Genomic DNA, 71,178 nt, shown 5'->3' on the forward strand with positions numbered 1-71,178 from the left:
AGGCCTTTCACCTAAGGTAATTTTACGTCGATCAATTGTGAGAAAACGTTTACTTTTTCAAAGAATACAGAGGGGAAGACAAAACTCCTAATAAATTGACGAGGATAAATTCGAAATGAAAGCCAACAGAGGAATACAATCAGTACCTATTTGAATCTTAATTTGTTTAGTCAAAATGTTGTAAATCCTGCACCAGTTTGTCTTATAGGTTCACCAATATCATGCAATATCATAGCTCGAACTTATATTTTTTTAAACCTTATTTGAATGACAACTGCCCTTTCCAGTTCACCTAAAACCTTTAGGATTTAAAGCTTTCATTCCATGCAAATCAAGGGCGAACCATAAACGTGAATAAGACCAATTTACAAAGAAAGGACTTATGATATTTGCACACAGGACAGAAAAACATCGGAACTAGTTAATTCTATCCTCTGACCGAGAATATTTCGTTGCAATTTTCTAACGGCACAAATCTCTAACAATACTATAGTCGTTCATATTTTCTTGCTAGTAGAAAATCAGTTTGCACATACTGTTAGTCCTGCGAGCGTCGAGTCAAGACGTTTCTCAAAACGAAGTTCGACAAAAGGAAAGTCTTGTCGCGCTACACACGAGGAGCATTAAGTGGGTAAATTTCGCGCAACGATGGCGACGTTTGGGCAATTTTTAGCCTACAAGATATGTAGTTAAACGGAGGCGTATTAATGGTTGCCCCCTTCTTCTGCCTTGGCAAATATACGAAAAACTCTTCAAAAGCGAAATGTCTAGCTACAGAAACTTGGATTGGGTCACAAAAATGAGGAAGGTACTCACTTCAGGTAATTCGAATGACTGTGTCAGATGGTGAGGTTCTGAACACGAACAAAAGCGCAGTTTGCAATCGAGGAGAGGCAAGTATTACTGTTCTGAGCCCACGCTCACTTTTCCACAGTCGCCCTGAGGGTCCCTCCCTTCGTAAATCTTACAACTAGAAGATTAATCCTGTGTAAATGCGGCATCCTCCAATGATAAATGGATTGGACCGTCGCGCAAAACCGAGGCGCAGTGGAGGATTGGTGTATCTTCCCATCTTTTGAGGGTGGCACGACACTATATAAATGACAGTCGCCATTTTAAATTCAGCAGAATGCAATCAAAGTGCTTTGTGTTCTAAGAAAACGGCCACGAAGGTATGAAGTTAATGATTTCTATCAAACTTTTGAAAAGCAGGCTTTTATTATTTATATATTATATATTTTATTATTATTTTGGACTAATTTGTCCACCACATTTTCTCTTACCTTGCTTCCTATTACTACATAGTTAGATAATATTCTACTCTTTATATATTCTATGCGCCATATTTCACATTGTTGTTTAGTTCCCACCATTAGCTCGCATGGCGTGACGCATTGTGCACGCTGTCGTTTAGTCTGCTTCATTGTTCCGCCTCGTTTGCACGCTGTTGTTTAGTTAGCCTCGTTGTCACACGGTTGGCGCGTAATTAGCGCGGCACCTTTGTTCCCTTTTTTTTGCCTGCTCGTTCGTTTTATTCATGCTTCCTGTCTTCGGTCAATAAACGTATTCTCTTGCTCGGAGTTTCTGAGTGTAACGGAACAGATTCTGTCACGATTTAATTGCTCTTCAACAAAATCCTCCAAGGACTGCAAATAATAATTTTCTTAAATGCATAACAATTGAGTAAGTGGACAGAAAACTTCGAATGCGTCAACCATCGTTAACCCTGACCAAAAGAAAATTTTTCGTGACAAGAGGGTCTCAATTGAGTTAATTAGATTGATTCGACCATCACATTCGACTACGTACGCTTTCTTAACGGAAACAAAAGGAACAACACACTCGGATAGTTCAACACATTTGATTCCATCACAGACAGATTGAAATGAACCCAAGAAGGAACCGAAAGGATGGTTCGGCATGGAGGAAAACAAACATAGAATGAAAACTACGGCACTGTAAATGTTTAATTTAAGTCTCCTTGTCTTCTCATCCGAGCTTTGTCGCACTCAGTAAATTCAGATAATTTTAGTGTCTTAATGAGACGACTGCAGATAAATTAGGCGGAACAATTCGCCCATTGTCTAGCTTGTTTGTGCCATCAGAAAAAGGCTTGATATATATTCAATAACACAAGCAAGGAGTTAGGCAAGGTGAAATTCGTTCGGCGACAGCACGACAATACAAGTGCGAAGCGTTGTAAGAAAAGGAACAGCGTCAAGAAATAAAACAATTATTCGCATACGCAGGCGCATTTACCGTTCCAGTTTCTCAATGCTCTTCATTCCCAGGCTCCGACTGATGGCAAAAAGTGTGCACAATTTTCATAGAATGAGGTAAGGGTCTTAGTGTTGAGCATCAAAAATGATACCTTTACTCGCCTCGGAGGTTCCAGTTACTCCACTACGAAGAACGGCTACAAATCGAAGGCATCTGCTCTGCGACGCATAGATTTGAAATAAGTAATCAAGCAGTGAAGTGTTTTCGTTACGAATTTCGATGTCTGTAGGTCGAATGGAATCACGTTTCTCGATTGAGTTGATCTCTTCAGAATCTAAGGTTGACCCATTCTAGGACGGACGAAATGTTCGCCTCACATCTTAATTTATCAGCGCCAAAATTTCTCACAATTTGTAAATTGAGGAAAATACAAAGACAGGACCTCTCACATTTTCAGACATCTACACAATGTCGCACTCTTTGTTCTGATGAATGTTTTAACACCCTAGATCACGCTTCCACAACTTTCTAACTTAAAATCAAAGAAGCTATCCACATTCAATGAGAGAAACCTACTCTTAATCACCAACTTTACCATGTTAATTTAAAACTTTCCTTATAAATGAATACATTGTTCTGTTACTATTGTTTGTTTTGTCCAATCAACATTTTGTTACACTCTTTAAATTCAACTTTTGTACTTTGTCTTATTCAGAACTGAAGATGACAGAAGAACTGTCGAAACGTTTTTTTTTAAGTTTAAAAGTGTCGTTCGTTTTGGTAAAGTTTCCGCACAGCCACATACTACATTATGCATTCAGTTCTTGGATAAAGAAAACAATGACAAAAGTAATACATTGCCATTGGAAAAACAGATTTGTTTTACAATAGTATGGGGCTGTGCGGAAATTTTACCTTAGTTTTCTTAAATTCGCTTCTATCTTGTAATTTAGTTTGATGAATGACAGAATTGTTTTTGAATTTGAATTGTGTTATGCCTCGATCTTCAAAGCCTCCCGACACATGTAAATGAGGTGGACCAAAGTGGCAGGGTATTCTGCAGTTGATCCAGCATTTCTTTTCGAGGCTTTGTTTCTTTATTTCAGTAACTGACAAGTTCATTGAATTTTTTTTAAATTGGAAATGGAAAACTCGGCTAAGCTGCAGATTACTTTGCCATTCATTTACATGTCATTGAATAAGAATAACGTTTACTGTGTTAGACCCCGATCTTCAAAGCCTCTCAACACATGTACACTGTAAAATGAAAAGAGCCAAATTGACCCCAAAAGCCAAATTGGCCCCAATTTCTCGAGGGCCAGTTTGGCCCATCAAGGTTCGTTTTGGACTATTTGAGCCAAAACGGGCGGGACAGGTACCATTTCGACCCCTCCAAAATCTGAATTGGCCCCTATAAATTCTACTTTGGAACTTTTTCTCAATTTGGCCCTTCCAAGAGCCAAGTAGGATTGACCAATTTGGCCCCAACGAGGTACAATTTTTGAAAAAAAAGAAAATATAAAAATAATTTTCTTTTTTCGACCATATTTCGTTCCCTGTACTATATTCCTTATAAAGTGTTCAAATTTTCAACGGTTCCTCTCGTAACTGAACACCGAGTCACACAACGAATTAATCGTTGGCTTTTTCTCGAGACGTGAGCGTGAGCTGCCTGTGATGGCATTAGTCGAACCTAGACCACGTGCGTCGGAAACAATAATGAATTATAGCAACGAATTCGTTACTAAAGAGGCTGTTTCTTGGCTACAGTCGCATGGAATGAGACTTAAGAAAGGAAAGGTAGGCAAAAGACATTTCTTAACAACGTATTTTACTGCAACTTTACATTCACAAACTTGACCGCTCCATTGATCTTTGTTCGTATCTTATCTTGCAGAAAAAGACGGTTGCGATGGCCAAGATCTCCTTGCGATCGCCCAAGATGCAGACGTACCAAGGCACTACATCCCTATTATAAAAGAGCGTCTAAAGCTCAAGAAATTGATTGCAATGAATGCTGAACCTAGAGATGACAAGAGTTCTTCGTCGGTACGATAATTAATTTTCCCACCAGAGAATTTGACGCATGAATGGTTCGCCTCTTCTCCCGAGTCTTGTTGAGTCTCAGCGGTTTCGCAACTAAAGTCACGTGATCAAATTTTGGCGCCGAGAGATAGAGACGGTTACAGTTCGAATACTGCATTTGCACAAGATGGATTTAACTTATTTCAAGATTCTCTGATTTTAGGATCTCTCACTCTGAATTCTTAATCTTTTTCTTGAAAAGATGAAATGATATTTTTATGTCTATGTCTTTGTTTGCATTCAATTAAGCTGATTTTTTGGCTCTCACTCTTTCAGCGTGCAGAATCAAGTCCTTCGAGTAAGACGGTTCAAACGTCGATTGATGATTCAGATAACATCAGCGATTATGAAAATTTAGAGGTGACATTGGCACCGAAAGAAAAGGGTAAATCGCCCAAGGATCTCTGTTTTATGGACGAGGCGACAGAACTGAGCACTGTCTAAGTAAGTTCTTGTATATTAAACTTAGCAGGATGGTGAAGAGTACATTATCGATTACTTTCTTTCGATTATATCCTAAAGGAAAACACACAAGGTGCCAGTTGGTCAGTTAAAGATGACAAATCTCGGGGATTGCACCTACAAAAATGGCGAGATTTGCTTTATTTTTATTGAAATATATTAGATATGTATTTACTTGCACCATCCATAAAACAAAGTAAACCCAATTTTTAAATCTGGTAAATTAAAAAATTAGTGAATTGATAGGATGTTATCAGACAGTTTAATTTTTTTGAAAACAAATATTTACCTACAGGTTCCTCCTGAATGGCTTTCAAAATTCCAACTACCATCGAGGGTAAGAAACTTTTCTTTGTTTTGGTTTTTAAGTCTACAAGTAATCCTTATTTATTCATGAATACTGAACTAAAACTGAAGTGCATAGAGGTATGATTTCTTTTCTTGATAAGTACATATACAGTTTGGTGAAAATACATCATTGATGATCACCATTATTGTGTTTTTACTTCTTATGCACAGTTTGCTTACAAATATTTTGCAACTTTGTAGTTGCAAAAATTTACTGTTCTCCAACAACAAATTAATTTGCTCATTTGTTTGTTTTTTTGTACAGTTCTCTGCCTCAGTAGAATTGGATACCCAGAAGGGATATCTCATCAGCAGCCTAAAGTACTCTGAACAACAGTGGATTGCAAAAAAAAAAATTATTGCAGAGTATCCTTGTATGGTTAGCAGGATAGTAGACTAAGTTGACTTGGAAACTGAATGGATTGGTATGGTCTAAAAATCTATTGCTTCACCTCTTCTGCTTGCAGTGAAGAGAGACAATTTTGTGGTGCTGAATCTCTTGCCTTAAACTAAAAAGTTGCAAAATAATCACTCTCACCTTTTAAGTTCATGACCTTTGTTCTTGTGTGTTTGCCATCACATGCATTTAATGAAGTTGTGATCATTTTGGAGGTACAAGTCCAAAAAACTGCTACTTTGGTACTAAGATGAACAGCTAAAATTTCTGAGCCTGTTTGCCAATGAAGTCCAGATACAAAGGTTCAAGTACTTTGGGGTTGTATTAATTTTGCCTTTTTGTTTAGTTTTTCTTGATTTTGCAATTTTTTAAAATATTCCTGTTGTCAAACCATTAGATAAATATTGGACATAGAATAGCTCATTTTTTTCAGATACTTTGGGAGTCATACATTAGGTTTTCAAGTCTTGAATGGGAGACAAATTACACACATTGAGCTAAACTTCCACTTCCATTTCTGGTGTTTTAGCTTATAGTTTTAGAAAAACAATATATATATATATATATATATATATATATATATATATATATATATATATATGTAAATGTGGGGGTAGAGTCTACCTTGGCATAAAGTGCTCAATGCTGTATATATATGTAAATGTGGGGGTAGAGTCTACCTTGGCATAAAGTGCTCAATGCTGTGGTAGCAGAGCTAAGTATACATAAGTTAAAGAATTAAAGAGGACACATCAATTCTCTGTGACTCTGAATCCTAAGCGCTTGTCAGACAGAACTTTTCTGTCTGACAAGCGCTTAGGCACAAAACTCAGTCACAGAGAATTGATGCATCCTCTTTAATTCTTTAACTTAAGTGTGTATATATATATATTCTTTTTTTTCTGGCTACAGGCACTTTTTGCACTTTGGCTTGATTTTAATGTGGTTGTAAAACTTGTTTTTATTGCATAGAGTAGCTGATGTTGATTCAGCAATCAGAGATTATGTCCAGCACAAATTTTAATTGTTGGAGATCTTCAATACATCAATCACCTAAATATAGTAACAGGGAAGTGTAATTTGTCACTTCTCACAAGAAAAGATTCTTGATGCTCTCATTGGGTTACTTGGCTCATTTATATTTTCTTACAATCGGTCAAAGGCAATTTTGACTTTTTTTAGAGCAAGCATTGCTTGAAATTGGGCACAGGCAGACTCTTGTCACTGTTTCCTCTATTTTCAATGACTTGGAAAATGCCTGTGGTAGTACTTGCTGATAGTTTATATTTTGATAATATCTAAAGTAGCAATATGAGTGCATGTATTCTCACATCCACTGGAAGAATACTCTTTGCTGCTCTAAGGCTCTTTGTTTTTCATATGCACAAATCAAACAAGATCTATATTCTTGTGCAGGAACTGGACCATTTGTTGCCTCTGTCTTATTTTGACAATTTTCTGTACTTTAAATCAGTCTTAATTATAAGCTGCTTTACATTACCACATTTGCTAAGTCATTGAAAAGGGAAGCTTTACTCACAAGTGTCTCTTGGGTGTAATTTCTTGCAATGCTTGCACTGTTAAGAAGTATACTGATTTAGGGAAGAGATCTATTTTAGAAAATGTTTGAATTAATGTTAAATATGTATGTATGTTATATTCTTTCACATGATGTTTCAAAGTTTGTCTGTTTTATACCACAATTAAGATTCTTAATAACTGTAAAATCAGGTAGCATAAAAGGTTTTTACATAACCAATATCTAGAACCTAATAAATGAGTGTTTGAAAGATAAAGTATGTGGTGTATTTTCATTATTTGAATGTAAGGGGGAAAATCAGCATGGAGAGGAAAGAGCCCTCTACTTCTGAAGTGGCCCACATTGGAGCTGAATTGGCTCTTTTTGAAGGGGCCATTTGTGAGAGGGCTGAAATTTCTGGGGCTGTTTTGGCCCCTATAAATTTCAAAGTGGCCCCTGTATTTTTCAAATTCACCCTTCACATGGTCTAATTTGGCCCCTACAACGGGGTCAATTCAGCCCCAAAATTGGTGCCAAAAACAGCCCCATTTCAATGGGGCTGAATTGACCCTAAGCAAGTGCCAAACTGGACTCACTCGTTTTGGCCCCATTTTTGGGGCCAAATCAACTCTTTTAATTTTACAGTGTAAATGAGCTCGAGGTGGACCAAAGTGGCAAGGAATTCTGCAGTTGCTCCGAAAACTCTTAAAGTCAGTTGCAAATGGAACTGGCGAGTATCAAAAAGAAAATAGAAACTTAGAACTACTGTCGATTTTAATTTCACTTCAAATACTTTTCTTTTTGTTATGTAGAAACAAAAGGAAGAAAAAGCCCTGAGCTCTGCAGTGGACAAAGCATTTATCCTTCGACATAATCCCTTCTTGTCTTCTTAGTCTCCTGTTTCGGCGAAGCGTATGCATTATGCAAGAAGAATTTACACCGAAATCTGCTGGTAGAGAAATATTCGGTTGGCAAATTTGCTAGTGGAGAGGAAAACTAACGATTAACACACAGCATCAAGATTTGACCAGGCCGGAAAGCAAGAGTCGATGTTACTTTCTTTAATGAATGAAAATAAGGGGAAACACAGGAAGGAGGAGGTAAACGCTTCACGAACTTCAAACGATGACGAACTAGAAAGATTTCGGCAAAATATTTTGAAAATTCACCAGATATGTACAATAACTTACAAGTGTAAAAACTCCACATCGAAACACGCACACAGATGCACCACAAGAAGTGCACGGGGCGATTTGGGAAAGACAATAGCTGGCGGTTAATATTTATTTTCGGTTGTCCTTTTTTTTTCGGCTTGACATCCCAAACTATTACTGATATAAAACGTTTACAACAATAATAGCCAAAAGATGAATAGTGGTACTCACGGCTGACCTCTACGAAATAAGTCTTGCAACTCACCTCAAATGGCAATAATTCTGTTTCAAAACACACCCCTTCGATTGGAAAATTAATTGCGATACTAGAATCAAGCTTAAGAATATTTATGGCTTCGAGCGTGAAAAGAAAGAAACTGCAGAATTAATTAAGACACACCCTCAGTCCGTTCCAGTCTCTCGCGTCAAGTTCAAATATTGGAAAAAAGATCGCCAAGCTTTCCTTGGTGGCAACCTATTGCTGGCCTGCACTTCTCAATATTGCTTAATCCTTCACCCGAAAATTACTACTTTTAAACTGATAGATGGAATCTCGAAGACAAAGGTGATAGTCACTACAGCGCCATTGGTTGAAAATTTTCTTGATATCTTCTGTTTGAGTATATTATTCTTTTCCGTAAATTTGGAATTTCTTCCAAGATATCTCTTTTAGTACAACTCTAATCGAATTGCATAATTAGATTATTAATCTTCTGAAATCAATGTTTCGAAAATGTATGGTAGAGTTGTATAAATTTTTTCTCTAGCATCTAATCCTCGATCATATTCTATTTATTTGGAAATCATAGTTGCTGAAACTCTTCGTGATAAAAAAAATTATCACCTAAAAACTGTTACATAACCAAATTAAGAACAGAAAAGAGTGTGTGTAAGGAGAGAGCAAAGGTTCGTGGCTCCTCCCTTGAATTAGCAAGATACGTACTCTTAGGAGCGAATATAATAGCTATGAATTCAGTGTGAAAGATGATTAGCAATAGATATTCGCCAGTAAATTGTACTGTAATTCTCAGTCTTTAGAAATATATGACCTGAAGTGGGTTACAAGCGTAGAGAAATAACCTAGAATGGATCTAAAAATATCAAGGAGGTTTATTTTTATAAATTCTCTGTCACGCAATAAATGGTAAACGTTTTGTCATAGAAAAAATTCTATGATCAGGACTTGAGTTTAAAAGCTTGTATAAAAATAGAACTATTCATCAAGGCAGGCAAAATAAAAAGAAATTAAAAAATGTTGTGTAATTGTTATCCGTGTAAATATTGCGATAAATATATTCACTTTCAAAGAAAAATTCAACATTATTCTCTGAAAGGAACGTAAACATAGCATGGATCCCACGCTGAGACCAGGATAAGTGTAATTACGCATAGTTGAAAATTATAAACAGCTACATAACAAACCTCGAGAACTGTTGTAACTAGAGGCCAAAACCAGATGTCAACAGCAACAAAAACGAAACAAAAAAAAGATGCGATAATGTCTTTGACGCCAATGCCAAATGCAATATACACCGCACAACAAACTTATGGGCTTAAAAGCGCCGTATTTCTTCTGCAAAATTGTTTATTGTTCAATTTTGTCTATTAACCTCAGACACCAATGCTATTGGGAATTCTCTCGGGTAAGAGGAAGATGTACGGCAATTCCAATGATTCATTGCGGGCTTTGATCGAATCGGAGATCTTTTGAAGAGCGACTTGGAAACGAGTCATGGCGGCATCTTCCTCGTCACCAGTCAAGAGGCTGTGTGTAATGTCACCGATATAATGCTATGAGAGGAATAAAACGGAGGTTGTGTTAAAGAACTGTGAGCAAATTCACCACACCTATGGATGGTATAAAATCTGACATTGGAGAGTTGCGTTGTAAAATATGATATCTTTAACTGAATAACATGATTATATTTAGGGGCTCTTTTTTGTCAGGCTGTCCCTATTGAGGAAGAAGTTCAATTTAAATTGAAAAGGAGATGTACTAGTAAGTTGCCGGGAATATTTCTCAAGAGAAAGGAACGGGGAAGCCTAAAACTAAGTTCCTTAAAATTGGGGCAATCTGGTGAAGGTCGGGGTGAATTCCTTTTACGTTAGGGGAAGAATCCGCAAAGAGGGTTGAGCGCGAAATCACTAGTTACTCGTGGATTCAAAGCCTAGCTTGACAGAAGCTTACCTCATCCTCTGCAAATTGTGTAAAGACGTAACCCAACGCTACTTGTTGAGCAGCCTGGGACTTGCTCGGCAGTGTGTCCATAATGGACTTGAGAGTTGTCTCGTTTTTCTTCGTAGGAGGCGGTTGGCGCATCACCGAGGGAGCATTGGGAACAAAACCTGCCACATCTAACAGACCAAAGTTTACTGCAGCATGCTGACATGAGCACGTGAACACCAAGCATGTTAGCACATGAATGAGTTGATTACGTGTTTCAAGGCCGTTTGGACATCCGTGGTCGTCGCTGACCTCCCCCGCTAAAAAGCCGTTGTCATGAGCATCTTTAATCCAAGCTTGGAGCTCGTTATCGTTGGTGACGTCATCATCTGACTTGTAATAAAGGATGATGACCTCTTTTATGAAAGATGTAATGGCTGACCAAAGACAGAGGGCATCATCTCTAAGAAACAGAAAATTGGTAATTTTATCCAGGCAACTAGGGTTTTGGAAATAAGAAAAACAGTGATGGTGATGATTACACTTTTCAGCTCGTCACACATACTAATTTTCCTTTATAACGAAATTGGGGAAACAAAAGGTCTGTGAAAGGTAGTATATATTCACGCCATTGACCAAAAATTAAGAAGCAGCTTGTAATGATCTAATTCAAAGATGATTCTGAGGTACATTTCTTAGCAATCACCTGAAATAAAACTTGGGTAATTTCTCCGGATCATCAACACCTCTGTCTTTTAAGGCGTCGGGAAGTGAAAGCATACCAAACTTAAAAGTCTTGAAACCTTTCTTAAGGATCTCTTGGGCTCTTTTGTTCTCAGCTACAAAGCCAGTTCTAAGGAAGTTATTGATCGCCATCACACTGCGAAGGTGTGGAAAAAGGAGCTGAAAGACAGGGTGAATCGAGGGCAGCTGTCGCCATACCGCCACAGCAAATGGTTCCATTACAAGATGGGTTTCGAGTAGATGGGTATTTACCTGCAGAAAGTTGAAGAAAGGTGTCCTTCTCTATCAATAAGAGTTAATAGATTACAACTCAGAAAGGAGCGCAAAATCAGCGTGTCAACATGTTCAGTTGTTTTTATGATCTAAGTCTGAAGGAAATTTATTTTATCGCAAAGAGGTCTTAATAATTTACGTATACTAAAGAAGCAATTCCAGAACTGCTTAACTGAAGGGGAACAAACCTAGTCAAGGATAGAGATGAAAATAAAATGTACCGCAAATATCAACCTTGAAACACGAGGCATTTTCTTGTTACAAGCCACCCTTTCACGGGCTGTTTTTGATCTCTTGGTAAGATGTGGTTCTAATCTATGAGAAATATGCCTAATGGACAACGAGTTCCATTTCTAATGATCGCCTGTTGAGCAGTCTCTCTTTTATCAGCCTATGGTCCGGCTACAAGTTGACGACTCATGACGTTTAAATTAAAGGGGTCCACTAATAAAATAGCATGATCTAGAGAAATACCTGCTGTACTAGAGAGTCAGCACTACGCAGCCACATCTTTGCCAGCAGCCAATCATACTGAGAATCACTTGGAGTCCATATTGGATTGGTGTCGCTTGGTTGCTGGAAAAACTGAATGGCAATGGGAACCAGGTCGCCTGAAGCGTTGACATAAAACAGACCCAGAGGTTGTGTAGAGTAAGTGCCCTCTCTATCTGGAATTCCCTCAAGCATCTTGTAATCTACAATGTACACGTGACCTGCCTATTGAAAAACAGTTGAATTGACATTATGATGTGCAAGAAATAGTTGTAAAAAGAACTTTGCAAAATTTATTTCATAATAATTAATATTTCTGCACTAGACCCCTGTTTCTCATTTGCAAGACAGGAATCCTTCGGCATTGCCAATATCAAATCTAGTATACGAGCCATCTCGTCTTTCAGAGAGTGGATATTTTGTTTATCTTCCACTTCAACATCGTTTTGTCTAGGGCGTTTTATTTTTTATAATAGTATCCTATGAAGCAGGTTGTTTTGATGCGCACTTTGCACGATGCGTTTTATAGTAAAACATACCTGCATTTCCTCTTGCAGAGTCGTTCCTCGATTCATACAGCTTTTCACCATTTCTTCAGTGACAGGGAAATTTTTTGGCAACTTCTCACAGCGCTGGATGATGTTCGGATTTACGCCGTTCAAGAACATTGACCCGAACACCTCGTCGGTCATCCATCGGTCATCTTCGACTATCTTCAGCCGACCACGATTAAGGCTCTGAAGGATCTTTTCAAAATCATCGAAATTGTCCCAGCTGTCGAAAAGTGTCATCAAATAACCGAGACCGAGTTTTAAAATCGCTTTTTTAATGTCTTCCTTTATGGTGCTCCTAGCTTCATCAGAGAACTGCGAATCCCTTGGAATATCTGCATGTGTCGCTGCTTGAAGATAACCAGGAAGTTCCTGGTACACCTCCTGATTTCCCCATTTGTAATACTCCTGGCGATTTTTTACTTCAAAAATTCGTTGGTTTTTAACGGCATCTGGCTGCTCTTGGAATGGAAGAGTAGCTGTAAATAGAGTATGGAAAACATGCTGAAATTTATCTATTTGCCATACTATAATCTAAGTATTCGATTGACGCTATTCGTATTTATAAAAAAAAAGTAAGATAAAGGGGAAGATACTTCCACAAAAAGTGTGTTACTACTTTTTTTCTACAAGTAAGATATTGATTTTGCACCATATTGAAATAAACTTGATTTGGGCCTAAGACTTTTTGTCCGACCAAAAATATTATTCATTTGCTGTGTTGGCTAAACTTCTACAGGTCCCGTATGGGTCATCCATGTCGCACAGGAATAGGGTTAAAGGTGTGACAACGGAATGTGCTTTGGTTATTTTGCTTAGGAATTTTCATTTAGGTGAAAAACGTTGTCATGTTAGAGAACCTGTATAGAGGGAAAGGAAGTGTTACTCGATTCGACCGTCTTCGAGGGAAAGCGAAGTATAGATCTATATCTGCCTGCTTGGAAAAACAGATGGGGTAACAAATAGAGACAACCTGGAGAAGCACTCGAGTCGTGATAAGGGATAGTAAAAAGTTGATGTTTTCGCCGCCTACCCTGGATGAAGAGCAGAAGTAAAGATGGTGAGTGAGGTTGACATAGAACTGAATACGACAAATTGTGGAGAGCTCTGAAGAGCTACAAATCGAATTCACTCATAGTTGTAACGAAAGCCATGCAAAACCTTTAGTAAGATTTCTCCCGCAGATGGAAAGATATTATAAATATAGGAACATACCTCTCCCTTCAAATACCACCAAATCAGATAGCACCCAGCGATAACATGGAAACTCAAATGGCTCATCCTGAGAGGAACTTATCACCGCGATCTTGTTCACGAACCAATCAGGATTCTTGTACCACCAACCACCTTGGTCATTATGAAGATGCACCATAAGAATTTCGCCAACATCCATTGCCTCAACGGAATATTCATCAACGTCTCCTCTCTCAAAGTCATTTCCCCATTTATCCAGTTTAATCATATCTGTCTTTCCTTTGGTGCCTGAATAACGATAAAATATCAGTATAATGATATCTTGACTCCATATATGGCTTACCGATCAGACCAAAAATCATTTAATGTGATTCTTCAGTATTGCGCATCCTGTACTACGCATAAAAATTACGTAATCAGGCGAATAAGCGCGCATTCCGAAAACACGGCATTGTTTTCAATAAATGGACCAGGTAGAGAGGTACGATGGTCTTTAGCTCGTGAACGAGCACAGTGATCTATATTTTTTATTGCATAATCTTGGTGTGCAAATTATCCCCTTCAAATTGGACAAATTAAAAAAAAATACATCGAAGGGAAAAAAAATAGCTAAATGCATACACAAATCCCGCTACTCGATGATGCAAATTATGACCTTGAAAGCAACGATTCGAGGAAGGTTTTGAGTCGATGTCGTATAAAATTGCGTGATTTTTTCACAAATTTAAGGAAAGTTAAAAAAAAATTGATGGATAACTTCTTTTTCTGAGGAATCACCTTAAGAGTTTAGGTACGTCACCTGTTAATGTAATAGAAATGGAAGCGTCCGTTCCTGCTCCAGACTGGTCTCCAGTTTCCACGCGGATAAGATAGGATGTCAGGTGCTCTGGGACAAGCTTGTTTGATCTGTTTTTACGTAGCTTCTGAGACCAAACGTACACGTCATTACGAATTTGGACAACGACATTGGGATCGTCAACAGATACGGCTGGTAAAACACCAATTGAAGCAGGAAGATTTTTATGAATATATTTCAGGCGTTCCGTTGCCGTCGGGGACAATAGTGACGTCATTTTGATGTCAGCCACATCAAGCCATGGATGTGTTTTCTCGTCCCATTCCCTCCCAACTTGAAGGATCGTTGGAGGATCATTTTCCTTCGGTTCATGGAGTTGCAGCTGTAGTTTATAGTCGAGTGGTCCCTTGGAAACTCTCTCTTTGTACTCACGCTTGAGGTAGTCCATTGGTAAAGTCTCATCGGGTGACCTTTCATTTATCCTGTAAGGAAATAAAATATCCAGTGGAAATTTTTGTACTAGCTTTTGTTTATTCCGGAGTTGGAAAATTTGCATCCCGTATTTGCAGGAAATATACTGTATGAAATCTTTTTGCCCGAAGTAAAATTCAACTTTACGAAGGTTCGATTTCTCAAACTCGTGGTATTTACATTTACCACTATATCAGTTAGACTTGACGTTCCCAACTCACCATGGCTGCCACTGGACTTCCTCAGACAACAAGCCTGTTTCTGGTCGCCCATCAGTGGGCAGCAGCCGGAATCTGACGTAACGCTTCACTTCATCGAACGCTTTGAAGTCGAAAATCACTTCTGAGTAATATCGCTGGTCGTAAAAGGATTCAGGCTTTTGGCGTAGACCTCCAATGTTGGCTTTGAGACTGTAAACGTAAGAAAGGAAAACTTAAGAATTCCATCGTCGACTTTGTTGATGAATAAAAAAAATTCCAAAGTGGAGTCTTCAAGTCACAATTCTACAATGGGGGTACATACTTTTCTTCAAGTTCTTAAAAAACAGGAATCCATACACGTAAAAAAACACCTTGCAAAAACCCTTCGGAAAAGGGGTGAATTGAAAATTTCAGAATTCTTCCACTTACTGATCAGGCCCGAGAAGCAAATAAGTTTTCAAATCCTTTTTGATATTGGCTCTTACTGCATCAAATATGGCCTGAGAACTCCATAATGGTGTTGTCGGTCCAGTCCCCATAATTAGATCGCACGGACTATCCATTTCATCACTTCCGGCAAACCTTAACGCCCCGCCGCAAAAGTCAATCAGTACGTCATCCACGGACTTGATAGTAGAGTGACGGAGGCAGACTGGGTACGTAGTTCCAGGAGTAAAAAACTCACACGCTGGAAATTGTGGATTAGAGACAATTGTCGCAATCCCCTCAGATCCAACTCCAACTGGGTGAGTTGCTCGTTGTCCCTTAACTAAAACGATCGCGCCAAAGACTAACTTGAGTTTGGTAGTATCATATGCAATTCTGCTTTGAGCGAAAAGTCCAGGTGGAGGAAGAGGCTAGGTGAAACGAAGGAAAACCCGTAAGACTAAGTTTTCGGTTGTGCGAGGTACCAGTGTTGTAGGACTGTTTTCAATAAGGGAAATAAATATAACAGGAGCATAGCAGAATATATGGGTTGGTGTAGAAGTGTTTTTAGCATTAGACATTTTTCAGTGAATACGAAATTAAGGGTTTATGGGATGGACTGATATCTCTTCCAAAAAGAATAACACAATTTCACCTTTTCGAATTCCTCAACTTTCTCTCTGAATAATTCTTCCCCCATAAGTCCTTTGTAGACTTCATAACCAAGGTTACGCCCTGAAATGAAGGAAGCAAATTCAGACAAATTAATTAACGCTACTAATAAAAGTGGACGATTTTCCGGTAAATTAGAATCTAGAATTGAAGATATATAATAGAGAAAACCAAACAAGGCAAACTTACAAGGTGTGTTGGCTTTGATAACGACCCTGAAAAAAGAAGATAGAATCGATAAACTTGAGGTGGTTAAAAGTGGGTGTAGGATAGGTGATAAAAGCCGAAGTGGTTAGGAAGGTAGATGTTTAGGAGTGTGGGGTTAAGTTAACGACACCGCACAAAATTACGAAGAAAAGGTCATTTGATAACTTTAAAAAGAATACATTAATTCGTGGATAACATCAAGATGGTAAAGAAGGAGGGGAGAGATCCCTTCAGAAGCAAGGAAGTCACCTTGGCAACTGAACCACAGCCACGTCCAGTCACCTGTCAACACAGCACCGTCAAACCGGTCTGGTAACCAATACTTTCCCATAAGTGGCGAGGGGAGGGGGGGAGGGAGCACATGGTAAGGCTCCTAAAAACATCCCCTGGGCTCCTCACATCCTCTTGAGTAAACTGCTGGATTGACTTAAATTTAACCATGCCTATATTTTAGCCTAAATTGATTTTAATATTAAATGTTTAAAATCACTACTAATGTATGCAACTAAAGTACGTACATACCCATCGTCCTGTTTGTCATTTTTGCCAGACTTTTCTGACTTGTCCGGCTGTATCGTCTCGTTAGAGATGACGACAGCCTCTTGTGAGCTGACGCAACTTCCCATTGTGCTATACGCGAGGTTACAGTTTCTATTCCTAAAACAGGACAAGAAAATAGTTATAACTGTCTTGTTTATAAAATCCTTAGTGGGTTGGGGAAAGCGCAAATGCTTTCAATTAAACGTATTCACAGTAAAGAAGCAAAGAAAATGAATTAGTTAGGGTGGTTATCTTACTTGTTAAAAAACTCTCAGCATCCACCCGGAAAAATTTGGTTCAAAAATGCGAGTACACGATTCACTTAAAACACCTGGGATTTCTTACCACCAGGTCTTTTTAGAGACGTTATTTGAAAAACACATTTGCGATTATCTCCCGAATTTAGATGCGAGTGATGTCAAAATTAATTTACATGAATTGAATTGTTCACGCACTGTACGTGGTCCTTAAGTTTTGATCCATTGGAGGAAACACGCATAGCTGACGTCACAATTTTTGTTTTTAGTCACATAAAACAAATAAATTTCATCAAGCCGTCTGCCACTTTTTTTGTTCCTACCTCATTTTGACGTCATCGGTTATCTACTACTATACAAACGACAACATTTCATGCCTTTTTTGTTTTAATATTATTTAGGTCACGTAACTGTGGAACTAAAACCAACCCTAGTATCAGTCAATTCGAGTTTGTGTTCATTCCTTTTTAGCTTAATTCAAGCGTTGACAACTCTCGAGGGAAAACTCACTACGTTATCCATTGGATGACATGTTCATTTGGAAAATTCCTTTGACAAGATGTGGGTCGGTTTTCTAAAAGGCTAATTTATCATTGTTTTTATTTTCTTATCACAGGTTGCTGCTTCCCACGTCCCACAACAAAGCAGTTTGCTATGGTGACGGAAAAGTCACCAAGTACAATGTGCTCTTTCAACCATAACAGCATGACAACATTACTGAACAACAAGTTTAACAAATAAAAGCCTCTGAAACCCTAATCTTAACAAATCCTCTAAGATAAAAGCAGACATGGTGGATTAGATAGGTCGATTTCGTACGTTTGCGTGACTGTACGGGTGACTAGATAAAATGTCTTTGAACGCCTTTGTAAACAAATGAACGAAGTCGACTTATGTAAATTGCCTCAAGTGTTATCTAGCTCTGTCAATGAGGGTTCATCATGTTCATTTACCTAACCTACTGGCAGCTAATGTCACGTTCATTTGAAACCTTCCGTTTGCATTTCAATGCCCACTTTTGCAATGTTTGCTTTACGTTGTGAATGTTTCACGGTCATCGAATACAGTGAGAAAACAAAATAACCCCACTGAACTAGTTTATTCACGTATGACTTAATCTAACGGCAAAAGGCCTTTATCCTTTGGTTTGTTTGAAGTTTGACTTAATAAAATCAATGATCAAGGCTAAGGACTCCATATTAGACGCAATTCTTGAGAGTTCACTGTTTCACCGATTCTTCAACAGGCGTTAACAGCTGGTCTGGAGGCAAAGCGTTCAGTAGTAGTTTGATTTTAATGATATTAGTCTCCCAAATTGATTTTGAAAAGTATTAACGTATGCACAGGTCTCTATCGAATCCTAATATGCCAATTTTATCCAGGATGCATCGATAACGTAACAATGCAGTTTTCGTTTTTCAGGTAATAAAGAAAATAGCATAGAACATTTGTATCATGAGCTCATGTCAAATATGCAAATCTAAAACCTGACACTGTTTGGCTCAAATTACTTCCAATGTCTTAGGTTAAAGAAACAGGCAAACTTACATCTCTGGTACTTACTTTGATTAACCTTAACGACAGCTCCAGATGATAAAGGCGGCAGACTACCACTATACTGACTCGTTTTTATTGACCAACCAACTAAATAAATATATATTACGTCATGCAATGTTTCACAGCGAATAAACATAACGGTTAGCCTTGTACCCAAGCCTCCATTCATTCACCAGCGGTCTTACACAACAAGGTGAAACTCGTAAATGACTGTAAATATATTAAAATCATATATGTGAACTGCGGTTGAAGAAACGAATATGGAAGCAATCCTCACAGTTAAGAACACTACATAAAGAGTAGTGAGAACAAGGCCTAAAAAAAACTCAGGCTTATACAAGATTTTAACCCATGACCTCTGTGATACTGGTGCAGCGCTCTATAGGAGGCGCTAATAAGCCAACTGGGAAGTTGGCCATTATATATATTAATTCCAAATAAACCCTTGAAGTGGTGAATACATGACTGTGAATCTATGAAAATCATATCTATAAACTGCGGTTGAAGAAACGAATAAGGAAACGATCCTCGCAGTTATGAACACTACTTTAAGTAATAGTGAAAATAAGGCCTAAAATATGTTCTTTTCTTTGATACCTCGCAAGAGAAAATTAACTAATTTTTGGACACGTCAGCGATAAAGTCGCAAGAAGTGGCAGAAGACAGTCAAAACAAAGAAAACATAAGGGACCGGTCATTATTTATCGCCTGGGGGGGGTCGGAGTATTTTTGTTGTCACATCGGAGCATTTACCTGATCCCCCCGTAGAGTATCTAGTTTTTTAGAGATCCCCCCTTATCGGTAGTGGAAAGTTTCATGATCCCCCCCCCCTTTCTCCCAGCCACCGCCAAATAACTTTTTGAATATGCAAGTGATATTTTAATAGTGGTACTTACGTCTCATGGACCTTGAACCACGACGGTAAATATTTGCTCGTCAGATACGAACTGAATTGTCGAGGAAGTGCCAATCTCAGGCTGTTCATCCAAATCCACGAAAACATAGTCATCGTCGCTCTCTGCCTCTCCACTTTCGGATTCTTCATCCTCGGATTCCACGTCATCTTCATCACTCGACAGTTCTTCTGTTATCACAGTCTCTTTATTCTGTCGGTAATAGTGACATCGAATGGCCTTCACTTTGTCAAGTTTCCGACCCACAGTCATCAAACCATGCTTGTTGAGATACAGGTCTAGTTCTCTTACCCGCAACTTTTCAACTTTGCCACCCTCGATGAGGTTATCCCATTGAAAGTCCTTGTACGTTCGTTCGGCCTCTTGCTTTCTTCGCTCCTGAGCTGCTCTTGTTCTGATGTCCTTTCGGATCTCAATATCCTTCAAATGATTAACATATGCAATGACGTGCTTCTCTTCCACATTATATTTTGAGCAGAAGCTCTTCATGGTATCCTGATCGTTTCTGATACTGTCAGAATGTACCTCGTACAGATCTTTAATACATTTTCTTGGAAGGTAATCATCTGGTGTCCTGCCCGTCGATTCCGTCTGATAGATATCCATGAAATGTCCAGGATTGTTTGAATCTGGTACAGGTTGCGGAATTCTTTCCGTTTCTGGACCGACCCATCTATTGTTAGAACACCAGGAACAGAGATTGGAACTTTCTTCTCTTGACTCTTTACAGGCATCACGACAGAATTCCATAAAAAGTTCTCCACGAATATAGTGGTCTTCCATAAACGATTCGATCTTTCGGAAGTATGCTGCACCGGGCGCTTGCTCTTTGTTTCGTTCTGATGCACCCCGATAGTTGTCGAGGTAAACAGACCTAAAATTCCTTTTTTTTTGGTCTGATCCCCCCCATTATGCTTGTCAATTACGACTGATCCCCCCTAAAGGTCTTCAAAAAACCATGTGATCCCCCCCTAAATACTCCGACCCCCCCCAGGCGATAAATAATGACCGGTCCCTAAAGAACTTTCGTGGGGTAATTCTGCTACATAGAACAGTTGGCTTTGTTTCCTGTCTCTCGAAATAAGCAAAGCGATGATCCTTTTGCTACGTGATAAATCCTTTACTAACCGAGCTTGTTCTGTTAAGATGATTAGTCCCGTTCTTTTCTGGCGTTCGTCGAAGTCCATGAAAAAAAAAAAAACTAGGCTAATATCCATCCATTTTGACCTCACGCTTAGCCAATGACGCACATATATTTTTGGGTGCTTTTGCAGGTTCACCATCCTTCGAGTCGTTTACTGAACATTTCAACGAAATACAGTTTGGATGGCGAACTTTCCAGATCAGAACGTTTTGACCAGACCCAAAACCTTAAATTGCTCGGCAATATTAGTCAGTAATGGGTAACCTTTAGAGAAATGGCAGTTTAAAATTAGCGATATTTGAGTTTGTACGTCTGGTGGTATAGATGGAAAGAAAAAGACCAACATTTCTTTTTCTCGACCAAAACATTTTAAAGCCTTGAAGAACGTTTTATTTTGGGATTGATGGGAAATCTTTGCGCCGACAAAAATTGACCGATTTCTATTAGAGGTGGGCATTTTGAAGAAATATCTATACCCTTATTTGGCATTGCAAGTGTCTCTCCATGATACCCACGCTTTATTTTTTATGGCTACAGCTAAAGCCATTATATCGTCTGGAACGATCCCCGGTGGGACAGCGGTCTTCCAGTGTTCATGTATTCGATCTTTCAGGTGTCGCACAATGTTAGGATACTTATGGCTTACGTCGTAACGTTCTGTAGGATCAGCGGTTATGTTATATAGGGCCAGTTCTACGATGTTTGTTTTTTGATCCTAAAATTAAAAAAAAAAAAAAGTTATCGTTCGTCTAAAATATTTTCTCGCATTCTGCTGCTTCTCAGATTCAAAACTTTCGTTTGAAAAGGGGTACCGTGCGGGTAGAGTATTTACCAAAATAACCGAACACCCTCCCTGGTGTGTGAAAACATATATCGTAACAGAAGATCAAGGGTCTGGTTTGCTGGGAGCGCGCATGGGGAATTTTGATCACTTCCAAGAAAACTCAGTCAAACAAACAAGGAAAAGTCGACGACTACGACATGGAATGCGTTTGAGCAAGAAGTTAAGAACAAGGAAAACCCATTACCCAGATTTCTTCCATGTCTGGAGCGATTCCACCTTCTTCTGGAACCTGGTACCAAGTGGCATTGGGTACATGCATCAATAACTTCATGTCACCAACACGAATTGCTGCTCCGCTGTACCATGTGTCATATGTCAATAAAAGCCCTGGTCTTTTCTCAGGAAAGTCAATATTATGGAGAAGCTCTGTCCTGGGTGAAGGTGTTCCACTAGAAATGGTTTCCCATACATCAAAGCCATCCACTGGCATAGGGTTTGAATCCAATGTGGCACCTACAAAACAACACTAGCAAGTTACCATGACTGTGCTTAGGCATTCAAACCGTCTCCAAACGTAGGATTAGCAAAGACAGTAGGAACTGTATATGTGTTTGTGAGTTGAATTTCGGCCAAGTTCTGGCCGTCCTTTACCCGACAAAAAAGAAAACAAAAAAAACAACAAATAGAACAACAACATTACTACTGAGTATCTGAAAAATATCCCAACATGTAACCCACTCAAAAGACAGAAACCAGTGCATTTTAAAACTTATCTTCAATGGTATTGAAGTGAGTACATTTATATGCCAGTTACGTTCAATTTGATCAAGTTAACTATTCCATCGCTGCAAAACCTAATGTTAGCGTGGAAATTAACACCTCACCAAAATAACCAAGTAAAACCTTCTGAAATGTCTAAAAATGTCTTCTTCTAGAAATGTCCATCGAATGTGATTGGACAACTCTTCAGTCTCGCGATTTTTTGAAAGACCTAACATGTATCCTCTGTAATCGTCCCCAATTACGTTCATCGGTGTTCCCTTGCGGGTTCTAGGATTTCAAGAGACACCCACTCAGAAAAAAAAAGGTCCCCCTAAGGAACAGCTTTGCGTGACAATCCTTGGCAGTGATTTCGAACTTCACTCACATCGTAAGTAAGCGCTAGCCTTCAAGGACGCCCTTTTCAGTTCAAGAAAACGGAAATAACTATGTCTGTAGTACCTGCTAGGTTAACAAGAGTCGGATACCAATCAGTTACGTGAATGAGATCACGTGAGATCACCCCCTTCCGTTTTAGCATCTGACCATGAACAAAACCGCACGCTTTCACGCCACCCTCCCACAACGTCTTCTTGTATCCACGCAGGGGGTAGTTGAAGCCGCGGTAGAAAGGGTCTCCACCGTTGTCCGAGCTAAAGATCACAAGAGTATCATTCCACAACCTAGAGGAGTCAATAAAAAGAGCAGTAACTAACAGTAATTAGGATCAATATGAGGATGATGGCGCCTATTTAACAAAGATATCCCTTCCAGACCATCCCAAACCAAATGACCTTCTGAAAAAAAGATGTAACTTCTCAGTGGCATTAAATTTCCCCATCTCACCCAGTTTTAATACCTTGCATTTGTTCTTTGGGTTTTCACGCAAAGCCTCTTCCCAAATGGGAGCGTCTTTCTGACACAACGTGTTGTGTGGGGGGGGGGGGGGGGGGGAGAAGGAAAGGAGTGAAATCACAAAAGAGGCCATGTTCTCAAAGACCCAGGGGAGCACACAATGACGGTTTTAATTCAATGCGAAAGTTTATCTGATGGATGTCTGCACTGAACAGAGACCGCTGTTGAGGTTTTCTCTCTCCCAAGTATTTTCCTAGGGATCTCCAAAGATGAATAGAAACATGAAAAATTCATATGAACCTATGATTTTTAGTCTCTGGGTGCCGACATTAGTCCACATTGAAAAATCACAATGAAGATGATGTAAACAACAACAACAAGGAAAACTGACAAAGTATAGTAATAAAACATGTAAATACTCCTTTATCTCCAAGTTGATTGTGCATGATTAAATATTTGCATCTATTTTCTTGATATTTATCAACATAATATTAACCCTTTCCACCCTAACATCAGTATATATATTCTCCATACTGTTTTCCATACATTTCCTAAGCAAGGTGCTAACAGGGAGAATTTGTTTGACAATCAAGAACTTCTTTAGTTGGTGTTCATTTCCTTTATTCTCTTTAATACAAGGGATATAGAGAAATTAGATGCTAATCATTCTTAGAGGTCAAATAGTTACTCAGGACGATCTCATTATACAGCAATGTTTCAATATTTCCCAAACCAAACCACAAAAGTTGTCTGTAGGTAGCGATAAAAAAAAGCCCTCACCCTTTCTCTCTAAAAGCCTTTGTTATATTTCCAATGGCTTCATCCACCACATCCATCATGGCCGCATAAGTTCGCCTATCCCTATCTTTGATGAAGCTGTATTTGTTCAGGTATTTTTCAGGCGCCTGAATTGGGTCGTGGACATTCTCAAATGCCATATATAAGAACAACGGCTTAGAAGAATTATGCTCTTCAACAATTCTCTTGACTTCCTACACAAAATGTTGAGATTTGATTCAGGGAGAAAAAACTTAAACTCTAGACCAAAAAGCCATTCAGCTTTCTTTCATATGGTTTTAAATTCCAGAAATAGTTAGAACATAATGGGATTTCTTGCACTACCTGTCACACACATATGACTCAGTATCCAGTCCCTCACCTGAATCCTTCAAGGTGAGCTTAAGGGCTACTGGTGAAAAGAAGACAAACTATGTGCCAGCATTAATTTACTAAGACAGAACTCTTATTCCAAATCACCTGCACATAAAGGTGGGAAGTGTATTGTCCTTTGTACCCTCTGGCAACTTTTTCACCTTCAAAGAGGTCTAAAAAGCCATCATGGGTGTGGTTGAAGTGGTCGTGTCCATAGTTGTAGAATCCAAAGAAGGAATCAAAGCCTCGGTGTGTTGGAGTACTCACAGATGTATAGTGACCTAAATGCCATTTTCCAACAAGACGTGTTTTGTAACCTGAAAATGGCAACATAATAAAATGAAATGAATTCATGAAAATAATTAGTATAGAATTAAGGTGGAAAGTAATTTGTTAAAATGGAGAAAATGATGGCAACATAATATGTTGAAATGAATTTATAAAATGGAGAATTGAGTAATCAGGGGTCAACTGAGGTATAGCCAGAGCCATAATGGGGTATTTTCTTACTTATTGCTTTTACCTTTAACTCCCACGATCTCATTTGTAATTCTCCTCACTTTCTGCCATATAGTTGTTGTAATGTTAGTTTGGAGAATTTGGTACTGGATCAACTATTAATCCCCTAAATAATATTTTCTTTCCTATGATTCTCATCACTGGTCTACTTGATATTGTATTGATATTGTAAGGAGAAATTCTGTCTTGGTCACTCATGGGAATTAAAGTATTAAAATTTTTTTTTTTAACCAACAATCAACCTTTCCTTTAGGTCAGCCTTCCAGACCTTTAAATTTAGTGAAAATTAACCCAGGTATGTTGCATGTAGCATCTTTAAAATATATATATTTTTTCCTTTTGGAGCCAGGAGCTTGCACTCTACCAAGCATTTTATCTGTTTTTCCCTCTAAAATTGTCAGATTGAAACACATCCCTGACCATTACCAAAAGTTACTTAATTATCCAACCTCAATCTAATTAGCTTTTTGAAGCAGAGATCAGTATGAACTGATTGATACTTTTATTACATAATAAAGAAGCTTGTAAGGGCACTACTGAGGGATTTTGATGGAATCTTGGAAATTCTTGAGTACTACATAATTCATTGATTTAAGTGAAAGCATGGAGACAAAATTTCAATACTTCCTGCTCAGGTAAAAAATATTTGTGCATGTACATAAATGTGTTCAATGCTTGTGACGATTTAGCCTTGCAACTTGAATATGCTTGCACTAGAGAATTTCTCCGGCAAATTTGTCAGTGCTATTCTTGTATACCACAATTAAAATACTCTGTGCAATTAAAATACTTTGTGCAAAGAACTCTCTAAGTGACACGCTGCAAACTTAGAATCTGCATAATTTTAGTTTATAAATACATGGTTGTTTATTAATAAATAGTTATTTTTATTCATTTATATAAGTCTTTAATTTTACTTTTATATATCAATCTTGGTTTTATAATTAGGAATCAGGTTACCAAAACCTTGAGCTCTTAATGGTAAAATAATGTTTCTATTTTACAACAGCTATAGTAATTATAATAAGTAAGCATACAAATTCCTTGAAATGGGGGGCATTTATATTTTCTGGTTTTGTGTTTTGGACCATTTTTTAGTGTTTTGGTCATAGTGGAGAAAAATATAGTTACTGTAGTCTTTGTTACACTTTTTTTCTTTGGAATAATTCTAGCTTCAACTTGAACTCAAATACAAATTCACATCCACCTATGTATTCTAAGTTGTGTACATTTTCAGTTTTGATGACTTTGTGAGTGGTTTTGGGTTCTTATCTACATTAAAGTTGGTTCATACTACAAGTCAATTTGGAAGCCTTTGCCCATTAACTCCGAGAAGTGATAACATGTAATTTCTCCCTATAATATCTATACATTATCTTGTAAACAGGTAATGAGAATATTAAAAGTTTTCAGGCAGATGTTGCTATCTTGATCTACAAGTACAGTTACACCAAATTCTTGTAACTAATTTCAAAGGAAATGTGCAGCAGCCAGAGGGGGAATTAGACATCAGATCTTGGGAGTTAAAGGATTAAAAGAAACATAATTTAGATACTCAACCTACCTACTTCTTTTAACTTCTCTGGTAGAATGGAGAATTCTAGAGGAAGTCCAAAAGGGGTTAAACTAAGAATTGCTCGATGTTGTAGGCCTGAAAATGTAAAGAAACAGCTGTCAGTAATTCTTCATTTGAATTTTTTTGGTTATACTTTGCTTCAATACTGTTTGAAGAAACTAGCTTATAAGGAATATGTCCTGGATTTAAAATGGAAGGTTAAAGATTTCAAGTTAACTTTGTTTTTCAAACTGTAAAATTTTGCCACAAACATGGGAACAGGAAAAAAAGGGATCTCCAGGGTAAATCAAAATGGAGAAGTCTATAAACAGATAATACAGGAATTGCAAATGACTGGGCTGTAATCACTTTAAGGAAATTCTGAAACCAGTCTTCCACTCATCACATTAAACTTTGCCAAAAAATCATTTTCTTCAACATGCCCCCCCTGAAAAGTTGAGATGGGAAAGATGGGTGGAGGGGGAGTGGCATGGACCTCTAAGTCTCCTTAGTCCCCACATGATCCAGTTGACAGCAATCTTCATCCTGCATGTATACAAAAAGTTGAGATGGGAAAGATGGGTGGAGGGGGAGTGGCATGGACCTCTAAGTCTCCTTTGTCCCCACATGATCCAGTTGACAGCAATCTTCATCCCACATGTATACAAACTGAGCTTGGTCTTCTACAATCCATTTCTCTGACACTGATATGATTAGCTTGTTTACTTGATTCAATAATGTTGATTAAGTTTCAGTAAAGTTTAATTTACTTGTCCCCACTTTAAAGTTACCCTTACCCTCCCCACTAGAAATTGAATGAACATAGCATCTCGGGTTCCTAGCAGTGGCTGCAGGACAACTTGGTACAGAAGTTCCTCTAAGGTCACAAAAGTTGGATCAATGAAAGTTTCTCAGCAACTACGCACCTACCCCTCCCCTAACCCAAAATTAACGCTGGCATGATATCAGCTGTTGAGATACTGAAAAGTTACCCCCTAAAGGCCGGCCAAAACATGTTTTTCGTGAGTCTTGAGGAAGAAAACTAGTAAAACATGCGCACCGGTGTGTATTGGATACCGGCCTGTCATGAGAGATCCTCTAGTTGGTGTACAGTATTGTTGGACATAGTAATTCTCAAGGATAACTCCTTCACGAGCAAGTCTGTCTACATTAGGAGTCTTTATTTGCGAACCGTGATATCCAACATCGCTCCATCCCAAATCATCGACCAATAGTAGCAATATGTGAGGCTGTGAAGCTAGAGCTTGTGTCCAGAAAATACAACAAGAGATGATGGAGACGACGGTCGTAGTAAATGCAACGTTATTGAACAAAAACATCACCGTAGTCTAACGCCTTCTTCGATCCTCTTGAGAGAGGAGCGCGGGCTCATTTTCCTGGAGGCTGGTGATGTGACAAGGGGGCAACAATTTTACAACTTGAGTTTGATTGAAGCATGCCTAATATTGTTACAAAATATTAATTATAGTTAAAATCATACGATAAATAGAAGTTAGGATTAAAAAAAAAAAACAAAACAAAAACAGAAGAAGAAGATGTACATATCTCAGGGTTTAGCGATTGTGTGACTGACTACCTGACCCTGCGTGACCGTGACTGTATGACAAATGTGTGGAGGCAAACCCCACGCGAGCAAAATATGAGCCTGCGATAAAAATATCGGGAAAAAAAATCCAAAATGTCGGAACTGAGGAAAGAGGCTTTAAAGAGCAAATACGGTGGTTTACCTCCTGCCCCGAAACGACCTGGGAAATCTTACGGGTAAGAATTAAGACACTGAATTGATTTTAATCTTAGGTTTGTAAAAACTTTATGTAGGTGGTTTGTAAAGAACTTTATTTAGGTGGTTTGTAAAAAACTTTATGTAGCTGTTGTTATGGACTGAGATCTTTTGATCGCACAAACAGAACCGCAGGAGGACTGCGACGAAAGCGTGATTACACACCGTTGTCTTGGGAAGATTACTTCGATAGTTCGAGAGATGTTTGTGTCAATGATAAAAACGTATCTTTTGTTTCACTGAGTGCTTCTGTAATGAGAGAAGGGGAGATCCCTCTAAATTCCATACCCACGTTAATTACGAGTGCTGTGATTGTTTAAAAGTTATTTTAGTACAAAAGTCATGTTAATACATTTGACCTTACTTCTTGTGCATACTACTGTTGTATTTTTCGAAACATTTTATGCAATTGTGATTACTTCATGCAAGTCGGCCAGCATGTTGACGTTGAATGTCATAAGCTGTGGTCGTTACTACTGGAAAATGCATTCCCTTTTGTTGATTAACTCTTTAACCCCTATCAGTGAATGACTTCAACATTTGTATAATTTCTCCTTTCCTTTTCAGTACCCTTGAATCAAATGTAAAAATGTCATGAAAATAATAGAAATGATAACCAATTCAAGAAGCCCCTAATTTTAAAAGTCTCCTTGTTGTCCTTAGGAAATGTTAAGAGGAAAGTGCAATGAATACAGATATTAATGTTAGGTATGGGCGGCTGTCACCGCCAACAATATAGGCATAATAAATCATTTGTAATAAATAGAAATGGTCTTCTTGTCTTTTGGAGAACAGTTTATCTTATCTCAAGAGATTTATTTAAAATACAAATGGACAAGTCACCTATGGTGAAATGAAATATTCAAGGAAAAAATGGTTAATACAATTAGAACATTTCTGTTTATTACAAACCATTAATTTTGCCTGTATTTTTGGCAGTGACAACCACTCATAGTTAGGGTGTGAAGGGTTATGTTTGAGCGAAGTAAGCTTGTTATTCTTGGTACAATTATAGAGGGTGAAAAACTTTTGCTATCTTCATGTGACAAAGAAATTATTGAATTGATTTATTTCAGATAGGCATTTATATTTCAGATAAAGTTTGATGAAGACCACCAAAATAGCATGCTTAACCATGAAAAAAAACCAACTAAAAAAAACTAAAAAAAAAACTAAAAAAATAGACAGGAACATTCTCCTTACAGTTACAATGCCATGTCCGGCTTCAGACTTTTGAAGCTTAATGCCAGTGCCTTGGCAATAGGATATGTACATGTATCTTTTATCTTTTTACTCCCTTAATCATCAGTATGTAACTATATTGTCCATACTGTTCTTTATGCATTTCCTAAGTTACTGATAAAGAGAAGAACTTCTTTACTTAGTTAGATAATTTCATCGATTCATATGACCTTAATATTTGATTCTATGGAGATACTTTAGGGAGAAATTGGATGTTAGTCACTCTTAGGGGTTAACCCTTTAACTCCCAAGATCTGATTGTTAATTCTCCCCTCTAGCTGCGACACATTTCCTAAATTAGTAATGAGAACTTGGTGCTAGATCAAGATAGTAGCTTCTACCTGATCAGCTTGAATATTCTCATTACCTGTTTGCTTAATAATGTATAGATATTATTGGGAGAAGTTTCATTTTAATCACTACTTGGAATTAAAGGGTTAAGTTTAAGAGGCCATGATGAGGAATGGAAAGAATAGAAGGATCTCCTTGACTTATTGCCTGGCATCTTGTGCAATAGAGATTTCGAGTTTACCAGGCTGGTAATTCTGGCCCAGTACTATTGTTACTTCATGGTGGAGGGCATTCTGCTTTATCATGGGCTGTCTTTACTGTAAGTATTTGTCACAACACTTTATAACATAGTTAGAAAATTCAGATACCCAAATCCAATAGTGCAAGCTTTGTTTTATAATTCTATTGTGCACTCTAATGATTTAAGCAAATCAATGCCTTAGTGTTGAAAGTTGTCCTCTGTGATTGACTGCAAACTTCCTGACCAGTCTGGCCATTTTTTTTTGAAGTTTTGAAGATGTTTTCTCCAGTCCATGCTAATTGAAATAGACTTTTGGGAGCTCTTTATGAAAAGTTAATCCAGAGAAGGATGCTGGATTTGAAAAGTGATGGTCTTTTAAGCCTTTAAAACAACGAAAAGAACTATCTAGTGATAATACTAAGAGAGTTTTCATCTTTTTTAGAAATCAATCATAAGAATATGTCACTGTCAAGTTCTAGCATTAGATCTCAGAGGCCATGGTAAGTGTATGATTCTTAACAAACCTATAACCGTTTGATCCCTCAAAATGACTAACATCTAATTTCTTCTTACAACATCACTCCTGAATCACACAGTGAGGTCAAGAGAAATAGGAAATGATTGTCATTTAAAGACTGAAGCTCTTGATTTTTAACCAATTCTCCATGTCAGCATCTTGGGAAATGAGAGTAGAGTGTGGAGAATGTGCATGCTGATGTTTGGGTGAAAAGGGCCAAATACACAAGATTTGCTTGTAGATATCACAGAAAAAAATAACATAATTGACAGTCCTATTGAATGCTCATTTCCCAGTGGAAAGAAAATCCATACAAATGCCCTTCCTGTCTACCACCATAATAACCTACAAATTTAGACACTTGTTTCTTAAGTGTTTAGTTATATAGTGTCCACACTTGTGTACTTAGCTTTACTGGACATGTTTTGAGTGACAATGTTTGTGCAGCTGTAGTTTTGAAATACATGAAAATTGCTTCTTTTAAAGGTGACACATCCACAGAAGATGACTCTGATTTGTCAGCAGATACCTTATCAAAGTAAGTTTTACCTGACAAATGATCTTTCACACTAGATGTATTTGTTACATTAGACATCTTTGAGTAAGGGGGTAATGACTCAGTCAGGTGTCACCCTGCAAGTGCTCTACTGGATGTCTGCATGAGAGTAATTTTAAAAAATTGGTTGAATGTAATAGATCAGTGTATAGGAGATGAAAAATTTTGTGTCAGTTTCCCCAAACTTGCACTCAGGGCCCAATATTATTTATTTAATAAAATGAGTACGTAGTTACCTGTTTATCAGAGACAATGTGAAATTGAGTTACAGGTATTCAAAAATTGTAATTGCTGATACATCAACATCCTTTGACATAATTGGTTCCTTGAAACTCACAGTTTCCCTTAAGCATTGCCCTCAGAAAATTGCTGGCCTCTTGGAACATGGAGCGTCTGCTCACTAATATCCAAACATATTTTTGCACAAAATGGAGGCTAGTGTATATGTAACATGGCAAATAGCATACATGTCTTACTACTGAACATATTTTATAATGTCATACTTCAATAAAAACTGTTTGTTTATCACTCACAGAGATGTTGGAAATGTTGTACAGGCTATCTATGGAGATTCCCCTCCATCCATACTTCTGGTTGGACACAGGTAAAATGCATTTATATTGTATTATGAAGTGTCTGGAGCAAATTGGTTAAGGTGGATGTGGGCTCCAGACCATTAAATTATCACCTGCATGATATCCTTAAGTTTTTTTTTATAAATTTTCACCAAGGTGTCATTAAGTGGATGTATCTGAAAATAAGATGATGTAGAGTTTAAAAAACTCCTAACGTTATTGTTATGCTGTAGGTAATATTCTGTAGAGTAACTGGGAGAAAATAACAGCTTAAGCAGAGACAGCAGGGGTAAACAAACTGTCTACATCCTTTTATTTTGATTTGTCCTTAATGCATTAATAAGAGTGTGTAATACACTGTAGCAATATGTACAAAGAAAAGCGCAGTTTATCTAAGCCTATGTTTTAAAATGTGTGGGGTTAGTAACAAGATGTGTTTATGTTGATCACAAGGGCTTAACCCTTGAACTCCCAGATCAAACTTGTCATTCTTCTTACTGTCAATGATACAATTCTTATAATGTTAGTTCAGAGAATTTAGTATTGGATCAACTAATTATCCCCAAATTGATATTTTTCTTTATTCCCTTTACTTATCTGGTTGATATTGTATAGATATTACAAGGAGAAATTCTGTCTCGGTCACTCATGGGAGTTAAAGGGTTAGTGATAGTAATTTCTTGTTTTCAGCATGGGTGGGGCCATTGCTGTTCATGTTGGAGTTCAAAAACTGTTGAGTACCTCTTTAGCTGGACTAGCTGTTATTGATGTAGTGGAAGGTGAGTGAGAGAGACTAATAAAAAAGTACATGGAGTGCATTTAAAATGAATGTAGTAATTAAAAGTAACACCAGAGTGATCACAATTGCTGTTCAGATTGAAGGATAATATCAGAAGTAGCCAATGACAACCAGAGGTAAAACAGGAAAACTACCTCACAATGTCAAAATGTAATTTTCATCTGTTTGGTTGGGTGGATGACATGAGTTTTCTAGACTAATTAAAGACTGTGGTGAAAGAAGACCAATTCAATCCTAGTTTAATTTCCAATTTACATCTGTTTACACCAGTTTGGTATGAACAAGTGGGGTGCAAGAAGTCACTAGTCAGTTGTGTTACAATTAAGTAAGGTTAACAATTTTCAATGAGAGCTAAATACTTTTCAGCAAGAAACTGTATCCAGGCAGTAACTAAATAGGCATATGGGTATTATTGAGAAAAAGCTCTGGATTTATGGAGAAATTTGTTTGTTTATATACATATAGGGACAGCGATGGAAGCATTGTCTGCTATGCAGTCTTTTTTGAGAAGCAGACCATCTTCGTTTCAATCACTGGAAGAAGGAATAGAATGGAGGTATTCTGAAATGGGATGAAGGACCAGTCTAAAACAAGATTTCCTTCATTTTCCTTCAGTTTTCATAATCCAAATGACAGAGGCCAATCTGCCATTTTTGATATCTTAAAATTCTAACATGACTCAGAGGCTAGGGAGAATAAAACAGAATAAATTTATTTATCATCCCTCAACCTCAAGGTGATTTCTTTTGTTTAATTCTTCCAAGGCTAAATTCTAAGCGAAAATTACTTGAGTTTACATTTTCAAGGGGTATAGCCAATGGTGACCAAATGTTATATGATGTGACCTTTCTTCATGTTTTTACAATTGCAGTATACGAAGTGGCCAGGTCCACAATGTGGAATCAGCACGTATATCCATGGCTGGACAGTTAGTCAGGTGAATTTAATTTCTTCTCGTCTGAGTCAGTGGTGGAAAGCTTTTGACAAAGAGATTAATGCTTGTAATCTCTGTTGTTTTGGTTGATTTAGTCTATAGTTATATTTACATTCAAGTACAATTGAAATTGTGTTTAAAAGATATATGTTTAAACCAACAGATGTAGTGGTGACAGTGAAGATAAAGTAAATAGGGAGTGTCCAACTTCTCCCCCACTGTCACATGCCTGTGATACAATTAGTGAAGAATCTGAAGAAACAGTCAATACAAAGGCTTTGACTTTGGTGCATGCAGGGACTAGTCAGGTGGATACAGGGCAGAAGGTAAGCAGCAGCAGTGCCCTGTTTCTATTGAAGTTACCTTTAATTCTAAATTTTCTGGACATCCAATTACAACTTTCTTGTTCCCTTTTACCCCTCTCCAGTTCCCTCTAACCCCTTTCCCCTTCCCTCTTACCCCTTTCCCATTCCTTTTTACCCCTCCCCTGTTCCATTTTACCCCTCCCCTGTTCCCTTTTACCCCTCCCCTGTTCCCTTTTACCCCTCACCCATTCCCTTTTACTCATCCCCTGTTCCCTTTTACCCCTCCACCATTCCCTTTTACTCATCCCCCTTCCCTCTCATCCCTCCCCTATTCCCCTTTTACCACTCCCCCTTCCCTCTTACCTCTTCCTCATTCCCCTTCACCCCATTTCCCTTCCCACTTATCCCTCCCCAGTTCCCTTTAATCCCTTCCCCCTTCCCTCTTACCCCTCCCCCGTTCCCTTTTTCCCCTACTTTCTTCCTTTTTACCTCTTCCTATTAGATTTAGGGGTGATACGTATGTTGTTAAGAAATATCTTATTTCAGTGTGCTAGCTCTTATAATCACCCACGGGCCTAAAAAAATGTCCGACTTGAGAAAACTATCTAAAAAGTATCGCATCTTGCTACAAATTGGGCAGAACCAACGGAGCTACAAGGAGAACTGCTTTGCGTGTGTAAATGTTGTAAGCACTTTTATGCTGCCGTTAGTGAGACGTTTTACAGAAATGATAGACTACAGCAGTCCCTGCTTCTCGGCGAAGTCTGTGGCGTGAGTCAAAAAGATCAGCGCCCACCATACTTCCAGAGTTCCACGCAAGGCACTAACTTCAAATCTTTTTTCATTGTTTGGGTATTTGTCGTTTAGAGGGCTGATGAGAGATTTACTTGGAGGATTGACTTGTCCAAGACTGATCAGTTTTGGGAAGGTGAGTCTAAGATTACTCGGACGTGCACTTCTCGCCATGTGAACACTGATGGAAATGTGACGTGTACTTTGATAGGGCTACAAAATCCTGCGAGTATGCATGCTTCTATAGCCCTGGAATTGTGGGTTTTAAAAGTTGGAATCATTTCTCGTTTCTCCTTGTTCTACACCTCTGAAGGAATGAAGTCTCTAACAAATAACAAGAGTCCAAGAGTCTCCACCCTTGTGGGTGAACTGAGGAACTAAGTATGCCCCCCCCCTCCCCCGTTTCGTGAGTAAAGCAGGTGTATATATTTCCCTTTTGTCTATCAGTTTTATTTGTTTTTATTTTATATCTTTTTAATTTTGAAGGCTGGTTTAAAGGCATGTCCAATTTGTTCTTATCGTGTCCTGTTCCAAAGCTTCTCATCTTGGCAGGTAATCAAATATAATTTTCTGGATTTCAATTTTTTTGTGCCTATTTGTTTGTTTGTTTATTTTACTTTGATACTGGAGGTGAGGATGATGATGATGATGAAGCTTTCATTGTTTTTGTTGTTCTGGTTGAATGTTAGATGATTTACGCGACTAAAAAGCTCCATGCCTTTGATGAATATAATCGCGGACAATTTAATTTTTTAAACATTTCCCTTGCGCGCTTCAGAAACTATATCTTTGATCTACGTAAGTAGTTTTGACACTTAACAATATAAAGATCGAATTTTCGACACAGGTGTGGATCGTCTTGACAAAGATCTGACGATTGGTCAAATGCAAGGTAAGATGTCTCGGATTAGTTGAGACCTAGTTTATGTGATATAATCTTTTCTTGTTTGAATGACAATTTTTTCTAAGGATGGAAACTCTGAAATATTCGTTTGAAGGTAAATTTCAGATGCAAGTATTACCACGCTGCGGTCATTGCGTTCACGAGGATGCCCCGGACAAAGTAAGCGAAGCAAAGAATCCATCCTCAGCTTAGAACGATAAATGTAAAAAAGAGTAATAATTAAATAATAATAACAATAATGATAAATACAAAAATAATACTGAATGATAATGATAACAATGATAATAAAAAAAAAAAAAAATTCTAATGAGCTTACCAGGGTTTTCCATGCCTTGTTGTGAACGGCTGCATCATCTCCACAGAGCAATTTGAAATTTCTCACATTTAGTAACAATCAAACCTTCACTTTTTCCTGACGTATTTTTGTGATATGAGTGGAATAAAGTTGGGAAATTGCGAATGTTATGAAATTTTCAATTCTAAAAAACGTGAAAAACATGATTCACGGTAAAGGGACCGATTCTGAAAAAAAATTACAGTACCATCATAAGTATCCCTTAGCCCAAAGTTACATCTTATTTACACCTGCTACTTGTGGTGACTATTGCCGTGTTTCGACTGTGGTTTGTCCTTTATCTGTGCAGGTGGCAGAAGTCTTAGTGACATTTCTAATGCGGCTGAAACTCGCTGTGACAAAGGAGAACTTTCTGAGGTAGGCATTGATATAGAACTGACTCCCGCACTTGTTTTTTGTCATATTCGTCGCGCACTCTGTCTTTATTGGGCGATTTATTCGGAACCTTTTATTGTTTTATGAACTAAAGGATTACCAATCCATCACCGTAACAAAGATGTCTTATATTTGTGACAACCGTAAGTGTCGTAGTATCTTTGCATGGATCCAAATTTTAGAATCCTACTTCACGTTTGGATGATCTACCATCTGAGCATATAGGGTTTTGTTGTGGCAAGCATCCTACTAGGATCACAAATGTCGATAGCTTTCTACACAGAGATAACACTTAACTTCTTTTGAGTTTGTATATTCTGGTCGTGATTGGGTTGTTGTTTCAGTGACGTTATGAAAAGGTGGGAACAATTTTTCTCATGCTGTTTTTTTTTTTCCTCTTTCTTAAACAATCAAAGTTTTGTGTGTCACTTTCGGTGTAAACTTAAAATTGTAGAAAGTAGAGAAATTTAATGCTCAAGTTTTCAAGTTAGTTTTGCACACTTCTTTGACGTCAAGGCGAACACAAATTTTAACCGAGGAGAATGAATCGATTCAAACACAAAGAATTTCTGATGTGATATCTTGTTACCTTTTCCTTCTGCAGACCTATGCCGGCGTGCTAGTCGTGGATTGTATTTCTTCTTTTTGTCAAACCAATACGAGCAGGAGAGAGTTTTGCCAAGTTCATTTAATCTCTGTTAATAAGCCTTTACACGTTAGGTTCTCTTTCTGTACAGATTAAAAGACCAGCAAACGCCAATCGAGTGGGTATATAGTCTTTGTATGGCAGCTATCGAAACCAACTCTTCCCATTTTGTATACTATTCCCACTTAGCTATCGGAGCTTAGCATCACGTTACGAGGTGTATTGTCACTCTTCCTCTTATGGGATGAAAATATGCAATCCCCTTCTTTCATAGTCAGCATTCATTCAGTTTACACGACATTTTCTTGATGCATACAGTGGGTTAGGGAGTGGCACTTTTATACAATCCTTCTTGTCCAAGATCACTGCATAATAACCCGTGCGAGGTTTGAAACAGACTATTTTGACGCTAAAATACAAAAAAGTCTTGTAAAGCTTTTTTTCCCCTCTTTTTCCGCTAAAACGTCCTCTAGTCGGAAGTGAAAGTTTGCACCAGTCAGGGCAAAGTAGGTCCGCAACGCGTGCGGATCCTAAAATTTGGGGAGCAATGTGGCATTAGATCTAATCGGAACGATGAAAATATTGATTCATTAACAAGATAAACAAACTCACAATGCATGGTATCATATCTGGATATCATCTTAAGATTTTTTTTTCTGAAAAAAAAAAAATTTATTTTACAAATAAATAAATAAATTGTATTCTGTTATAATTATACACGCCTCTATTTCATTATTATCATTATCATTATTTAAGTACAAATTACAGACATAGTTAAAATTACTACACAGAAACGAGGATTGGCGCAATTGCTGTTGTAAGCATTTTCACCAAAATTAACATTACAACTGTTCTAAAAATTATTAATTATATTAACAATAATAAGACTTTTAAATTACAGCACAGCCTCACTATTATAATGAAGTTAAATACAGTTACTATTAGGGAAACTAATACAATCATTGTAATTATTACTAATGCAAAAAAATATATATTAAAATTCAACGGAGCTGCAAAGAAAACTACAGTGACTTCAGTAATTTAAAACTTACAAGAGCTCTAAGCAGCTATGATTAGTGACAAGTTTCCTGAAAAAAAGGCAAAACCAGCAAAAGTAAGGAGACTCTGTACGCAACAATATAAACAAATTAATGTGTCAGTCACTCTTCTCGAAAAGTTAAACTGGATAAGAAAATCCTTTAAACATTTGCACTCACGAAAATTCTCAGCAGTATTCAGAAATTTTCAATCAGAAAGGTGATTAGAAAAGGGAGTAATATTTCTGAATTTAGCTGTACAAAGCAGCAAATTGCAACTCCATCTTAATTGTCGAGATAACGCACACCTTTGGAGATTACCAAGGTTAGGTAATGCTACTCGAAAACGTTTGCAAAGTTCATTGAATTTCTTTGCGTGGAAACTGAATTTAGTTCTTCACTTCATATTCACAATTAAAATAATAAAACACTTTTAGCATGGAATCGTCGGTCATGCGTGCGAAATTGTCCTGTACGAGTGTGGTCGAATTTTGTCACCAGCAGTCTACGTGTAAGTTGGCAAACAGGGCCATTTAATCAAGAAGTTCCTGAAAACTGTTCCTTATTTAGGCGCTGAAACAGAAACTTATTCCGACAAGTGTGCGTTAAAAATAAATGATTCCATAGGTTTCATTTCTCAAAAAAAAAAAAAAAAAATTTAAAAAAAAAAGAGTAATCACTCCACTCCTAGAAACAGAATAAAAAACACATTGAAACACATCAAACTAAGGCTACTCTTGCAAATCTGAATAGGGTGGAGAGGATGAGGGCTCATTAGGTGACTCATCCCTCCCCTAGGTCTCGTTTTATACATGATTAGCGATGTGACGTGTCAACCGCACCCAGCTCTCAACTTATTCAGTTAGACATGGATGTTCAACAGCTCTTTACAAGTCTCAAGAAGGAAGCCGAGTGTCCACTGTGTCTAGAAACAGTCAAAGATCCCAAGACATTGCCATGTCTACACTCGTTCTGCCTGCGGTGTATCGACAAACACGCATGATATGCAAAAAGAAAGTTAGAAGCGACGCTCAAATGTCCAGTTTGTCAGGCTTGCTTTCAGATCCCCGAGGGAGACACGTTTAGCGGCCTTCCCACATCTTTTCATCTCAACCGATTGGTGGATGTTCTCGCTCTAAGAGATGACAGCGAAGAGGCTCAGAGATGCAGCAGTTGTGAAGAAAACAACACGGCCACTTGCTACTGCTTTCTTTGCCAGAACTTTCTTTGCAAGGATTGTTTTGATGCCCATCAACGCCTGAAGGCCACAAGAGGTTATCGCAATGTTTTGATCGAAAACTTGCAAGCGCAAGATGTGGAGGACTTGATGCACAGACCCGCCATGTGTACAAAGAAATATCACGAGAATGAACCGCTTGATTATTATTGTCAAGACTGTAGCATTTGTATTTGCCACAAGTGCAGTATAGTAATAATAATAATAATAATAATAATAATAATAATAATAACTTTATTCATGTGTCAATTATAAAAAATAGCAGTAATGAAACCACTAAGTAAGGACACAACAAAATAGTTTAAATAAAATAGTAAATAGCTAAAATATTGATATTCGAATAATTTACATGTAAGATATTTACAGATTCTATCTCTAAACTAGCTCACTCTCTCTACTACTCTCCAATAAATAGCTAAATATTAATATAAGAATAATTTACATGTAAAATAAGTAAATCTCTCTCTAAAACCCGCTCACTCTCTCTACCCACACACTCACGATTGTAATTCATCCATTCGCAATATAAATAATTAATTAAATTATGTTTATAATTAAATGAGACTGAAAATTTGCGGTCAGCAGAATTAGGCCAGGGCACCTTGATTCCCCGACGATTCCCTTTTATTCACTGCAATACAACCTGGTCTTTTAAACTGTCCCGGTCCTGTCCCACGTGATCCAAATTTTTCCGACGATTCATAATCGACATTCTTTAGTAGACTTACAGGAGGCTGCCGAAGAACAAAAGATGCAAATGACGCAAGTCTTTGCCAGAGTTAAGGAAAAACTTTTTATCGTGGAGTCAAAGATATCGGAGCAAACTGAACTTATGAAAAAAAGCAAAGATGAAATCTGCGCCGCTGAAAGGAAGGTTACGAAAACTGTGCAAGAAATTATTCGAGTTGCGAAGAAACATGAAACGGCTGTAAAAACTAAGCTGGCAGAAATTAAAGTCAAGCAACAAAGGAATTACGCAGCAGAAATAGGAAATATTCAGTTACTCGCTGCTCAGCTAAAGAGTTCTGTCGAATATGGTGAAGGTATCGTACAACGAAGCATCGGTCCTGAAATTCTGCAAGCAGGACATGCTGTGCTTGGTCGGTGCGAGGAACTTTTAACCACACAAGATATTGAAGTATGTACACCTCAACATGTAGTCTATTGTGTAAATGTGGAAGCTATAAATAATCTAAGGGGCTTGGTTCCGGGTCAAGTATTCGAGACGAACACGGATCCTTCACAATCATCGGCAAAAGGAAGAGGTTTAACCAAGGCAGAAGCAGGCACTGAAACTAGCTTTACAGTAACAACGCGAGATTCAAAGGGAAGTCAATGTTATGATGAACAAGACCAACTGACTGTAATAATCCGCTCTCAAAAAGGAGAAGAGGAGGAAACCAAAATTAATGACTGTAAGAATGGAAGCTACGTAGTGCGTTACAAGCCAAAGAGTGTTGGCTTACATGACATTTGCGTTTAGGTGAATGGCCAACCGCTGACTGGTAGTCCCAGGAGAGTTCAGGCGACTGGTCATCAATACAAAGCTATTCATTCATTTGGATCACGTGGGACAGGACCGGGACAGTTTAAAAGACCAGGTTGTATTGCAGTGAATAAAAGAAATGGAAAGATTGCCATAGCAGATCCTGATAATCACAGAGTTCATTTGTTTGATTGTGAATGTAATTATCTGAGAACAATAGGAGACAAGGGGCTTGATGCTGAGAGAATCAACTTTCCTCTTTCAGTTGAATTTACAACATCTGATGAAGTCATCATCATTCATGGAGAACTTATGAAACCGAGTAAGATGTTCTTGTTCACTGAACAGGGCAAGTTTATTAAAGCCATCGGTCATCATTTGAGTTTTCATCGGTCCGTATCTGTCAGAGATGATGGTCACATGATCGTGTATGACTGGGCCGACAACTCAGTCAAAGTCCTCTCCCCTGACGGTACAGAATTAGTACAGTCCTTCAAAGGACCACACAGTTTTCGTTCCCCGACTTCTGCTGTTTATCACGAGGACAAGTTTTTTGTCTTATATGAGACATATGGTAAAGTGTTCAACAACGAAGGACTTTATCTGTATGATATTGGCAAGGAGAAACCTTGTGATGTACGAGTCATTTCTTTGGAATTCACTATTGACGCGTTTAACAACCTGATCGTGTGCGATACTTGGAATGAAAGACTTCATTTGCTTTCTTTGGACGGAAAATTTGTTTACTCGTTTAACATTAAAGAAATTGAATCTCCCTCCTCTATCGCTGCTTTTGAAGATAAGTTATTGGTTTGCGATGGCAGAAAACATATAGTCCATGTTTTGCAGTAGAAAGTGAACATTGCTCAACAGTTATTCTGATGCGACTCTTTCAATGTGATCTTTGTTTCGTTGTAAGTTATGACCCTTTTTTCACAGCCGCTAAAATATTCCTCGCGGGCTCAAAAAGAAAAAGAAAGTATGGAAATTGGACTTTGTAAATATTTTAAAGATAACTTTGTTTTAGTTTTGTTTTAGGTTATTCATCTTTTCTTTTGTCGTCTCTGCGTTTGTCTTCATTTATTAGCTGTATGTGATTATCTTTCAGAGTAATAAATAAAATAGTATTTGATTTGGTGTGAAAATTAGTGTAAAAGTGTGCAATCTTGGAAGAAAGGGGTATGAAGATTTTTTCCTCATCGGTGTTAATAGCTCTCATTCAAAGAGGCCCGCATATAGTTGGTTGCTTTTACTGGTATGCAGCACGCTCTTCAAATACTAACCCCAAAGCTGTGTCGGCTCTCCCTGTGACTAAACAGTGAGAGTACCTGCATTGTGTGTGAGTGATTACTACTGTTTTATTCAAGAATGCACAGCCTTATTTTTTAAGCTGTTCTCACGACAACTACAATCAACTTTTGTCAAAAATAATAAAAAGGAGAATTTTCAACGAGGAGTGGAAAGCATTCCTGGGTAGTCTGCAAAGAGGCCCTAATCATTTGCGTTTCGGCCCGCGCGTTTCGAATCTTCCCGCTAATAGGTGAACACATGCCTCGTAGCGCTAATGAGGAGGCTCTTCTCTCAGGCTAAATCCTGGTCGGCATTGATGTGTCTTCACTGTAAATGACCCGTTGATTTACGCCTCCCCTTCACCCCGTCAGAATAAAACTAAAACTAATCGCGGCGGCTAAGTAACCCTCGTGTTCCCCTACCCCTCCCCCTCAAGCAGACTGCCTGTTTAACTCTGAATTCTCATTGTCTAGATCTCCTTGTGATATTTACATTAGTTACACCGTGGTGATAAATTAACTTAACAACAATTAAATTAACAACAATCAATCAAACTGTACTCTGACACTAGATACTCATTGCCGGTGTGGATATTTGTCGTTTAGAGGGCTGATGAGAGACTCACACGGAGGATGATGATGATATGATACAAAGAAACTGCAAATGAAAACAGAAAAACGCCGATAAAAATAGAAAACGCCAATAAAAATAAAAAACGCCAAGAAAAATAGAAAACGCAAATGATGCATGTTCGTCGTCCGGCGCTCTAGAGTCGCTAAACTCATTACGATGTCATGTAAATTGCTTAATTAACAAGGCGAGAATGAATTGGTTTTCATATCCAAGTTGAAAATAATGCTCTATTCATCGTCTTAACTCCTTTCCATCCATGCAACATCAGATCAGAAACTTGACACACTGGATTGAAACTGCGGACTAGGAACCAGCCCTTCGTTTTTTTTACTTTATTTTTTTATGTGGGGGAGGGGGGGTGTTCCGTTTTAATTTGTTTTCTTTTTTATTTGCGTTCTCTAATTTCGCGGCACGAAGCTCCAAATTGCAATGCCGTCCTAATTATCGAGATAACGCATACCTCCTCGAGATTACCGAGGTTAGGTGATGCCACTCGAAAACTTTTACAAAGTTCACTGAATTTCTTTGCGTGGAAATTAACACAGGACGAAATCACATGTTTCCGTATTTCTGAAACGTGGCGGAAACATGCAACTCCATGTTTCCGTTATGTTTACGTAAAAGTGGTCCGTTTCCGTTGTATACGCAGCAACGGAAACGCGAGAAAACGTCATGAAACCTGTAACGGAAACACACGTTATCCGTCGTGTTTCCGGAACGGTTTAACATGTTTCTGCCACGTTTCCGTTTACGGATTCTTGCAATTTCGTCCTGTGTCAGTTGTTCATTTTATCTTCACAATTAAAATTAAAAAACACTACGTGCATGGAATCGTTGCAAATGCGTGCGAAATCGCATGAAATCTTCTCCTTGCAGCTAAAGAATAGTGAGTAATATTTCCCAATTCAGCGGTACAAAGCACCAAATTGCAACGCCTTTCTAATAATCGAGATAACGCACACCTTCGCGAGATTACCGAGTTTAGGTAATGCCACTCGAAAACGTTCACGGAATCATGCGTGGAAATTGAATTCAGTTGTTTCCTTTATGTTTATAATTAAAACCACAAAATACTATTCGCATGGAATCGTGGCTCATGCGTGCGAAACTGTTCTGTACGAGTGTGGTCGAATTTTGTCATCTGCAGCCGTGTGATTAGGCTGGCATAGGAGCTATGAACAGTTAGATTGGGTTTCTTCCGGTAGCTTTTATAGATGGAGCGTTTTCAGAGAGGCCGAAGACTGTTCTTCATTCAGGTGCCACGACAAGTGTGTGTCGGAATAAAAAAAAAATGATTCCATAGGTTCCATTTGTCCCGTCTGACTCTTATTTAAAAAGGAAAATAATAATAGTAATAATAATCTTTATTTCTTAAGATAAAATCACATATCCTAAGTTACAATATAAACTAAAAAAGAAAACTATTTACATATCATATCGAAAAATTATTCTGTTACTAAAAACGTTCTTAAACCTGCCAGTGTAGATTCTAGGGACAGAGACTGACGTATTTCTAAGATTGTACCTCATGTTCTTTTCCTTAGGTAAAAACTGGAAGAACGGGCATTCGGGGTCATTCGATCTTTTTTTGTAGAGGGTCTTGTCCGCCTTCTCTAGCAAGTCCCTGATATTTACATTCTTGGACATAAACTTTCTTTTCATACACCGGTCTAAGAAAAATTTAGTAAAACTATTGCGTTAAAAAGGTGATCTACTTCCTCCTGGGACATTCCTTCCTTACGTTAAGATCCTAAGACGAATAATGACTTGTTCGCCTTAATTACCTTCGCGTGCACGTGACTACTGTATTTACAATTTTGTTGGAAGGTAACACCTAATATGGATAACTCTGCGCACTGCAGTATATTACTAACTGGCACAATGTCCTGACTGAAACCTTTCTTACGGAAAATAATCTCCTTGCATTTTGTTGGATTGCATGTCATGCGATTGCGGGTGGACCAGCTAAGAAACTGATCCACCAAGTCAGTGCGACATTGGCCGTTTCCCCAAAAAGGGACGATAATTGTAGAATCATCAGCATATTTAAACAAGGCTGGGCGACCTTCTAGATTGATCTCCAAGTCATTAATAAACACGTTAAATAGATATGGCCCACTGACACTACCTTGTGTCGTACCCCTATTAACCTCACGCCACTGTCCCTCAAAACGATTATAAACTACTCGCTGCTGGCGTTTCTCGAGAAAGCTTAAATACCAGTTCACAATAAGGGGATTCAATGGCAACTGCCTAAGCTTAGATGATAGGAGTTCATGATTGACACAGTCAAACGCTTTACTAAAATCCATTGCAAATACTCGGACGGCTTTGCAGTCTTGCTCGTCTAAATAGCTGTAGATGGTATGCTGCATGCTCAAGAGCGCATCAGTGCAACTCCCCCCTGTCGTATAAGCAAACTGTGTTGAACTCAGATGCTTTCGACAATGTCTCGTGCATGGAAGTTATACACAGATTTCTTGAACGCGCGTGCAATTACAGGCGTGATCTTAATTCCTCTGAAGTCCTGCTTGCCCTTAGGGATGTCGATCTTAGGGAGGGGCGTCACGTGGGCCCTTTTCCACGAGGAGGGTCACTTGCCAGTTTTCAGGGAAACATTCCAGATCTTATGAATGACACTTGTGAAGATCTCAGCGTGATCCCTCCAAATCCAAAAGGGAATGAGATCTGGTCCCATAGCGGTTTTGTTCAGATGTTGTAAGCAATTGCACACGTGTCTTTCTGATATCTGAGGGGCTTCTAAGCTCTTATCCACAATAGCTAGTACAGGCTTCGTATATGCGTCATCAGTGCACAAATCGGCGAGGTAGTCGTTTAGCTTCTCCAGTGATTTAGTGTCCAATGTCATGTTAGCAGAAATGCTGCGTTGTTGGGACAAGTTATCTACGTGCTTCCACCATTCTCTGGATCCGACAGGTGCCTTTGCAAGTGTTCTTCTGTCCTTACTAATCAATTCGCTTATTTTCTTGTTAACCTCAGCCAACCAATCTTTATTGCTTGGAGCTACTCTTGACTTTACCCTCATTAACGATTTTTCTAAGGGTGTCATCCACACCGGATCATGCGATGACATGCGTACTGACCGCAACGGCATGCACTCATCCATATGGTGTTTAATTTTTGCTTCCAAATTATTCACTGCCTCCTCGACATCATTTAAGTTTAAGACACTGTCCCAATTCTCACTTACTAGTTTTAGGTACAATCCCTCCTTACGGTGTCTTCTACAATCCCTACTGCGAACGTTTTGTCTGATCGGCTTTAATTTCGTTCCTGCTGGTAAAATGACCGCTGTGTGATCTCTTTTTTTATGGACACAAAGTATAGAACGCTCTTTGCAAATAAATCCGGCCGGTTTGTGAAGACCTTGTCTTAATACACGTCGCCTCTTGTTGGAAAATCTACAAGAGAGTCCCATCCTGTCATTACAATAAGCTCATTAGTGTCAAGCCGATTAACATCGCCTCCGGCAACCATAGTCAAACCAGGATGTTGATCTAGTGCATTGTCCATTAAGTGGGTTAAGTATTGCAAAAAATCCGCCGGTTGGTATGTAGGTTTAGGCGGGTGATAAATACCACATGTTAATAACAAATGTCCCGAGGGTAATTTACAAATCACATACAGGAGCTTGTAAAGCTTTGATCTGTAAACATCGATGATGTTTAAGTTACTACTCGCGTAGATAGCAATCCCTCCCTTACTTCTTTTATCCAGTCCCGACCAGTTTCTATCCCGTCTGAAAATAGAATAGCCAGGAATGTTGACGATAGCATCCGGCATTTCTGGTTTTAAATGCGTCTCTGATACAATACAGACATCAATGTCCTTATTATTCAAATCGGCTTCCAGCGCCACTGCCGCTCGAACTCTGTTTTTGGTTTTGGCCAGACTGCATATATTTGTAAATAAAAACTTTGGTACTGCAAATTCAGAAACAGAAAAAGAACAAACAAAGGCAAAAAAAAAAATAGTTACCACTCCGCCCATAGAAAGAGAGTACACGAGACGTATATTTGCATTCACTCGGGCCTTCCGTCGGAATGTTTTTTGTGTCCGCATTTGCCTAAGTTTTTATGTAATTATTGGTTTTTCCTGTAATTTTTAACTTGACTAAATGTTATTTCGTGGGTTAAGGGGTTGTAGCGGGGTGAGTCATTTGCCAAATTGGGTGTCCTGTTATGTTTCCTTTTTCTTGGTTGACTTCAGGCTGATGTAGCTTTTGACTATAAACAGTCCCAAGTGCTAGGGTGATGACACTTAACCCACGCAAGAAAACCAATTACTTATTTTTCTTATCGCCAAGAGAAAACAAGAAGTCACTACCAAAGCCTATTAGCAGATGATGAACCATTAATTTTATAGGGTTTTCAGAGTGGTTCTCATGAACCTATGAAATATACTTTAGCATATTTTGTACAATTACCCTCCCATTTGTTTTTTCCATTTGGAGTTACAGGGCTAGCATACTTTAATCAATACATTTTGGTTTATTGGTTAGAGTGATTTGATTAAACCTAATGAGAACCAATTGGCTGTTAATGTTTAGAGTGATTTTCATTTTTTGTGGAAGAATAGGGTAATTAATATTTAGTGGTGTACTGTGAATCTTTTGTTTTCTTTTGTTCTTCATCAACTATTACATACTAAAATTCATTTTTTTTTATTTCATGGGCAAATGAAAGTCACTCTAAAACATGCAAAGAAACAAAAGGTGACAAAGCATTTAGCATCTAATCACTTTTATGTGATTCATCAGCAGCATCCAGACTTATTGAAATCACACTAATCAAAACCACATTTGCAAAAAATGACTATTAAGTTTGTAGCAGTTGATGATGAACCAAAATTTCAGGGTCTACTTATTACAGTTATTGCAAATTTTCACTGGCATATGAAAATTATCTAAGTGTGTTCATTCTGTATATAAGAAGTAAGGAAAAAACAATTAAACTAGTTTTAATATTTTTTCATATGACTATATATCTACTAATTACAATGATAATATGATAATACCATGAACTTTCTTAAGGGCCATGTTGATGTTGTCAGATACTTTTTTCTCTTTGATAATGAACTGAGCAAAGAAAAGATATTCTGGATCTGTTGCAAATCTTCCACTGTGATGTAGCAGTCTGGCATTAAAGTATCTAGTAACTGATGACAATTTGATTTTTTGTTCTATGGTATGACCAAATCTTCCTTTTGGAAATAATACTGGAAATGCAAGCTCCTCACATAGTTTCTCAGTCATTACAGACACTGGGTGTTTGTTTTCACCAGGTGCTATATGGTAGTACTGATTTCTCTACCATTTGGAGTTATCAGATTGATGTTCCTCAGTTAAAATGGGATAATCTGGAATAACTGACTGCAAACATGTCTCACTAGCAGGTGACCTGTGTATATTAAAAGGGTCTTCTACTTCTTAATTTGAAGTTCTATTCTATTATTAGGAGCATCCACAGAGCTGTTCAATTTTGAATTCTCAAGAAAATAGGCATCACAAGGTTGTCCCATAATTACTACATTTTCAAATCTACTCACTATTTAAATGATTATTAACAGTATTTGTTGGTAAGTTGGTGTCATCATTATAAGCCTAAATCATAATAGTCAGTTCTACACCAATGTTTGAACAATCAGTCTGTATATCTTTGTATAAAGGATTATTGGCTTTTAACCAGTTGAGTGCTGGCATTATGAACTCTGGTCTAACAGCTTCAAAATAAACATGCACTCCTCTGAAATGAAGTTTTCTTTTTAACTTAATGACAATTATACCTGACATTTCTGAAGGACAAGACAAGATGTTGCATGTTTGATTACATCTTACTGGTACATTACATATAGCGCCTTTAATTTTCCTCTGTTATCCTTTTGGCTTAACAATTGTTTTCCAAATACAATGCACTGAGCTATTATTTGTTCTAGTTTGTTGGGATGTTATCTACATATAAGTTGTTTACTCTTGCTTGACATGGAAGACTGCCTTGATTGACTTTAGAGTGACAAGCCTTACAGATACGCTCTTTTCCATCAAATGACAATAGTATATTAAAAATGTCCTGAGAAGGGTAACTAGTTCTATTGAGTTTTAAGACAGATTTCTTATAGAGTGTTCTGTTACATATACAACAAATACAATATGGGCCTTCCTTTATTTTTCAGTTAAACTCTTCAATACACAAATCTACAGTTTCATTCTTACAAATACAATATTTTTATTGTCTCTCAAGTACTTCTTGTGCTTGTGTATTGAATAGGGGACATGTCTCTTTTATTATAAAGCAGGAGGGAATGCATATATTCTAATCATTTATTTTTTGTGGGTTTAAAGGTACAACTGATGCAATAAGAGAAAAACAATATCAAAAACTCTGTGCATTCAATATTATTCATCATATCATTCTCAAGAATTGACTTACTTTGAAGTGAATCAGTTAATAGTCCTGCAGTTTAAAACAAATTATCTAAATTTACTACAGTTCCACAAACATCTACAGTTCTTGGAAAGGTTAGCTGTGTTCTAAACTTGATTTATAACACATTTTTTTGCCACTGTCACCAATGGTGGGTAGGGATGAGTTGTAATTCCAGTATTTACATGGTTTCACCATAGAGTAGTATAGAGAGGAGAGAGCTACAGCACAACTTAGATTGAAGTTTGTGGTTCATTCACACTGTGTTGAGAAACCATTCTATTTTGAATATTCGCAACTTGTACTCCACTTACTTCAAATAAACCATTAAGTATACTCTGAAAAATAATGCACAAAACTATCAAGGGACAGTGCTTTAAGAAGAAGACTTGTACCTTGAGGCTACCCTCTACCATACAAATCTCTAGCACAAGAATCAAATATTTGAACCCCATTTTACTATTACAATAGGTTGTAACAGCAATACACCTCAGGGTTATTATGTATTGGTGTTGTTTTCAGATATGTGCGACTCAAAGGCTCTTCATAAAGAGGTACAGTACTGATCTCCCTCTATTGTAGTTTCTTGGTGAACAGTACCAGAGTAGCTTTCACTGTATTCCAGTTGATAATTAGTGTCGAACACATGTAATGCTGTTGGTAATTCTGACTGCATTAAAAATGCCTGTCTGGTTAATCGGGAGAAACTTGAATAAAATAGATTTCCTATATTTGATATTTGTGCAAGATCATTCGCAGTCAGCTGATCCCTTATATGATATTGTAATAAAAGCAAAGAGCAAACTCATTGCAACACACTGTTGTCCTATATTCTGTCCCAAGAACATATCAGTTTGTTACAAGAAAACAATGTTAAATATCGACTGGCACGATATTTTATCTTTCCTATACTTTGACGAATTCTTTCACGAAAGTTAAACTAAAACGTCGTTTTATTTAATAGTTTTTTTGCATTTACATAACAGTACAATGTAGAGGCATGGGTATACATGAAAGAATACGTGCATATACAAATTCTCTAACCTTTCTGCTCTTGTTCCTACTTTTCAAACTTCGTATTGGTATTCTGCTTGGTTCACGATCACGTCTACATACACGATGAGATTTGCGTTTCTGCTTCTCTCGATTGACATTAGATAGCTCAGTTAATATTGCATGTTTCTTGATAAAAGTTCACTCATAAAAAGATCTCTCACAAGGTTCGCGAACCGACCCGTTCCGAAAACGCTCGAAATCTTTTGGTGTGGGTCAACCGCAAACGCTGTGTGCATATTTTGCACACATTTTCAGCGTATTATACACAGTATCTGTGTTGATTTTTCACCCCAAATGCTCCTCTTCTTTCACCATTACACCATGCCATGCCATTGACCTTGTCATGCACAAAACTTCGCGCATGCGTGTTAAAAATTTAACTGCGATTTACAGCTGAACGAAACGAAGAACGAAGCCGAAACCCGAGTAATAACGCATTAAAACTCTTCAAAGGTTACACTTGGAAATCTGAATAGGGTGGAGAGGGTGAGGGCTTATTAGGTGACTGGTCCCTCCGCTAAGTCTCGTTTTATGCATGATAAGCGATGTGACTTGTCAACTGCACCCAGCTCTCAACTTATTCAGCTAGATATGGATGTTCAACAGCTGTTTACAAATCTCAAGAAGGAAGCCGAGTGTCCGCTGTGTCTAGAAACAGTCAAAGATCCCAAGACACTGCCATGTCTACACTCATTCTGTCTGCAGTGTATCGACAAGCACGCAAGATATGCAAAGAGAAAATTAGAAACGACGATCGAATGTCCAGTTTGTCAGGCTTACTTTCAGATCCCTGAAGGAGACACGTTTGGCAGCCTTCCCACATCTTTTCATCTCAACCGACTGGTGGATCTCCTCGCTCTGAGAGATGGCAGCGAAGAGGCTCAGAGATGCAACAGTTGTGAAGAAAACAACACGGCAACTTGCTATTGCTTTGTTTGCCAGAACTTTCTTTGCAAGGATTGTTTTGATGCTCATCAGCGCCTGAAGGCCACAAGAGGTCATCGCAATGTTTTTATCAAAAACTTGCAAGCGCACGATGTGGAGGAGTTGATGCACAGACCCGCCATGTGTGCAAAGAAATATCACGAGAATGAACCGCTTGATTATTACTGTCATGACTGTAGCATTTGTATTTGCCACAAGTGCAGTATAGTGAGTCATAATCGACATTCTTTAGTTGACGTACAGGAGGCTGCTGAAGAACAAAAGATGCGAATGACGCAAGTCTTTGCCACAGTTAAGGAACATCTTGTTATCGTGGAGTCAAAGATATCGGAGCAAACTGAACTGATGAAAAAAATCGAAGAAGAAATCTGCGCCGCTGAAGAGAAGGTTACGAAAACTGTGCAAGAAATTATTCGAATTGCGAAGGAACATGAAACGGATGTAAAAAGTAAGCTGGCAGAAATGAGGGTCACGCAACAAAAGAACTACGCGGTAGAAATAGGAAATTTTCAGTTACTCACTGCTCAGCTAAAGAGTTCTGTCGAATGTGGTAAAGATATCGTACAACGAAGCATCGGTCTTGAAATTCTGCAAGCAGGACATGCTGTGCTTGGTCGATGCGAGGAACTCTTAACCACACAGGATATTGAGGTGTGTAAACCTCAACATGTAGTCTATTGCGTAAATCTGAAAGCTATGAATACTATTAGAGGCTTGGTTCCGGGTCAAATATTCGAGATTTACACCAATGCTTTACAATCATCGGCAGAAGGAAGAGGTTTAATCGAGGCAGAAGCAGGCACTGAAACTAACTTTACAGTCACTACGCGAGATTCAAAGGGAACTCAGTGTTATTATGAACAAGACCAACTGACCGTAAAAATCTGCTCTCAAAAAGAAGAAGAGGAGGAAACGAAAATTGATGACTGTAAGAATGGAAGCTACGTAGTGCGTTACACGCCAAAGAGTATTGGCTTACGTGACATCTCTGTTGATGTGAATGGCCAACCGCTGACTGGTAGTCCTTGGAGAGTTCAGGCGACTGGTCATCAGTACAAAGCTATTTATTCAATTGGATCAAGTGGGACAGGACCGGGACAGTTTAAAGGACCAGTTAGCATTGCAGTGAATAAAAGAACAGGAAAGATTGCTATAGCAGATATTGGCAATAACAGAGTTCAGTTGTTTGATCGTGAGTGGAAATATCTGAGAACAATAGGAAACAAGGGACTTGATGCTAAGGATGCGAGGAGAATCAAGTTTCCTCAATCAGTGGAATTTACAACATCTGATGAAGTCATCATCATTCATGGAGAACTTATCAAACCGAGTAAGATGTTCTTGTTCACTGAACAGGGCAAGTTTATTAAAGCCATCGGTCATCATTTGAGTTTTCCTCGGTCCGTATCTGTCAGAGATGATGGTCACATAATCGTGTGTGACTCGAGCGACAAATTAGTCAAGGTTCTCTCCCCTGACGGAACAGGATTAGTACAGTCCTTCAAAGGACCACACACTTTTGGTTCCCCAGCCTCTGCTGTTTATCATGAGGACAAGTTTTTTGTCTTATATAACTCATATAACTATGTTACAGTGTTCAACAACGAAGGACTTTATCTGTATGATATTGGCAAGGAGGAATCTGTTGTTGGATCTCTTAGAAACAGCCTTACCATTGACGCGTTTAACAACCTGATCGTGTGTGACGAAAAGAACAGCAGTCTCCATGTGTTTTCTTTAGATGGAAAACATATTAATTCGTTTAATGAAGGAATCATATCTCCCTTTTCTGTCTTTTCTTTTGAAGATAACAAGTTGTTGATTTGCGATCTTAAAAGAGATGTAATCCATGTTTTACAGTAAAAAGTGAACATCATTTAGAAGTTATTCTGATGCGATCTTTCAATGTGATCATTCGAAGAGGCCCAAATATAGTAGTCTTCTTTTCCTAGTATCCAGCAGGTTCGCCAAATACTAACCCTAAGGCTGTGTAAAGCCCGAGTTGTCACTGGTCTTCCTGTGACTAAACAGTTAGAGTACCTGCATTGTTGTGAGTGATTGAAATTGTTTAATTTAATAAGTCAGAGCCTACTTTTTAGTTGCTCTCACGACAATTTGATCTAATTAACTTCTCCCTGAGAATTTTTGTCAAAAGTAATTGTAAGGAGAATTTTCAAGGGAGAATGGAAAGAATTCCTGGGTAGCCTGCGAGGAGGCCCTCGTTATTGGCATTTCTGCACGCGCGTTTGACCCGAAGCAATATACGAGGCCTTGAGCAACGCGAGCTGGTGAGAGGTCTGGAAGGCTTCATTATTAGTGCCAGACCCCTGGAAAACCTCTACACGACTCGTCTCGAATCTTGCCGCTAGTGGATTAGCGTACATCTTGTTTCGCCTCATGGCTTAAAGAACGACGAATGTTACATGTGTAGCGCGCTTGTTTCGCCTCATGGCTTTAAGAACGACGTATATTTCAATGTAGCGCGCTTGTTTCGCCTCATGGCTTAAAAAACGACGTATATTTCATGTGTAGCGTTTGTCTCGCCTCATGGCTTAAAGAACAACGAATGTTACATGTGTAGGGCGATTATTTCGCCTCATGGCTTTAAGAGCGATGTACATTTCATTTGTGGCGCGCTTATTTCGCCTCATGGCTTAAAGAACGACGAATGTTACATGTGTAGCGGGCTTGCTTCGCGTCATGGCTTAAAGAACGACGTATATTTCATGCGTAGCGCGCTTGTTTAAACTCATGGCTGAGAGGTACTTTCTCTATCTCTCACCAACTGACCTCCGGGGCGTCCGATCGACTCTTGCCAGGACGAATTGTCTCCATCGGATCCGATCGAGTCTGTTTGCCAACATCTTCAACCTCCCTCGCTCCTGTTAACCTCTTACTTCCGGATATTAAGAATTCAGGAGAACTCCTCAAGGGAAACCACTGATCAAGCGCCTTGCGCTCATTTCCGGTTCCGGTCGCAATCAGACTCAATCCGCCTGCTGGTGAAGACAACCCGACTCAGGCCGAGTGTATTGGACATGTGTGTGTAGATGTCCCGTAAATTCACGCCTCCCTCTCAGTCAATCAGAATAACACTAAAACTAATCGCTCGTTACGCTCGTGTTTGCTACCGTCCGTCGTCTTAACTCCATTCCATATATGCAGTATCAAAAACCTGACACATTGGCTCGAAAACTGCAGACTAGGATCCAGGCCTTCGCTTTTTTCTGTTTATTTTTCGTTTTTAACTCGTGAATTACGCGCATGCGTAAGAGTGTGTTGTAGATATGATGTGGAGAATGGCGCTCGCTCGCTCGCTCGATTGGTCGATTCCTGTAAACCTTTTTTTCGATCTTAGGCTTTTGAGTGCATTTGATAGTTTTTGGCGATTAATAAACAAACGAAATGGAGACCTTTGTTGCTAAGAATAGTGGTGGGTGAAAGAGAAGCCAATGATAATCTTAAAAGAGCTAATTTTTTTCGTTTTAGTTTCAACAAGCGGCGCCAGCGACTGGCAGGCGTGCGAGGATTCACACTGAAATAAGAGAACAACCTTCGTTTGTCGTAAAATTATAATTTACAATCCTTGAACTTGAAAACAATCCGAAAACTCTTTAAAAATATCACTTACTCCGACGCGCTCGGAGTTTACAGGTATTCAAAAGCTTTTTCTGTTATGGCATGAGATTGGAGACAAATTAGATCATTACATTTCGTATCGTGTGTTTTTTCTGTGTGAAGAAACAAAAGATGCCGGCGAATGACGAAATTACAGTTTAACACGAAAATCAAATAACATCTAAACAAATGATTTTGGCTACCGATTTTCAGTGAATTTTTCAAGAACAGTTTTCTTTTAAGTTTCAAGACAATTTGAAGATTTAAAATAAATATGACGTACTAAAATGCGAAAGTTATACACAACAAAATTGATAAATAGGCCTGAATGAAAATCTATCTTGTTCTTGATTATACGTTGCCTAGCAAGTGACCAAAATCTACCCAGGCGGAGATCCAAAATGACGGTGGCAGTCTGGGCTTAGTTATATCACTTAAAACTCGTTCCCCTTTGTCTCATTTGATAAAGAGAGAATCAATAAGGTTTTAATTAAGTATTGCCTTGATTTTCCAATATTTACAATGATAGACAGTAAATTTCACTTTTCACCCACATTTACTTCCAACCTTTTCTTTTGGACCAGAAACAAAAATGATATATGTTTATAACACATGACATCATCCACCCTTGTCAAATGTAATAGCATGATCATTTCAATTGCAATGCCTTCTTATCCCAACGTTACTTTGTTTTTATGCTACATTAACGAACACTGAACTACTGCTCATACTCTAAATATGACAATTAACCACAAAATTCCCTTAACCAGATAACATTAAACATAATCCAAAAAAATCATATAAGTCATCTGTCAATTCACAAGTTTGCTCACAGAGTACTTCGATCTTTTTATTAGTTGCGCTTTTTTTCTTCAAAGCCATCGTACTTTTTAACGCTTCTTTTGCTACTGAAGTTTGGTTAGACTTAAATACTAAGAATTATGTGTCATTTTCCCGTGTTCTTCATCACAAAGGTATGGAGTCTTTAACAGATGATGAGAGTCTCCACACATATAGAACTGTGGAACTAAGTCTGATCACGGAAGAAGGGATCTTGCGATAAGCAACGGACGTTTGTTCCCCCCCCCCCCCCCCCTACAACAAGTGAAGTGGCAGCTTAGGAACACATAGACCGCTTTTGACTTTCAGTTTTAAATAATTTCCTTTATTTTTTTTTTTTTCATTTTTCGAGGGCTGGTTTAAAGGAATGTCTAATTTGTTATTTTCGTGTCATGTTTTGTCGTCTTGGTAAGTGAGCTAATAGAATTTTCTGCATTTTAATTTTTGCTGCATTTTTTTTTTTCGTTTGTGCTCTTTGATATTTAAGTTGATGATGATGATAATGTTTTTACTGTTGTTACTTTGGTTGAATGTTTGATTTTGCAGGTGAATTACAAATTTAAACAAACAAAAAAACAAACCAAACTGTTTGAAACATGTAACATTTAATCTACACTTTTAGCACATTTTGCCGATGATTGCTTGATAGTCATGCATATTCCGAAACTATATGTTCGATATAGCTTTGACTCGTAATCATTTTACTGACGAACGGATTCTCTTCACAGATATTGATCGTCTCGACTAAGATCTGACAATTGGTCTGATACAAGGTACGTTGTCTCAAATTAGATGAGAACAAGTGTAGCTGATAAAATTTCACTCCTTTGAATATCAATTTTTTGATGGAAACTCTGGCTTATTCGTTAAAAGGTAAATTTCAGAAGTATTACAACGCTGCGGTCATTGCGTCAACGAAGATGCCTCGGACAGAGTAAATAAGGTGACGTATTGATCTGCAGCCCAGAAAATGATGAGAATATTGGTAGTAATAATAACAGTTATAATATTGTGTTACTAATAATTACAATAATAATGTTAATAAAGTGACATATCTGCTAATGCCCTGTTGAAAACATCAAAATTTCCTTCAAACGATAAGAAATATCTGCTGTTTAGTTACAATAAAACCGTCATATTTTTCCGATGCATTTTTGTAATATGAGGTAGTCAAGAAAATTAACGATCGTGAGGAGTTTTTCATCTTGATAAACTTGCAAAACAGGTTTCAGTAATTAACATGACCATTTATGAAATTATGATAGCACAAGCTAAAAATGCGATTGTAAGTAATTCGTCCTAAGCACGAAGTTACGTGTTACTCACACATAGTGCTAATGTAATGTGACTGTCGCTGTATTAAGATGACTGTTGCTGATGTGGTCCGACTATGGTTTTTTCTATATTTTTGCAGGATACAGATCAGAAGCCATAGTTATCTTTCTAATGCGACTTGTCACTCACTGTGACAAAGAAGAACTTCCTGAGGTAGACATTAAATTGACATGGCACTGACTTTCTTACAATTAATACAAGGTGTTATCTGATGCTCGCATTGTTTTGTGTTAGGCAATTCATTAGGGAACTTTGAATCCTTTCATGTACTAAGTAATTCCGAATTCCATACTAAAAGAAAGTTCGGACAATCTACCATCTGAGCTCGTCAGTATGTGGCAAATAGCGTTTCAGAATTCCAAGCATCCTTCGTGCTGACTGCTTCGTGGAAAATAGTTCGCTATAAACAATTGGCTGGACTATAAATCGCATAGCGTCTTTATTCGATCTAATGAAAAGGAATTAGTACATGATATATGTTAGAAATCTAATGACGAAACATTTCATAAAAATTTCGTAGAACAGAACTAAAAAGAAAATACTTAAAGTTCAATTGGTCAACATCATGATCTACTTCTTTGGAGTTATCCACCTAAATTGTTTTCCAGGAAAATGATTAACAAGCGAGTCAGAAACAGTCAAACAGTTAAAAACGAAAAAAAACTTACTTTTAAACCGTACGTGTGTCAAACTACGCTTTAAACTGTTAATTACAAATTAATTATCAATCAAATGTCAATCAACGTGTTTACCTAAAAGGAACAACTTTTGTCATTTAGCCAACGACGCGCTGACAGGATCGCAAATGTCAATAGATTTCTATACAGAATAATATTTCATATACAGAGACACTCCTTTTTTCAAGAGATCAAAGTTTTGTGTATCATCTTTGGTGTAAGATCCCAGAAATTATAGAAACAGAACTTGAAGTCTTATCATCTTTTTGGTTCTCTATCTTTACAGATTAGAAGATCGACGAAAACCAGCGTGTTCTTTATATAGCAGCTACCGAAACCAACCCTTCCCATTTTGCCATACTATTCCTACCCCCAAGAAAAGTTTTCCAAGACCAACTCACTTAGCCATTAGAGCTTAGCATTACGTAACAAGGAATAGTGTCACTCCTCCATTTATGGGATGAAAATATTTATTCCCTTTCTCCCTTATTTAGTATTCGTCAAGTTTCAACGACAGTTCCTTGATGCATATTCTGTGTTGAGGAGCGGCACTTTATTACAAAAGCTTCTTGCACAATAACACAACACAATCACCAGAATAAGGGTCGAAACAGTCTCAGTTTTTTCAACTTTTAAGACACTTTACAGGTTACCTACCACTCCCACCAAATCTGGGACCCAAATTCGGAGGTGGGACTCTGTTCCTTTTAAGCCTTGTTATTCCTCGACTCAACGTCTGCCGTTATCCGAACCAAAAAATGGCTATGCATAAATCTCTGAGGTCACGTTATTGTAAAAAATTATCGCAAAAGCTTTGAATTAGGAATTCGTAACCAAGAAGTGAGATATGTTCAGAAATGCATTAATTCAGACTTAATTGATCTGGAGTTCAGCGAGTTAGTCGTTTGGGCGCTGTACGTGTCTCCCTTAAAACACAGGGGAAAAATGGCCTATTAAGGGAGTTGGCTGTTAGCGTATGTTCGTCTGTATTTCAGTAAGACTTTTATTTATATCAGGGATTCTTTTCTTGTGGAACTTAACGGTGAAATAATATAAGTCGATGGAGCGTCAAAAACATGAGTTAAGATGTGAAATAATGAGTCCTAAAACAATTCTCCCGCCGGATCGTCCTGGAGTTGGACTGGACCCAGCACAGAGAAGGTCCGCAAAGCGTGCGAACTTTAAACTGAAGGAGCAACATGCGCTTAAATCAAATCAAACAATGCTATTAAAAAAATCGATTCCTTGATAAGATAAACTTATTCATATTAAGAATTATTTACTATTTCTGTATCATCTAGACGATACTAACAACGAAACAAATTATTGGGAGAGATAGGCGTTGAACCTTCATTCATAAATTTTTGAACCTACTTCCACAAAATTGACTACATTTTAACGAGCCAAATAATCATTTGTGTAACACAAGAATGGATGAATACTTTAGCTCTTTAGCTTTTAAACTATTCACGGTGGCAAATGTACGTTATCAACTCAGCTGATAATACTAAATTATCCTGTTACATTCTCCCACCGATGCAGCACCACAGTTTCTCTAGAAACTTTTCAGTTCACTGATGCAAGAGCTTTTAGCAGCTGAAAGTGACACGTTCACTGAAAGAAGGCAAAACCAGTAAAAGTAAGGAGGCTCCGTACGCAACATTACAAACAAATCAATGGGTCACCCTTCTCGAAACATTCTACCGGCTAAGGAGAAAAAAAATGATTCTAAAGGTTACATTTCCCCCATCTGACCGTTATTCAAAAAGGAAAAAAGAACAAAAACAAAAAAATTATTACTCCGCCCCTCGAAACAGAATAAACAAGAGGCATATTTGCGTTCAATCGAGCTCTCTGTTGGAAAGAAACTTTTTTTTTTTGCGCCCGCATTTTTCCTAAGTTTTTCATGCAATTATTGGTTTATCCTGTAACCGTTTTCTGTCTTGGTATGCCAAAGTTGCAGGTTTCTCACATGTGTATACAGAAAGCTGAAAACAGCATTTGTTATGTAGTGTGAACACCCTTTTCTGGGGTGGGGTGGGAGGAGGTAGTGCCATTTATTATTGGCTATTATTTCTATACTTATTACTACAAGCAGACACTATTTTCCTTTTTTTCTATGAGTTTTGACTTGACTTAATTTTGTTTTGCAGGTTAAGTGGTTGTAGCAAGGTGAGACATTTGCCAAATAGGCTGTCTTCTTAATTTTTCTTCTTGGTTAACAAAAGATTCCAGGCTGAGATAGCTTTTAATTACAAACAGCCCCAAGTGCTAGGGTGATCACACTTAACCCACCCAAGAAAACCAATGGCTTATTTTTCTTATCACCAAAAGAAAACAAAAAGTTGCCACCAAAGCTTATTAGCAGATGAACTATTAATTTTATGGGGTTGTTAGAGTGGTTCTCATGAACCTGTGAAATGTACTTAAGCATATTTTTTACTATTACCCTTCAATTTGTTAGTTTCCATTTGGAGTTACAAGGCTTGTATTTATGGTTTATTAGTTAGGGTGATTTCATTAATTAAATCTGGTGAGTACGAATTAACTGTTAGTGTTTGGAGTGATTTTCATTTTCCATGAAAGAATAGGTTAATTAATAGTGGTGTACTGTAAATGTTTTGTTTTCTTTTGTTATACTATCAACTAATACAAACTAAATATTCCTTTATTTATTTCATGGGAAAATGGAAGTCACTCTAAAACATGCAAAGAAACAAAAGGTGACACAGAATGTAGCATCTAATTACTTTTATGTGATTCATCGACAGTACCCAAGCTTATTGAAATAACTCCAATCAAAACCACTATTTTTATTTGCCCTTGAAAGAAAAATGACTATTAAGTTTGTAGCAGTTGATGATGAACAAAAAATTCAGAGTCTACCCATTACAGTAATTACAAATTTTCACTGGCATATGAAAATTATCTAAGCGTTTTCATTCTGAATATGAGCAGTGAGGAAAAAGAAAAAACTAGTTTTCATATTTTTCCATATGACTATATATCTACTAATTACAATGATAATATGGTGATACCATGATAATATCATGAATTTTCTTAAGGGCAATGTTGCTGCTGTCAGACACTTTTTCTCTTCAATAATGAACTGAGTAAAGAAAAGATATTCTGGATTTGTTGCAAATTGTCCACTGTGATGTTGCAGTCTGGCATTAAGAAATCAAATTGTCACCAGTAAAGTACTTAACTGGTGACAATTTGATTTGTTTTCTGCAGTATAACCTAATCTTTCTTCTGGAAATAGTGCTGGAAATGCAAGCTCCTCACATAGTTTCTCAGTCATTACTGAGACACTAGGTGTTTGTTTTCACCAGGTGCTACAATGTAGATTTCTCTACCATTGGAGTTATCAGATTGATGTGCCTCAGTTAAAATGGGATAATCTGGAATAACTGACTGCAAGCATGTCTCACTAGCAGGTGACTAGTGTTCATTAAAAGGGTCTTCTACTTCTTCATTTAGAAGTTTTGTTCTGTTATGAGGAGCATCTACAGAGCTCTTCAATTCTGAATTCTCAAGGAAAATAGGCATCACAAGGTTGACCTACATTAACTGCATTCTTAAATGTACTGTCTAAATGATTATTAACAGTATTTGTGAGTAGGTTTGTATCATTCATTATCAGCCTGAATCATATCTGTCAGTTCTTCACTAATGTTTGAACAATCAATTTGTATATCTTTGTATAAAGGATTACTGACTTTTAACCAGTTGAATGCTGACATTATGAACTCTAGTCTAACAGCTTCAAAATAATAATGTCCTCTTAAATGGTTTTCTTTTTAACTTAATGACAATTATACCAGACCTTTCTGAAGGACGAGGCAAGATGTTACATGTTTGATTACAATTTACTGGTACATTACATACAGCACTTTTAATTTTACTATGTTATCCTTTTGGCATTACAGTTATATTTTGGTATGTTCTAGTTTGTTAGGATGTAATCTACAAACAAGTTGTGTACTGTTCCTTGACATGGAAGACTGCCTTGATTGACTTTAGAGTGACAAGTCTTACAGATACACTCTTTTCCATCAAATGACAATAGTATATTAAAAATGTCCTGAGAAGGGTAACTAGTTCTATTGAGTTTTAAGACAGATTTCTTATAGAGTGTTCTGTTACATATACAACAAATACAATATGGGCCTTCCTTTATTTTTCAGTTAAACTCTTCAATACACAAATCTACAGTTTCATTCTTACAAATACAATATTTTTGTTGTGTCTCTCAAGTACTTCTTGTTTTGTAGCAGCATCCATTGTTTTGCATTCTTGTGCTTTTTTGTTTAACAACTCTTGATTCTATCAGAATCCATAGTTTATATTGCTGTGCCATTTTCTTTAGTAGGTCTTGTTATTTTGAGACAGTTTTTTCTGCAATTCCTGTCTATTTTTCATATCTCAAACTTGTTTTTTCTCCACAATTTTTTTTCTTTGGTGGCTGCACTGCTTTATGGTATTGTTTTTGTCTATAGTTATTCATTAATTTTTTCCCTTTCATTTCTGTCAACCACTTTACATGAACATATATCAAATTGTATTCTGATATGCCCTTGAGAATCATATTCCTCTTGTATTTTTCTAGTGGCATCAACAAGTGAAGCCATTCCATTTAAGTTTTTAGTGTATTGAATAGGGGACATGTCTCTTTCATTATAAAGCATGAGGGAATGCATATATTCTAATCATTTATTTTTTGTGGGTTAAAGGTACAACTGATGCAATAAGAGAAAAACGATATCAAAAACTCTGTACATTCAATATTATTCACTATAACATTCTCAAGAATTGACTTACTTTGAAGTGAATCAGTTAATAGTCCTCCAGTTTAAAACAAATTATCTAAATTTACTACAGTTCCACAAACATCTACAGTTCTTGGAAAAATTAGCTGTGTTCTAAACTTGATTTATAACACATTTTTTTGCCACTGTCACCAATGGTGGGTAAGGATGAGTTGTAATTACATGGTTTCAGAGTAGAGTAGTAAAGAGAGGATAGAGCTACAGCACAACTTAGATTGAAGTTTGTGGTTCATTCACACTGTGTTGAGAAACCATTCTATTTTGAATATTCTCAACTTGTACTCCTCTCACTTTAAAGATACCATTAAGTATACTATGAAAAATAATGCACAAAACTATCAAGGGACAGTTCTTTAAGAAGAAGACTTGTACCTTGAGGCTGCTCTCTACCACACAACTCTCTAGCACAAGAATCAAATATTTGAACCCCATTTTACTATTACAATAGGTTGTAACAGCAATACACTTCAGGGTTATTATGTAATTGGTGTAGTTTTTAGACATATGCGACTCAAAGGCTCTTCATAAAGAGGTACAGTACTGATCTCTCTCTATTGTAGTTTCTTGGTGAACAGTAACAGAGTAGCTTTCACTGTATTCTAGTTGATAATTAGTGTCGAACACATGTAATGCTGTTGGTAATTCTGACTGCATTAAAAATGCCTGTCTGGTTAATTGTGAGAAACTTGAATAAAATAGATTTCCTATATTTATTATTTGTGCAAGATCATTCGCAGTCAGCTGATCCCTTATATGATATTGTAATAAAAGCAAAGAGCACAAACTCATTGCCACACACTGTTGTCCTACATTCTGTCCCAAGAACATATCAGTTTGTTATAAGAAAACAATTTTAAATATCTACTGGTACGATATTATATCTTTCTTATACTTTGACGAATTCTTTCACGACAGTTAAACTAACACATCGTTTTATTTAACAGTTTTTTCGCATTTACATAACAGTACAATGTAGATAACATGGGTATACATGAAAGAATACGTGCATATAAAAATTCTCTAACCTTTCTGCTCTGGTTCCTACTTTTCAGACTTCGTATTGGTATTCTGCTTGGTTTACGATCACGTCTACATACACGATGAGGTTTGCTTCTCTCGATTGACATTAGATAGCTCAGTTAATATTGCATGTTTCTCGATGAAAGTTCACTCATAAAAATTTCTCTCACAAGGTTCGCGGACCGACCCGTTCCGAAAACGCTCGAAATCTTTTAGTGAGGGTCAACCGCGAACGCTGTGTGCATATTTTGCATGCATTTTCAGCGTATTATACACAGTATCTGTGTTGATTTTTCACCCCAAATGCTCCTCTTCTTTCGCCATTACACCATGCCATGCCATTAATCCTTATCATGCACAAAACTTCGCGCATGCGTATTAAAAATTTAACTGCGATTTACAGCTGAACGAAACGAAAAACGAAGCCGAAACCCGAGTAATAACACATTGAAACTCTTCAAAGGTTACACTTGGAAATCTGAATAGGGTGGAGAGGGCGAGGGCTTATTAGGTGACTGGTCCCTCCGCTAAGTCTCGTTTTATGCATGATAAGCGATGTGACTTGCCAACTGCACCTAGCTCTCAACTTATTCAGCTAGATATGGATGTTCAACAGCTGTTTACAAATCTCAAGAAGGAAGCCGAGTGTCCGCTGTGTCTAGAAACAGTCAAAGATCCCAAGACACTGCCATGTCTACACTCATTCTGTCTGCAGTGTATCGACAAGCACGCAGGATATGCAAAGAGAAAGTTAGAAACGACGATCAAATGTCCAGTTTGTCAAGCTTGCTTTCAGATCCCCGAAGGAGACACGTTTGGCAGCCTTCCCACATCTTTTCATCTCAACCGATTGGTGGATCTCCTTGCTCTGAGAGATGGCAACCAAGAGGCTCAGAGATGCAGTAGTTGTGAAGAAAACAACACGGCAACTTGCTACTGCTTTGTTTGCCAGAACTTTCTTTGCAAGGATTGTTTTGATGCTCATCAGCGCCTGAGGGCCACGAGAGGTCATCGCAATGTTTTGATCGAAAACTTGCAAGCGCAAGATCTGGAGGACTTGATGCACAGACCCGCCATGTGTACAAAGAAATATCACGAGAATGAACCGCTTGATTATTATTGTCGAGACTGTAGCGTTTGTATTTGCCACAAGTGCAGTATAGTAAGTCATAATCGACATACTTTAGTAGACTTACAGGAGGCTGCCGAAGAACAAAAGATGCAAATGACGCAAGTCTTTGCCAGAGTTAAGGAAAAACTTGTTACTGTGGAGTCAAAGATATCGGAGAAAACTGAACTGATGAAACAAAGCGAAGAAGAAATCTGCGCCGCTGAAAAGAAGGTTACGAAAACTGTGCAAGAAATTATTCGAATTGCGAAGGAACATGAAACGGCTGTAAAAACTAAGCTGGCAGAAATCAGAGTCACGCAACAAAGAATATACGCAGCAAAAATAGGAAGTGATCAGTTACTTGCGGCTCAGCTAAAGAGTTCTGTCGAATGTGGCGAAGGTATCGTACAACGAAGCATCGGTCCTGAAATTCTGCAAGCAGGACATGCTGTGCTTGGTCGATGCGAGGAACTTTTAACCACACAGGATATTGAAGTATGTACACCTCAACATGTAGTCTATTGTGTAAATGTGGAAGCTATGAATACTGTCAGAGGCTTGGTTCCGGGTCAAGTATTCGAGACTTACACGGATCCTTCACAGTCATCGGCAGAAGGAAGAGGTTTAATCGAGGCTGAAGCAGGCACTGAAACAAGCTTTACAGCGACAACTCGAGATTCAAAGGGAAGTCAATGTTATGATGAACAAGACCAACTGACTGTAATAGTCCGCTCTCAAAAAGGAGAAGAGGAGGAAACCAAAATTGATGACTGTAAGAATGGAACCTACGTAGCGCGTTACAAGCCAAAGAGTGTTGGCTTACGTGACATTTGCGTTAAGGTTAATGGCCAACCGCTGACTGGTAGTCCCTGGAGACTTCAGGTGACTGGTCATCAATACAAAGTTATTCATTCAATTGGATCACATGGGAATGGACCGGGACAGTTTGAAAGACCAGGTAGCATTGCAGTGAATAAAAGAAATGGAAAGATTGCCATAGCAGATCCTGATAATAACAGAGTTCATTTGTTTGATCGTGAGTGGAAATATCTGAGAACAATAGGAGACAAGGGGCTTGATGCTGAGAGAATCACGTTTCCTCGTTCGGTGGAATTTACAACATCTGATGAAGTCATTGTCATTCATGGAAATATTTTGGAACCGTGTAAGATGTTATTGTTTACTGAACATGGCGACTTCATTAAAGTCATTAGTCAGCATTTGATTGATCCTTGTTCCGTATCTGTCAGAGATGATGGTCATATGATCGTGTGTGATTGGGGTGACAAGTCAGTCAAAGTCCTCTCCCCTGACGGTACAGGATTAGTACAGTCCTTCAAAGAACTACACGGTTTTGTTTACTCGGTTTCTGCTGTTTATCATGAAGACAAGTTTTTTGTATCATATGACTCACATAACTATGTTAAAGTGTTCAACAACGAAGGACTTTATCTGTATGATATTGGCAAGGAGGAACCTTGGGCAGGTCAAGGCTTTCTTTTCTTTAAAAAATTCACTATTGACTCGTTTAACAACCTGATCGTGTGTGATAATGGTGATAATGGAAGATGTCAAGTGTTTTCTTTAAATGGAAAATTTGTTCACTCATTTAAAATTGAAGAAATTAAATCTTCCTCATCTGTCACTGCTTTTGAGGGTAATAAGTTGTTAGTTTGCGATTATAAAAAGCATGTAGTCCATGTTTTGCAGTAGAAAGTGAACATTGCTCAACAGTTATAGTGATGCAATTCTTTCAATGTGATCTTTGTTTCGTTATTCCTCGCAGGCTAAAAATATTACTTAAAACATTCGTTTTATTACAGGTCTATCAATCTTTGAAACAAATTACCAAGGGACATTAAAAGCATGGACTCATTTCATACTTTTAAAAGGAGGCTTTTAGATTTTAGGATGAAAAAAACATTTCTTATAATCTTCCAAGTCGTGAGGGTGTAAGTAAATGAACCTATTCTTAAATTGATTTGGTTGTAAAATCATATTATATGATAATTATTGCTAGTTTTATTACTACTTTCACGATTATAATTATTACTACTATTTTGTTAATATTTATTAGGGTTGAATATCAATTGGGACATCATCCTGTTTTCTTCTCCAGTTGCCAATTCTATTCTGTACGTGTAACAAATTTCAATAAAGTATTAAAGTAAAGTAAAGTATTCTTCAAGTTACTTCTTGTCCTTTCATTTAAAAGTTTAATACAGTCGTGGTGTTATGGGAAAAGAAGTTATCTTACATATTTTGTTTTGTATATTCTCCATACTATTCTCTATATATTTCCGAATGTGCTGGCAAAGAGAATTTTTTTAACAATCAAGAGGTTCTTCAGTTGATTATCATTTCCTTTATTCTCATGACCTTAATGTGTGACTCAGGAGTAATATTGAAAGGAGAAATTAGATGCTAGCCACTCTCAGGGATTAAAGTGTTATTAACTGTACATATTTTCATGTATATGCTCCTTGCATTTGTTGGCAACAATAGCTAAGATTGTTGGGAAAGCAAACAAACAGAAGACAGTGAAATGAGGGAAACTATAAACTTTACCATGTGATAGGAAAAACATCACAGAATACTTACGAGGGGAAATTTGAATTGTGCTAGCTAATTTCCTCTATTGCCTTTCATGTTTTTGATCGAATAAAATTTATCCCTTTAACTCCCAGTTCAAATTTGTAATTCTCCTTACTGTCAACTATACGATTCTTATAATGTTCATTCTAAGAATTTAGTATTGGATCAACTAATTATCCCCAAATTTGTATTTTTCTTCATTCTCATCACTTATCTGATTGATATGGTATACATATTGTTAGGAGAAATTCTGCCTTGGTCACTCATGGGAGTTAAAGGGTTAATCAGTTGTAAGGTTTGGCTACAATGTGTCAAATTGCCAGTGTGGACTTTATTCTTCTCAGATGTCAGCGAGAAAAAGATAGATACTTAAAATAGCTGTCCATAAGAAAAAGTACACATTAAAAAAATCACACTGAGGTGGTGGCATTATTGATTTGTGATATTTAGAATGACAGAAGTAAGAAAAACACAATGAGCTTTTTCCTATTCACCAGTAAGTTAATTATATTTTGGATTCTACATTCAAACTGGGTGAGATTAAATTTATTCATATCACACTTCATTATGGTTTGTTTACTGGGAAAGGTAATTGTTATTATAGCTTCACAGATGCTTTTGTTGCAATTACAATTAACAATCATAACAAAGTTTCATTTAACATAGAATGTTTCAAGAACTCTCTTCCTTTCTTTTCAATACCATTTACTATTCCTGGAGCACAATTAAAGGTAGCAGGTTATTAAAAAGAATTATAACTTTTGATTCAGAAAATTATTTGCATATGTGAGTAACATTTGATGTTTTCACATGTAACAGGATGATCAAGCTAACGATAGCCTTAAAAAGGATTGAACTCCACTGTAATAATTAGGTGACTAATTTGGAACTTTTAGCACTTGGTAAATACACCTTGGCTTGCAATTCTGATGATTACAGTTTGCTGAGGTAATTGAAATGTTAGTCCCCATGCAGGAACCTTTCACTTGACCTGTACAGTCAAGTGCTATGAAATAACTTTAGAAAAATGCGTACGTGTTGGCAGAACTATTGTAAATACAGTACCACCTAGAGACAAAAATAAATGATTTTCTGTAAGCATGAACATTTGGGAGAAGTTATGGTGGGAAATGACCCTTCTTTTGCTAGGATGCATAGGGTCTGATAATTGTAATGTATATCTTTTAGTTTCAAACTTTCAACTTTGTATTAATTGTAGCTGTTTACCATATCTATTCTCTGTACCTTAAGCCCTCAAAAGTTGAAGCAGGCGAGTCAATAACCTGACTTCCTCTGTTTGGAATTGTGCGATCATATAATTTTGCTGTGTAAGTTACCATACTGTAACATGTAATATTGTTATTTAGATTGCATTAAAAACACTAGCTCAAGCTTTCATAAATGCTTGGTGTTTCTTATTAATAGTCCTACCCAAACTGAACATTAAAATAAGGAATTGGTCATAAGATATGTGAGTTTAAGAGGGTGGATCCTCCTTTAATTAAGACTGAAATTAATGGGGGCCCTCTTATTTTAATTCATATATTTAATTTGACCTGCCTCCTCCCCTGTAATGTTTAGGGCACATAGATGAAGAGAACATTTTTTTTGTATTTTGATGCATGAAAGTTAAATTACCAATAATTAGTATCCACATAATCACAAAGTAAGAATGTAAAGCTTTAGCTTAATAGGTTAAAAAAATTAAAATAAGAGAGTTTTGCAGACCATGTCTGACTTTTTATCCTGGCTCTGGATATTTATTCAAATAACGTAATCACTATCAGTCTCATTCACTCTCACTTTCTACTGAGCTTGTGGAAAGATGGTAACATCATTTCTTTAAATGAAGAAAGGAAAGCCTGTCCTCTTACCACGGATAGTTCTGTTAGGCATCATCAGTACAAACATGGTCTAATTTTTACATGAAGATGATTGTTCCAGGTAGGCTAACCTTAAAAATTAGTTGTACAAATTTCTTGAACCTGTTGTTTTACGTCTTGAATGTTTGACTCAATTTTACCTCACCAACCTAAACTGGATATATAAAAAAACATGAAATTTGTTTGTTCTCCTTTAAAGGGGGGCATCAAAATTTCAAAGTCATCACAGGCTTAAACTATAGGTTTACAGGAAATCTGCATGTGCATGTGTTTTCAATATATGAAACTGGGATTATGACTACTTAAAAAGACTTTACTACATGCCGTATAGGTACAGGCAGGTGTTGTAAAAAAAAGTTTGCCAAGCTTTTTCATTAGTACACATTTCTTTTTCTAAGAATTCTGTTCATCCAGCCTGTGCTGAATTCTAATTTTTCAACCAAATCTTGTTATTTTTAATAGTTTTAGATCTCCTGGTAATTAAATTGTAATTAAAATAATTGCATCAAATCTTGCAGATGTATGGCACATTATTTTTTCTCTGATCCTCCTAACATTGTACTGTGTGAAGAGACTGGTATTGGCTATAAAAGTATAGTCAAACTAAAGTTTTTTGTATAACATTTACATCAAGTTTTTGTTATAAAATATTGTATCCTTCTTAAAACTAGTTTATCAGAATAAGAATGAGTTACTGGGCACAAGTATGGCTTTCAAGATCAGATAGTTTCCAGGTTTGAAAAAAAGTCACTGCCCACTAAAATCCTCAGTACCTTTGCCCTGACAGCCCAACCTCATCGAAACATTGCCAACAGGAGTGATTAGCAAATTATTGATACAGGCAAGAGGGCCTATTCCTACATACATCCCCCCAATCCTGTTAGCTTACTATGGACATGGCATTACAAATATGGTGTATATGCCACAAGTTTTCTTTTACCCTGACTAATTATTTTGTAATAGTGTTTATATGTTGAGGAAAATGGTTGGGTTAAAATTTAAGACTTACCAGTAGATACCGTAGTCAGATGAAAACTTTTTACATATCAATCAAATGTATTGTTGCGTTTCATGTTAACATGTTGCAACAACTCCACCTCCCAGTATATTCAATTATTTGCAAACACAAGAAAATACCATCTAAAACTTTTCAATCTATTTAATATAGCCAATAACAACATCAACTCAACTTCTAAACTTAGGAGAAAACTTGATTTATGTTTGGAATTGATTTCTGTGATGTAAAAATGAAATCCAGGTATCACCTCAAGTTTCCTAAAAGACACCCACATTATATGCAGTTACAGCAGAGGTTATCGAATTAAATAACAGAAAAAATCTCAAAAAGACGTCGTTTATTTCCAGCCAGAGGACAATCATGACACATGAAACAAGAGTAGCTAAAAGCGAAAAAGTTTTCAAAAATTACACAGGTTCAAACACGAGTTGAAGATTCCTTTTTTTCAATTTTCTATCCTAAACAGAGGAGGTTGAAACGTTGGAGAAAAACGGTGGCATAAGCAGTCATACCTGGCAACTTCAAGAGAAGATATTGCGTATTGTTTTACCGACTTACCGTGCTCACTGCACGTAAACACCTCAATCCACCAGTAATATCTTAACGCAAAGTCGTTTACTGTCGTTTCTTTCAATTTTGGCTCATTTTCCTAAAACGAAATTATAAGTCACACTCATTAGGATATAATTTCAACTGATGTTGACAGCATGCACTTCATCTGAAGAAGAAAACACTCCCCATCTTCGAAAATCTGGTCACAACATCAAGAACAACAACGAAAGTCGTAAGCTGTCTGAAGATACCGCTGACTAGCATGTGTGTAGCTGTGAGAACATCGTCCCCAGGTCCAGACCCCGTCAATTCTTTCCCACCTCTCCACCCCCCGAACTGGTCTTTCAATCCATTGAAGAAACTCTTCTACAGCTAGTGCTGAAGACTTTTATTACAGTTTTTATCCAGTATAACGAAGAGCTGGAAAATAAACTTACAAGAGCTCCGCTTTTAGGCTTGGCTAAATCTATATATTATTTCCCAATTCAGCGGTACAAAGCACCAAGTTGCAACGCTATTCAAATTATCGAGATAACGCACACTTTCGCGAGATTACCGAGGTTAGGTAATGCCACTTGAAAACGTTCACCGAATCATGCGTGGAAATTGAATTCAGTTGTTTCCTTTATGTTCATAATTAAAATCACAAATTACTATTAGCATGGAATCGTGGCTCATGCGTGCGAAACTGTCCTATACGAGTGTGGTCGAATTTTGTCATCTGCAGCCGTGTGATTAGGCTGGCATAGCTAGGAGCTATGAACAGTTATATTGGGTTTCTTTCTGTAGCTTTTATAAATGGAGCGTTTTAAGAGAGGCCGAAGAC

General features: G+C 37.6%; 5 protein-coding genes, 1 long non-coding RNA gene and 1 pseudogene across 8 annotated transcripts; 5 read left to right on the plus strand and 2 right to left on the minus strand.

The window, feature by feature from the left end:
- The first annotated feature begins 4,611 nt into the window (after window positions 1-4,611).
- LOC149035557 (uncharacterized) lies at window positions 4,612-5,522 on the plus strand. The gene is made up of 3 exons (XR_016182503.1): window positions 4,612-4,749; window positions 5,063-5,104; window positions 5,381-5,522. It is a non-coding gene; the product is annotated as an uncharacterized LOC149035557 (long non-coding RNA).
- Window positions 5,523-8,301: 2,779 nt separating this feature from the next.
- On the minus strand, window positions 8,302-18,928 carry LOC113675101 (allene oxide synthase-lipoxygenase protein). 2 transcript variants are annotated; one of them, XM_027191639.2, is made up of 13 exons: window positions 18,736-18,928; window positions 16,898-17,032; window positions 16,358-16,383; window positions 16,152-16,231; window positions 15,500-15,927; window positions 15,092-15,280; window positions 14,403-14,881; window positions 13,625-13,891; window positions 12,398-12,888; window positions 11,841-12,083; window positions 11,056-11,345; window positions 10,374-10,812; window positions 8,302-9,976 (listed from the first exon to the last, which is right to left on the minus strand). In XM_027191639.2, the coding sequence occupies exons 2-13, from the start codon at window positions 16,999-17,001 to the stop codon at window positions 9,797-9,799; spliced, it is 3,216 nt and encodes a 1,071-aa protein (XP_027047440.2). In that variant the 5' UTR covers window positions 17,002-17,032; window positions 18,736-18,928; the 3' UTR covers window positions 8,302-9,796. The 2 variants fall into 2 exon arrangements, with proteins under 2 accessions (XP_027047440.2, XP_089048344.1); XM_089192218.1 differs by lacking the exon at window positions 18,736-18,928 and adding an exon at window positions 17,173-17,377.
- A 1,981-nt stretch (window positions 18,929-20,909) lies between these two features.
- On the minus strand, window positions 20,910-27,883 carry LOC113675104 (arylsulfatase B). 2 transcript variants are annotated; one of them, XM_089192220.1, is made up of 7 exons: window positions 27,493-27,883; window positions 26,421-26,507; window positions 24,443-24,654; window positions 23,966-24,177; window positions 22,793-23,013; window positions 21,816-22,084; window positions 20,910-21,502 (listed from the first exon to the last, which is right to left on the minus strand). In XM_089192220.1, the coding sequence occupies exons 1-7, from the start codon at window positions 27,749-27,751 to the stop codon at window positions 21,266-21,268; spliced, it is 1,497 nt and encodes a 498-aa protein (XP_089048346.1). In that variant the 5' UTR covers window positions 27,752-27,883; the 3' UTR covers window positions 20,910-21,265. The 2 variants fall into 2 exon arrangements, with proteins under 2 accessions (XP_089048346.1, XP_027047443.2); XM_027191642.2 differs by having other exon boundaries at window positions 27,472-27,882.
- Window positions 27,884-28,009: 126 nt separating this feature from the next.
- LOC113675117 (protein phosphatase methylesterase 1) lies at window positions 28,010-36,858 on the plus strand. The gene is made up of 16 exons (XM_089192221.1): window positions 28,010-28,193; window positions 28,340-28,436; window positions 29,972-30,064; window positions 30,429-30,486; window positions 30,990-31,041; window positions 31,595-31,663; window positions 32,325-32,413; window positions 32,899-32,989; window positions 33,305-33,370; window positions 33,531-33,693; window positions 34,540-34,600; window positions 34,951-35,016; window positions 35,312-35,356; window positions 35,463-35,527; window positions 36,013-36,080; window positions 36,703-36,858. The coding sequence occupies exons 1-16, from the start codon at window positions 28,111-28,113 to the stop codon at window positions 36,719-36,721; spliced, it is 1,185 nt and encodes a 394-aa protein (XP_089048347.1). The 5' UTR covers window positions 28,010-28,110; the 3' UTR covers window positions 36,722-36,858.
- Window positions 36,859-38,464: 1,606 nt separating this feature from the next.
- On the plus strand, window positions 38,465-41,649 carry LOC113675118 (E3 ubiquitin-protein ligase TRIM71-like; annotated as a pseudogene).
- Window positions 41,650-48,841: 7,192 nt separating this feature from the next.
- On the plus strand, window positions 48,842-52,749 carry LOC149035558 (E3 ubiquitin-protein ligase TRIM71-like). Its single transcript, XM_089192223.1, has one exon. The coding sequence runs from the start codon at window positions 50,458-50,460 to the stop codon at window positions 52,732-52,734; it is 2,277 nt and encodes a 758-aa protein (XP_089048349.1). The 5' UTR covers window positions 48,842-50,457; the 3' UTR covers window positions 52,735-52,749.
- An 8,226-nt stretch (window positions 52,750-60,975) lies between these two features.
- On the plus strand, window positions 60,976-66,081 carry LOC113675102 (E3 ubiquitin-protein ligase TRIM71). The gene has a single exon (XM_027191640.2). The coding sequence runs from the start codon at window positions 63,735-63,737 to the stop codon at window positions 66,015-66,017; it is 2,283 nt and encodes a 760-aa protein (XP_027047441.2). The 5' UTR covers window positions 60,976-63,734; the 3' UTR covers window positions 66,018-66,081.
- Window positions 66,082-71,178: the final 5,097 nt, after the last annotated feature.

The sequence above is a fragment of the Pocillopora damicornis genome, chromosome 13 (genome assembly GCF_964200805.1).
Source record: "Pocillopora damicornis chromosome 13, jaPocDami1.2, whole genome shotgun sequence".
Classification (NCBI taxonomy): domain Eukaryota; kingdom Metazoa; phylum Cnidaria; class Anthozoa; order Scleractinia; family Pocilloporidae; genus Pocillopora; species Pocillopora damicornis.

What these genes read in the sequence shown, in the direction of transcription:
- LOC113675117 (XM_089192221.1), top strand. Translation starts at nt 28,111, where the DNA reads ATGTCGGAACTGAGGAAAGAGGCTTTAAAGAGCAAATACGGTGGTTTA. An exon ending in GACGATTGGTCAAATGCAAG is followed by an intron (nt 35,357 to 35,462) that starts GTAAGATGTCTC and finishes ATTCGTTTGAAG; the next exon opens with GTAAATTTCAGATGCAAGTA. An exon ending in ACGAGGATGCCCCGGACAAA is followed by an intron (nt 35,528 to 36,012) that starts GTAAGCGAAGCA and finishes TTATCTGTGCAG; the next exon opens with GTGGCAGAAGTCTTAGTGAC.
- LOC113675104 (XM_027191642.2), bottom strand. Translation starts at nt 27,751, where the DNA reads ATGTTTTTGTTCAATAACGTTGCATTTACTACGACCGTCGTCTCCATC. An exon ending in AAGGCTTTTAGAGAGAAAGG is followed by an intron (nt 23,014 to 23,965) that starts GTGAGGGCTTTT and finishes TGACTCCTCTAG; the next exon opens with GTTGTGGAATGATACTCTTG. An exon ending in GACTCTTGTTAACCTAGCAG is followed by an intron (nt 22,085 to 22,792) that starts GTACTACAGACA and finishes GTTGTTTTGTAG; the next exon opens with GTGCCACATTGGATTCAAAC.
- LOC149035558 (XM_089192223.1), top strand. Translation starts at nt 50,458, where the DNA reads ATGCATGATAAGCGATGTGACTTGTCAACTGCACCCAGCTCTCAACTT.
- LOC113675102 (XM_027191640.2), top strand. Translation starts at nt 63,735, where the DNA reads ATGCATGATAAGCGATGTGACTTGCCAACTGCACCTAGCTCTCAACTT.
- LOC113675101 (XM_027191639.2), bottom strand. Translation starts at nt 17,001, where the DNA reads ATGGGAAGTTGCGTCAGCTCACAAGAGGCTGTCGTCATCTCTAACGAG. An exon ending in TATCAAAGCCAACACACCTT is followed by an intron (nt 16,232 to 16,357) that starts GTAAGTTTGCCT and finishes CCTTCATTTCAG; the next exon opens with GGCGTAACCTTGGTTATGAA. An exon ending in GAAGTCCAGTGGCAGCCATG is followed by an intron (nt 14,882 to 15,091) that starts GTGAGTTGGGAA and finishes ATTTCCTTACAG; the next exon opens with GATAAATGAAAGGTCACCCG.